Source organism: Akebia trifoliata, chromosome 5, assembly GCF_017979445.1.
Source record: "Akebia trifoliata isolate Shusen 1 chromosome 5, ASM1797944v1, whole genome shotgun sequence".
In the NCBI taxonomy this organism is placed as follows: Eukaryota; Viridiplantae; Streptophyta; class Magnoliopsida; order Ranunculales; family Lardizabalaceae; genus Akebia; species Akebia trifoliata.
In genome coordinates, this window is record NC_141379.1 from 23,829,321 (window position 1) to 23,901,409 (window position 72,089).

The 72,089-nt window shown below is 32.3% G+C and overlaps 1 protein-coding gene, 1 long non-coding RNA gene and 3 pseudogenes across 4 annotated transcripts; 3 read left to right on the forward strand and 2 right to left on the reverse strand.

The window, feature by feature from the left end:
- Positions 1-12,537: 12,537 nt before the first annotated feature.
- LOC147401693 (G-type lectin S-receptor-like serine/threonine-protein kinase At5g35370 pseudogene) lies at positions 12,538-15,342 on the reverse strand (annotated as a pseudogene).
- A 5,225-nt stretch (positions 15,343-20,567) lies between these two features.
- LOC147401694 (mannan endo-1,4-beta-mannosidase 7 pseudogene) lies at positions 20,568-21,232 on the forward strand (annotated as a pseudogene).
- Positions 21,233-39,868: 18,636 nt separating this feature from the next.
- LOC147401695 (G-type lectin S-receptor-like serine/threonine-protein kinase At5g35370 pseudogene) lies at positions 39,869-42,675 on the reverse strand (annotated as a pseudogene).
- A 1,021-nt stretch (positions 42,676-43,696) lies between these two features.
- LOC147401696 (L10-interacting MYB domain-containing protein-like) lies at positions 43,697-47,776 on the forward strand. Of its 2 annotated transcripts, none has more exons than XM_086443063.1 (2): positions 43,697-46,808; positions 46,896-47,776. In XM_086443063.1, exons 1-2 carry the CDS (start codon positions 46,485-46,487, stop codon positions 47,529-47,531), a joined length of 960 nt encoding a protein of 319 aa, XP_086299189.1. In that variant the 5' UTR covers positions 43,697-46,484; the 3' UTR covers positions 47,532-47,776. The 2 variants fall into 2 exon arrangements, with proteins under 2 accessions (XP_086299189.1, XP_086299188.1); XM_086443062.1 differs by having other exon boundaries at positions 43,697-44,239; positions 46,485-47,776.
- Positions 47,777-61,438: 13,662 nt separating this feature from the next.
- LOC147401697 (uncharacterized) lies at positions 61,439-65,479 on the forward strand. Of its 2 annotated transcripts, XR_015178643.1 has the most exons (5): positions 61,439-61,512; positions 62,598-62,645; positions 63,673-63,750; positions 64,984-65,046; positions 65,183-65,479. It is a non-coding gene; the product is annotated as an uncharacterized LOC147401697 (long non-coding RNA). The 2 variants fall into 2 exon arrangements; XR_015178642.1 differs by lacking the exon at positions 61,439-61,512 and having other exon boundaries at positions 61,519-62,645.
- The last annotated feature ends 6,610 nt before the right edge of the window (positions 65,480-72,089 follow it).

A 72,089-nucleotide genomic window follows, 5' to 3' on the forward strand; every position in this document is an offset into this window, starting at 1 on the left:
ATATACATAAAAAATATAATAACTAGCAGAAGCCTATATACATCTAATAACGTATGATATATCAGAGTACGGAATACGGAATTAATATACAAGATTATACAAAACTCCACACTCTAACAAAAGTCCTAACGCTCAAGACAAAATCCATAAGACTACCTGGATGAACTGATACCACTAAGAGGTATAGCCCCAATACTCACCAGATAACGGACTCTGGTTGTCTATCTGACCTATTAGATAGTCTTCACTCGTGATATATACCTGCCTCGCCAATGTTTGAATCTAAAACTAAAAAAAATGAAGAAGGAAAGAGTGAGTAACAATGGTTACTCAGTAGGACAGTAAACAATTTATGCCAATAATCTCTCCTAACATGAATGAATAAACGTACTGAATCATTTTAAAATATGTAAAATTTTATAGAAGAATTTACGATTAACTGGTACATATAGCCAGGGATGAGTAACTAAATATTTTAAGACTCACATTATATCAATTAATAGTACCTACTATAACATTTTTTTTTATACAAATTTAATTGATCAAATGGAAATATTAAACATGCATTTCATTTTACATATCAAAATAAGGCAACAAATACATAATACACAATGGTGGAGTAGTGGAATTAGAGAGTTGGGATTCACGGTTGGATCGCTCATAGTCGGGACATGATGTTTCATAATAAAGTATTAGTTTCTAATTTTGTGGTTAGTCGTTGTTTACCACACTTACGAGACCATTTATCTAGCTTAGGCTGGTCGTTTGACGTGACCTTAAGCAATGAGTCTTTTTTCGATGTGTCAGAACGTTCGACTACTATAGATTGTTAGTGATCACTGACTAATTATCTTCGTCTATGCTTATCAAACGTACATGTGTTTCCCAAATATACAATCCATTCGTATATGACAATTTTTACATTAAAGTTCATGGGTAAAGAGAGAGGAATAAACCCAAATTATAGTTGTGACTCCACTCTCATACGCGTCCCATGCCACGTATGAGTATGGTTGTCCCTACCATATATCCCAATATAGTACACCAATCTGGATGATATGACGCAGTATCCCTTCAAGCATTCACAAACTCTTTACCAGCTCAAATATATATATATATATATATATATATATTATTTTCATTTGAAAACAAAAGAGAAATTAACAATACAAGATTGAGAATGGATATCCAGTTTCCTACCATGCAACTGTGGCCACTCACCCTAAAATAAATAACGGAAAAATAAACAGCGCTTTGTGTTAATAAAAAATAAATAAACATGCAACTAGTAACATTATCCCTAGATATCCGTTCATCAACCTACACACAACACAACAATGTAAAATGCAGACATCACCCCTCGGGTGTGACTAACATTTTTCCGTTTCATACATTTTTTTTATTTTTACAATTTTCAATCTCTCAAACAAAATATCTACTTTCTGATATTCATCAACTCAATATGAGTTTATTAAATATTAAATCATTTTTTTAACTATGAAATTCATTTTTATCAATAGTATTGAAAAAGTACAAAACTTAGATCAAAATGGGGTCCGAGCGTTGCATAGGACCTAACTGACGAAAATAATCCGGTAAAATATCCTACCCACGTATAATTTGTTATAAAATATAATTAAACATATCAAATATGCAAGTTCTGACGTGAATTTAAAATAACCAGTTGAATTCTAAATTTTTAGAAATATATCATAAATTTTTGATAAAATCTTAAATTCAATTTTCACAATTTACGATTACTAATAGAAATTGAGAGTTCCTTACAATCTCTATGCGAGATAATCGAAAATTGTGCACGAAAATCGAGAAGATTGGCACAAAAATTGAGATGGACCGAACTTCAAGATGACTAATTTTTAAATCTGGTCCGGTGACTTCGAAGATCTCGATGTCGTCGTTCTTTCTCCCTTCTGCAATGGATGACGATTTGACCTCGAAACATGCAAAATCTGAGGTCGAAGTTACGAAACCCCCGTATATATATATATATATATATATATATGGGAAATGTTCAGCAACAAACATTTTGACAAACATTTTGGCAAAACATTTTTCAAAATATGGGTTAGAGGTTTTGGAATGGGCTGATTTTTGGTGAGGATGATCTCTACGGTGAGGAGATCATCATCACCAAAAATCAGCACATTCCAAAACCTCTTACCCATCAGAAATGGCTTACAAAAAATGGACGGTCCACGATTTCCCAACTTGTAAACATGGGGTTAGAAGTTTTGGAATGGGCTGATTTTTGATGAGGATGATCTCCTCACCATAGAGATCATGCTCATCAAAAATCAGCCCATTCCAAAACCTCTAACCCATGTTTTGAAAAATGTTTTGCCAAAATGTTTGCCAAAATGTTTGTTGCTGAAAGGGACCCTATATATATATATATAGGGTCCCGTTCAGCAACAAACATTTTGGCAAAACATTTTTCAAAACATGGGTTAGAGGTCTTAGAATGGGCTGATTTTTGGTGAGGATGACGTCTACGGTGAGGAGATCATCCTCACCAAAAATCAGCCCATTCCAAAACTTCTAGCCCCAATTTACAAGTTGAAAAATCGTGGACCGTCCATTTTTTGTAAATCATTTTTGATGGGGTTAGAAGTTTTGGAATGGGCTGATTTTTGGTGATGATGATCTCCTCATCGTAGAGATCATCCTCACCAAAAATTAGCCCATTCCAAAACCTCTAACCCATGTTTTGAAAAATGTTTTGCCAAAATGTTTGTTGCTGAACATTTCTCATATATATATATATGGATCAGGTTCAAACGACAACCATATAGACAACGCGTTTTGTCTTATATGGGAAAAAATGTTTGGAATGGGCTGATTTTTTGTGAGGATGATCTCTATGGTGAGGGGATCATCCTGGAAAAAAATCATCCCATTCCAAAACTTCTAGACCGTCCGATTTTTGTTGAAAAATTATAGACCGTCCAATTTTTGTAAATCAATTTTGATGGGGTTAGAAGTTTTGGAATTTGATGATTTTTTGCCAGGATGATTCTCTCATCACAGAGATCATCCTCACAAAAAATTAGCCCATTCCAAACATTTTTGCCCATATAAGACAAACACGTTGTCTATATGTGTGTCGCAATGTGTGTTGCAGGAACCCGACCCTATATATATATATATATATATATATATATATATGGCTGATTTTTTATGATACGAGGTGAGAAAAAAGATAAAACGAAAAAAAGTTAGGTGGGTTTTGTAGATGTTGAGGTTGCAGACCTTTTTCTTTTCTACGACGGAAGTCAACGACAGTCCGTTCGCGATGGATCTGAGTTTAAAAATTTGAAAAAAAATAATTAAAAAAAAAATCCGTTGGCTGGTTTTGGATTGTTTAAAACGAAGATGAATAGTAAAAAATTTTAAAAAAATTATTTATATAAAATTTTGGGATAATTTCGGTATTTTTCCTATTGTTTCGTTCGACGATAACTTGACTGTCCGGGCTCCAAAAGTAATGAGTGAATACTTTATTTTGTATAATTTTTCGTTCTAGATCTGATGGTATGGTTAATTTCTACAAATTCTATCTCTAACAAAAATTTACATTTTTGACCCAATAAGACCTTGAAATTGACGTCGTTTTCGTTTTTGACGATAATTCGACTTTTTTATCTTCAAAAATGATAAATAAAAAATTTATTTTCTATAATTTATCGTTATGAATCAAATGATATGATCAAATTTTAAAAATTCTTGTTATAGTGAAAAGTCATTATTTTAACCTGATCAGACTCGGTAATCGAAGATTTTGCAACTTTTCTCTTCGGACTCGCATTTGAGCGTGCTTATAGGCTAAAGTATGTTTTTTGATCATTTTGAATCCAATGGTGAGGTCAGATTTCATGAAATATCATCAGAAACATCCTAAAATTTTACCCTAAGTCCCACTTTTAGGATTTTATCAAAATTCTACTATTTATTTTTCCTCGAGATATGACTCAAAAACTTGGGGTTTTACATATACTCTATATAAATTTATCTTAATCATATTTCTCACAATTTTCTTATTTTTTTCACTTTTATAATTCTGTTACAAGATTTTATAAGTCAATTAAATCCAGAATGTCTTCAAGAGTTATTATTTGTTGATATGGAGATTACATTGAAGGTATCACGTATATTAGTAAAAATACATAATTTTTATCAACTTCATTACAAATTACGTATTCGGAGTTACAAGCTCTTATTCTTTCAATTTGCAATATTCGAATATAATTTTCAATAAAGTCAGTTATCAATTTAGAGAATGAAAAGTTTTTAATTGATATTTTTGACCAAGGAATATAAGAATATTTATTAAATAGTAATCAAAATTTTCAAATTATAATTATTTTTGTGGTACAATACGAAAATATTGGAACTTATCAATCAAATTATGGTCAAAGTGGGCCTAGTTCATCGAATCAATATCTAAATACCGATATTGACCATAATGTTGCATACAATTCAATTGAATATAATGTTGTAACACAAAATGATTTTGATATTGATGTAAATGCATTTGTTAATAATAATTTGAGTTCGTCGTCTGATGGTGATCAAAATATATTTGATATTTATATTGGTAAAATTTTCAATAATGTAGTTGAATTAAAAGAAAAAATAATTTCTTTAGTTATTACAAATATTTTTTCTATAAAATACGTTCCTAATAATAAAGAAAAAGTTATATCTAAATATGATGTTCTAAGTTGTGAGTGCCGTATATATGCTAAAAAATTGTAAATGGTGATTTATTTATTATACGTAGGTTTAATAAAACTCACACGTATATGAGTAGAATAGACTTACAACCGCATCCTCAAGCTATTAGTATTTGGATAAAGGATAAAATTTTAACTTACGTAAAGAATAATCAATTTTATTATCCCTAATCCATAATAACTAATGTTAGAGATGAATATAATGTATCTATCAAATGTCTAAACTTGAAAAATAAGAGAAAAAAATCAATCATGAAATACATGATTGTGAAGTTGAGGCATATAAAAATATTAAATATTTTTGCCAAACTATTTTTGAAACAAATCCTACAAGCTTTTATTTTCTTAAAATTAGTCCAAATAGTCATTTTTAATGTATCTTTATTTTTTTAAGGCATGCATAGATAGTTTGAAAATTAGATGTTTGCCTATTATTGGATTTGATAATACTTTTGTAAAAGATAAATATTAAGGCACATTGCTTGTTGTTGTTGCTCACGACCCAAATTTTGGTATTTTTCCACTTGCATATTCAATAATTGAACAAGAAAAATAAAGATACTTGAAAATAATTTTTAAATTATTTTGACATGTCACTTAGACCTTATGATTTTAACAAAGTTTCATTTATTTCAGATAAACAAAAAAGAATTAATATTTGTAGTTGATATATATTTTCCTTCATAATGTTTTTTTTGTATTCAATATTTTCAAATAGCTTTAAAAAGAATTTATAAATTTAATTTATTTTGTAAACTTTTATAAAATGTGACTAAAGCTTATAATGAAATTGATTGTAAAAATAAATTAGAATTAATTAAGAGAGAAAATATTGAAATATATAATTATTTTATTTTTAAAAATTTGCCACTTCAAATGTCAATTTGGGTTTGTTTTGGTAGTTAACAAAAATCTGTTTCTTTTTTTTATATATAATTAATTTTTTTTATAGATTTTTTTGATAATTTTCCCATGAATCAAAATGCATTTTAAGAATTGAACATACCTAGGTTGTTTATTAGATAAGCTCTGTGAGATTATACTATTTTCTATTACAACTTTATCTTTTATAGTAGTTCTTACATGTTGGATACGATTTTCATGTGTAATAGAGCTGAGTCGAAGGCTGACCTTATTATTCATTGTGTAGCATTTTTGTCAAATAAGAAATGAATTATCCTAAATATATTAATAAACTAATAATTAATATTTAAAGATGAAAAACTTGGAGAAACATAAAATATTCTTTGCAGAAAATTGAGATGGAATTGGGATTCTTAAATAAATAAAAAAATGAAGTACAATGAGATACCTTTTGACACTGTCATTGCAGTATACCATTGATCGGGGTTGAGATCCAAGTGGATTGTGTATGCAACTAGGTTAATTTTATGTTTTGGTCTGTTTTGGAAATCAAATGTGGGCCCATAGAATGTGGGTCTAATTCTGGTCCAACCAGGTGATCTTGTTGGAGGCCATGGTAACCCCAGAAGACGTGATAATAAAATAGGGTATAGAAAGCACATGGTCCTTCGTTTGAATGAGCCCAATCTGACATTGTGTTTTTTTTAAGCCTAATTCAATTTGAGGTTGATCAGCTCGGCGTTCACTGGACTTTTTGGGAAGCCCAGTCCAATTTGAGGTTGATCAGCCTGGCATTCACTATAAATTCTTTTTTTTATTTTAATTTTTAAATTAATTTCAATTTTAAAAAAAAATAGTATATACCGAAGGACTTACAATGTCTATCGGTGTTGGATATGACGAAGGCTAGTAAAGTTTGTTAGTAAAAGTGTAAACACAGCACCAAAAAAAAAATTTCCTACAAAATTTTTCCCACCAATTTCTTTTCCAGAAAAATGGATACAGTGACTATAACTGGATGTGGCCGTCGCTAAAACAATTACCAACAACGTGTATAACGATGTGTTCCGACGACAGATCTAATCGTTGGTAAAACATTAGGCAACAAATGTATTGGCCTATAACGATGGGCTTGGCCATCGGTATAAGTAATTTTTCTTGTTGTGACACTTATATGTTTTAAAGCATGATTTTCTAATTTTGTCATCTGATTTTCTAACATAGGCTAAATAGTCTCAAATTCGTAAATATTTTAAATTAGATTTCCTATTTTTTCTACAATTCATATGGTGTTTTGTTAACTTTATAATACGGCACTCTATTTAAAATATGACATACATAATATAAAGCTTCACCCCATAAATTCATAGGTAAACCGAAATTTAAAGGTATAGAATTAATCATTTTTATTAATGTTTAATTTTTACGTTCCGTTACACTATTTTGTTGAAGTGTTCTAGGATAGAAGTTTCATGTATAATTCCAACAGTTTCACAAAAAATAGTAAAATCATTATAAAAATATTCTCCTCCTCTACCACGTCTTAGAAATTTATTTTTCTTTTTTAGCATATCATTTAATTCACATAAATCAGAATGTATTAATTCTAAGACAGTAGAAGTTCTCTCTACTCTATGATGAGATTTCTTCATTATTTTAGACTGAATAAAGATTTATCATTTATCATTATTTTCCTTATTAAACTTAAGTATTAAATCTAAATTCATCATATTCTTTATAGCTTGAGAATTTAAATGTTCTAGACTAACATGCCACAAATCAAAAGACTCAACAATTGAGATTATCCTTGATATCATGAACTGTTGCAAAAATCTCCCAGCAATTATTGATGATGTCTCATTCACAATCTTAATTTACAATTAGTAATAAATAGTTATAGATACGAAAATCTTTAAAAAAAATTATACTAAATAATGTTAACTATTGAATTTTTCCATGGTTCTACTCATTCATTTCAATAGATGCAAAAATGGACTAGCTATCCCCAAGCTACCAGACTTGTATTGCTCTATATTAACACTTTGGTTGTGAACAATGAACAATTTTTTATATGTAAAATCTTTTAATTTTTTTCGAAGCTAAACAATTCCAACTATAGAATCTAACATGGTTTTATGCTTAGTTTTATTTATTTATAGATTTTAGAATTTTTTTGTTACCTCAATATATTCCTTGTCATTCCTATCAGTAGATGAAAAATGGACTGGCTATCTGCAGACAATAACTAATCAAAATATTAATTGATTATTTACTTTAAGAATTTCCTAAAGTCCTTTTAGATCTATTTTGCTTGGCAATGAGAGACCACCTCTATTATAACAAAAATGATTTTTGTTATAAAGCCATGTCAACACTGGACTATCAATATGATTAAAAAAAAATGATTTTTGTTTGTGTCAATAGACATATGTTGACATGGTTTTGTTTATGTTGATACGATATAGAGATTTTTAGTACAAAAATTTCATGTCAACAGGTAACATCTGACATTGACAATGCCATGTCAGATGGCACGTGTCGACATGATTATGTTTAGGTCGATACTATATCGCCCACATAAAGTAAAACATATGATAATAAAATGAAAAATGCATGGACAAATGCAAGTTTTATCTCAAACTTTTGAACTATCATTTGTCTTTTGATTGAGTTATTTCTCGTTTTGCATTGATTTCTTAGGAATCATTCATTTGAGTTAGATAACTAAAATAAATCATAAAAAACAGATACAAAAAAGAACTAAGATTTCAATAGAAACTAACCTTCATTGTTGCAATCCATCAAAATAATGATTTTGAAACCTAGAATCAATCGAAATTGGGAGAATTGAGAGGAGTTCACTTCGTCTTCCTAAATGGGACAAACGAAGTTTGGATTTTTAATTTCAAATGATTAGTTGTATTGGTGGGTGTGACTATTAAAAATCATGGTATCAACTGTCATTTTATTTTTTAAGGTGGTGAACTTACCTCAAAAAGTGGGCAAGAAGAGTGCCTCTTGGATCTTAATTTATCCTAATTTTTAATTGGGTAAACATAAGCATACCTAAACCCAAATATATTATTTTGGTCATTTTTTTATCACTCTCACAAAAGTCTGCATTCAAGGGTTTATATCATAAATTTTAAAAGGTGCGTATCTCAAATATTCACCAAAAGTTGAAGAGCTAGTCTCAATTGCCTGAGGAATTGTCTAATAAATGGTTGAAATTTCAAAATTACAAAGCAAGTTGTGTCGGGTCAACTAGAGGATTGGACTAGGGGCCCAAACATGAACCATAAGACAACTACTAGGTATTTGACTTAGTCAATGGACTAACGTGAGCCAGAGGCTAAGAAGATGATTACTTTAAACCTGTGTGACTTAGTCAATGGATTGAACATTTTATCATCTTAATCTTTAAAAATTTACAATCATAAATGTTTTGTAATAAGACATTTAATTCTAAAGAATAAATGCCCTTAGCATTTATTATGAAAGCGACAAGTATTAATGAAATAAATAGGTATTTATTACGTAAAAAGATTAATATAACACTGTCTTTTTTACTAAATGATAAAATGAGTAAGAGTATTATTGAAAAAAAAAGTGTTGGAAAATGCTAACGCATTTATGAGGTCTTGGATGTTAGTATTTCCCGTATATATATTAGATTTAGTTTCAATTTGATAAGATCATTGAGTCAAACTGGTAGATCAATCACTATGTGAAAATTAAAAAATTTGATAGAAAAAATTGACGGGCCAAGGCCCACAAATTTTAGAAATTGAATTTTGACGGTCTAGGACTATTGAAATTCAAGAAATTCCCAGATTTGACGGCTTGGAGATGTTGAATTTCTCTCATCTTTCATTAATTTGACAATTTCGAAACATAGAAAAAAAAAATAATAATAATGAAAAATTCGACGCCAATTCAACCCCTTTGTTCGTCGAATTTTATGAAATTTGACAGCCTAAGCCGTCAATTTTGGACTTTTTTCACATTGTGAATAATTTTCGAGTTTGTAAACCAACTCACTTCAAAATTCAATTGAGTTGGGTTGATTAAATCAAATTCCAAGATTGCTCGGCGACTTTTAGGTTTACAGTAATCACTCACTCTCGCTTTCTCAAACAAAATTGAAAAATCTTTCATAGAAATCCAAAAACAAGTTGCTATGAATATATATATATATATATAGTGAGCGGTTTAGCAACCCTAAAGTTTGCCAAACATTGTGCCAAACATTTTTCAAAACATAGGTTAGAAGTTTTGGAATGAGTTGATTTTTTGTGAGGATGATTTCTATGATGAGTAGATCATCCTCACCGAAAATCAGCCTATTCCAAAACTTCTAACCTCATCAAAAGTGATTTACAAAAATTGGACGGTCCACGATTCATCAATTTGTAAACTAGGATTAGAAATTTCAGAATGAGCTGGTTTTTGGAGAGGATGATCTCTTTACCGTAGAGATCATCCTCACAAAAAATCAGCTCATTCCAAAACTTCTAACCCATGTTTTGAAAAATGTTTGGCACAATGTTTGGCAAACTTTAGGGCTGCTGAATCGCTCCCATATATATATATATATATGTCAGGATCAAGGAACATATATATTTTTACATATGCAAAAACAATGTAATAATTAAATAAATTCAAAATATGGGTTAGAGGTTTTGGATAGAGCTGATTTTTTGTGATGATGATCTCTATGGTGAAAAGATCATTCTAAAAAAGGAAAATTAGTCCAATCTGAAACTTCTAACCCCATCAAAAGTGATTTAGAATGTGGACCGTCAAATTTTTACCAATAATTTGTAAATCACTTTTAATGGACTTAAAAGTTTCAGATTGAACTGATTTTTTGTGAGGATGATACTTTCATCATGGAAAACATCCTCACAAAACTTCAGCTCAATCCAAAACCTCTAACTCATATTTTAAGCAACTATTGCTTTACATATGTCCCTTGATCCACCCCCATATATATATATATATATATATATATATATGGGTCCCGTTCAGCACCCTAAGTTTTACCACACACTTTAACAAACGTGTTTTATCCTACATGGGTTAGAAGTTTTGGAATGGGCTGATTTTTGGTGAAGATGATCTCTATGGTGAGGAGATCATCCTCACCAAAAATCAGCTCATTCCAAAACTTCTAATCCCCTCAAAAATGATTTACAAAAAATGGACGGTCCACGATTTTTCAACTTGTAAACATGGGGCTAAACATTTCGGAATGGGCTGATTTTTGGGGAGGATGATCTTCTAATCATAGAAATCATCCTCACCAAAAATCAGCCCATTCCAAAACTTCTAACCCATGTAGGACAAAAAACGTTTGTTAAAGTGTGTGGTAAAGCTTAGGGTGCTGAACATTTCCCTATATATATATAGGGTCCCGTTCGGCACCCTAAGTTTTACCACACACTTTAACAAACGCGTTTTGTCTTACATGGGTTAGAAGTTTCGGAATGAGCTGATTTTTGGTGAGGATGATCTCTATGGTGAGGAGATCATCCTCACCAAAAATCAGCTCATTCCAAAACTTCTAACCCCATCAAAATTGATTTACAAAAAATAACGGTCCACGATTTTTCAACGTGTAAACATGGGGTTAAACATTTCGGAATGGGCTAATTTTTGGGGAGGATGATCTTCTAATCATAGAGATCATCCTCACCAAAAATCAGCTCATTCCAAAACTTCTAACCCATGTAGGACAAAAAACGTTTGTTAAAGTGTGTGGTAAAACTTAGGGTGCTGAACATTTCCCATATATATATATATAGGGTAGCGTTCAATGGCAAACTTTTTAGCAAACTTTTTGGCAAAACATTTTTCAAAACATGAATTAGAGGTTTTGGAATGGGTTGATTTTTGGTGAGGATGATCTCTACGGTGAGGAGATCATCATCACCAAAAATCAGCCCATTCCAAAACTTCTAACCCCATCAAAAATAGTTTACAAAAAATGGACGGTCCACAAATTTTCAGCTTGTAAACATGGGTTAGAAGTTTTAGAATGGGCTGATTTTTGGTGATGATGATCTCCTCACCGTAGAGATCATCCTCACCAAAAATCAGCCCATTCCAAAACCTCTAACTCATGTTTTGAAAAATGTTTTGCCAAAAAGTTTGCCAAAAAGTTGGCCATTGAACGCCCCCCATATATATATATATATATCTTTGAAGGATAAAATTTTCCCTAAGACAAAAAGTTGGATTCCAAGAATCACTCCTTGACTTGATGGATAATCCATTATGCTAATATATATGGGGGGCGTTCAATGGCCAACTTTTTGGCAAAACATTTTTCAAAACATGAGTTAGAGGTTTTGGAATGGGCTGATTTTTGGTGAGGATGATCTCTATGGTGAGGAGATCATCATCACCAAAACTCAGCCCATTCCAAAACTTCTAACTCATGTTTACAAGCTGAAACATCATGTACCGTCCATTTTTTGTAAACTGTTTTTGATGGGGTTAGAAGTTTTGGAATGGGCTGATTTTGGTGAGAATGATCTCCTCACCGTAGAGATCATCCTCACCAAAAATCAGCCCATTCCAAAACCTCTAACCCATGTTTTGAAAAATGTTTTGTCAAAAAGTTTGCTAAAAAGTTTGCCCTTGAACGCTACCCAATATATATAATCATTCCACCACAAGAATGCAAAAGCACATGCATAACATAATTTTAATCATACAAACATAATTAAGATACTTATTTGAACCCTTCAAGAGTTGAGCGACCCTTATCCACTCGATGGATCCTTTTTATACCCCTTTCTTGGTACACGTACACACCAAAAATCAGTCTAATTGGTAAATAATAACCATTGGTTTTGAATTAATTTCACATGAGATTATTAGTAAATGATTCCGAAACGGAACTTTCATGAGATATTGACAAATTCTGATTTTATTTTTTCCTTTTGCAATGCCACATAGCCATGTCAACCAATTCTTCCAATTTTTTACTCTATCAAATGTATCCAACAAAACTGCCAATACAATAGAATTGGAACTTCTGTTACATACAATTTCATGGGCTTTACGATCAGTCAACACGCATACTGATCCATCTCAACTACCTTGGACCAGAGATTTGCTGTGACGAGATGTTATTAAGAGAGACGTATATGGCAGATGTTGGCGAAGCATTTTCCTGTGGATGCAACATGAACCCATTCCCCACATTGGACCCTTCAATAACAGAGTCCTCAATAAAATTCCGCCCGTTGAACCGCAAGAAGTTCAAGGCATCGACCCTTGGCTCACCCAAAGGAATCTCACCTTCCAACATACCCACCACACTCGCCATGCTCGGCCTCAACATTGGCATGTCGTGAACGCAACACAAGGCTACACGCACAAGCTTCTCCACCTCCTCACTTGTAACTCGCCCCTCAAGCCTTGGGTCCAAGAGCTCCAAATACCTTCTTTGTTGATGCATATCCAATGCGAATCGAGGGAAATAACTATTCATCAAACAGTTCCTCCTTCCGCTCACAATTTCTAGAAGTACCATTCCATAGCTATAAACATCAGTCTTTTCAGAAATTGAAGAGGTGGCTATCAATTCTGGTGCAAGGTACCCTCGAGTGCCTCTCAGTGCGGTGAAGTGGTTGGACTGTCCTGGGCTAAGAAGCTTTGATAGTCCAAAATCCGAGATTTTAACCTGGAAATGATCATGCAAGAGAATGTTCTCGGGTTTGACATCACAATGGATGATCTTTTGGTCACACTCACTGTGCAAGTAAGCAAGCCCACGTGCGGTTCCTAATCCTATATCAACCCGTTCTTGCCACTCTATGACTGGTCCTGCATCGAAGAGAGTTCTGTCTAATGAGCCACGGTTCATGTATTCATACACAAGGAACCGATGCCGCCCATGGACACAAAATCCTCTAAGTTTTACTAGGTTGGTATGGTGTTTGTTAGCAATAATCACGATCTCAGTGAGAAATTCTTTCTTCCCATGGACACCTAAATTAGTAATCTTCTTCACTGCCACGAAAGTCTCGTCAGGCAGGGTGCCCTTGTAAACAATTCCAAACCCCCCAGACCCGATTTGGGTCTCAAAATTATTTGTCGCCTTCTTGAGCTCTTCATAATGAAATCTAACAGGTAAGCCAGAGATTGAAAACACATCAAGCTCCATCGAAGAATTTGATCCATCTCGACCTAATTTTACAATTTTCATTTTCTCGAGTCTCCGTCTTCTCCACCAAATGAACCCAATAACTGAAAGTGCGAACACGAGAAAGAATCCAGTCGAAGGTAACAAAATAAGAGCCGCTAGCGGAAAATTACGTGCTTGTTTACCATCGATTGTGTTATCATTTGGTGATTTTGGTATCTTAATATAGCCTAATCGATCGTTCGGACTTCCAGTGTTGAACCTAACCGACCCCAATTGGTTCTTGATAAGAAAACAAGAAGCAGAAGAATTATCATAGAAAAAACCCAAACAAGAACAATTCTTGAAGCAAAGATTCTCACAAGCAGAGAAAGTATCACTGTAAGTATCCGGTGTTGAGAAATCATCAGCGAAGTAATCGATACCAGGGGCAAGACCCATAAACGAAATCTCAGACGAATTGGGTTGATTACCATTGTTAGTAGAATTACAAGCAGATGGAAGATAATTAGAATTGGGGGGCAAGCAACCTTTTGAATTGGGATCATTGCGGAAGGCCGATGGGCATGAACAAGTGCCTGTGCCTGAATTTGATCCAGCGATGTCGGAACACAACCCAATTGTATCACAAAAGTTCGGAATTTGACAATCATGACTGGGCCAACTAATTTTCTGAAACAATTTATCAGAACTACTAATCCTAAACCTCCCACCAGAATCCAATTTTGCAATTTGAAAATCTGATCCATCGAGTATTACCTGAAATACGACAACAAATCCGACGACACCATTACCACCGGCAAACAAATAAAGTCCGGTAGAGTTCATCTCCATATAACCCACCGGATAATTCGTATTCCGATATGCCATCGCTTCCATCGATAGTTTCCAATACGTGAGTCCATTCCATTGCAAAATCGCATCTCTATCAGTAATCGAAAATTGAAAAGCTCCGGTCGATAGGTTAGTTTCTGATACAGCACTGGACAGCGAAGCCCCGATGGGAAACCTCTGACCAATCACAATTGTGTCCGTTGGATGATCGAAACTCTCCCAAAGAGACACATTTGATTGATCAAGTAAAACTAGATTACCTGTCTCCTTAAGTTGTAACGCTCTAACGGTCGAATTTAACGATGGAGTTGTCCATACGAGGTTTCCGTTATCGTCAGAGATGGTAATACCTTTGATTGTTAGAGTCAACTTAGCTGAATCAGAGATTGGGGCATTGCGATTAGCGGACCAGATGATCTGATTGGATGGCACGTGGATGATGGAGACGTAGAAGTAGGTGTTCTGCTGCTTCACGGGGTTGAGGATAGTGGCTATGAAGGTTCCATTAAGAGAGGATAAGAAAGCGCCTGCGTTGTTGATGAATTGGAATCTCGAGGCGGTGAAGTTTGGGTAGATGAACTCTGTGTTGAGGTGAAAAGAAAAGGATGGATGAAGGAGGAGTGCGTAGGTTAAGAGGGTTAAGAAGGTGAAGGATAAGATGATTGGTGGTGTTATAGTAGATCCCATGGCAATGGCTTTGGTGTTAGAGTAGCAGTCCGCAGGGTTGACGAAGGCTGATTTTTGTAAGAATCCATTAAGAACCGATTCATTTTTTGCTTCTGTGTTCGACTTAGGAACTTCAGTCAGTCTTTTGTGGCCCCAGTAATAATGGAAAAAAGTCAAAAACTTTAAATTTGGATTACACGTGGAATTTTCAAGAAGGTAGCTTAAATTTTGTGGAAATATAAGAGCGTAAAATAAATTCAAAACGCTATTAGTCTTGCAACGATGAGGCTTTCTTGAACAGATCACCTTGTGATATTCAAAAAAAAAAAAAAAACAAATGATCCGATGCCACCGGATTGTGAAGGAAGAAATTCTATGAAATTATAAATAAATAAAAAATTTAAGAAGTTATGTTTTACTCTTTCTCTTCTCTGAATAATGAGTTTCTTTTCTCCACTTCATTCAATCCAAGCATGGCCTTAGGAAGTTCAATTAGTCTTCTGTGGCCCTAGTCCTAGTAGGTAGGGATGCACATGATTCAGGTTGGGAAAGTATTGGAATTGAATCGAACTTGGTCAGTTCTACAAATATTGAATTGAAATTGAACCGAATATACCCTAAAATCAAATCAATCTAAATCAACATTAATTCGGTTCTTGGATCATCAAAAATTGCACAAATGTTCAAGAGAGTGACCAATTTGCTATCACAGGATTATCTCCTAGACACTCGCGCATACTATCCACATTTACATGATCTCCTCTGGATTCCATCGACGTGGCCACATCCTCACCTTCGATTCATACTAGTTTCAATGGAGGAGTTTCAAGCCTTCAATCGTCTCGTCCATACGAGCTTCAATGAAGGAGGAGCTTCAATGGAAATCGTTATACTAGATTTTGATTTAGAGAAATGCCATCGATCAAAATCTAGTCGATTTCTTCAAGTTTGAAATGAAGCTTCAATGGAGGAGTGAATGAAAGAGATATACTCAATCGATGGAATAAAATAAAATTGCTTGTTTTTTAATTTGGGCATACAGCGGTCTCAAGGAGTCTGACTAGATTTACTAATTTTTTGAATCTCGAAGTCAATTGTTCGTGGTGGATGAAGCTTAGCAAAGTCTTTTTTCCTCACTAAGTTAGTAAGGCTAGTCGGACCCTATTAAAGTTGTCTCTTCTTGATTGACTTTTAATTTGGCATACTACCGTCCCATTTGGTTTGCGAAACAATTGTGTCAATTGAATATAGAACATTTTTTAAAGCTGTATCTCACTTCAAACTTTTGATGAAATCGTCTCAATTGGATTATATGTGGAATTTTCAACCACGTATTCCAAAATTCAATGGAAACAATTCGCCAAGTCAACTCGACAAATATCGAGTCAACTTGAAAATGCCTAGTTAAGTAGAAATTCGATCAACTTATTTGATTATATGTAATATTTATTATGAGAACAAAATTAAATATGAGATCAACTTGTTGCACATCACTACGGGCTGGTTGCATCCCAATCACTGCTAGAAAACTCATAAATAGCGACGACATCTAGCGACAGCTTATTTTGCTGGGTCGCTAAAAAGTAATTTAGCGACCAACAAAAATCATGTTTGTCACTGTAGAGTTTCTTTCGCCTTTTCCTTCGCGCGCGTTTATTTCTAAAACCTTTCTTCCCATTCTCACGTCTTATTTGCAAAAGCTCACAACTCGAGCTCTCGATCGATCGATCCAAAACCTTACAACTCGAGAAAGCTTGCCCTTGCCTCTCTCTTTCTCTTGGTTGATCCAAAACCTCACAACTCCCTTACTCAGATCGATCTCTCTCAATCAATCAATCAATTCTGATTCTTCTAAAACGAATCAAATTGGCTGAGAACTAGGGTTTCTTATCTATCACATCAAGGTAACTATGTATGTGTTTTTGTGTCGTGGATCTAGGGTATGTTTCAGACGAGAAAGGTCGATTTTATTTTTCCTACTTGATTCAATCGATCTAAGGTATTCGATTCCACAAAATTTAAGATCCAAATTTTCTTCTTCAACAAGTGCTATTACTACAAGGATTTTCTGCTTCGATTATCTGCTGAAAACACCAATCACCTTCAAGTATAGTTCGATTATGTTAAACCTCTGTTAAAACTTAAAGATTTGAAGTTTTCTCACACTTTGGTTTGTTCTATTTTGATTCATTTTTTAACTTAGATTTGATTTTTCAATTGGAATAAAGCTTCAAACTATTATAACACAAATGACTTTTGAAATCCAAGAAAGATTTGCCTTTGGGTTTAGTTCAAATTCATAGCTGCAGATACCCACATTGATACTCTTAGTTGTGAATTTGGATAAGAAAAAATAGTAAGGTTTGGAAAAGATCATCACCCAATCCCTCATAGAGTCCTGGTTGGTGAGGGAATATATATTTTCTATCAGGATATGTGTTCCAATCATTTCTTATTTCCACTTTAGTTTTCAGCCTTGGTTTCGATTTTTTTTTTAATCTTCATTAGTGTTATGTCTTAGTCTTGTCAGATCCATCAAAATCATCTTAATTGACTTGTCTCAATTTTATTTCATACTTGGCCATCCTTGGATTCCTTTGAATGTGCTCATTTATGATTTATTCCTTTCTAGTTTTTTCTCTTATCGATCACTATAACTTCAACATTATTTTCTGGTTCTCTGAATATGTTTTTTGGATGTCCAACATTTGGTCCTGTTGAGCATGTTGGTCATATTGTTCTTGTACTATTTCAGTTTGTTATGTGGCAATCATATAACCGGTGTCATCCATGCATCTTTTGGACAAAGTGTGTGTCTCACTAGATGTTATGCTTTTGTAAAATGCTTTAGGGCATGTTGTTGGGAAAGTCTTGTTTTGAGGCCTCATGGTGTAAGCCCCAATTGCTTTTTTTAATTTTATTTTAATTTTTTAAATGTCATCCTTGCCAATCAATCACAATTAACTTTCTTTCCTTTGAGTATCCATATTAAGTTTTTATTGCATATATCATGTTTTCATCCTATTTATTTGAAAATCCTTTTTTATTGTATTTATCCCTAATTCTAGTTTTGCATTGACTTCTTCTTTAGCTTTATCATTCAACTACATCATTTGCAAATATTGTACAATGAGGAACCTACTCTTGAATATGAACAATTAATTTGTCCATCACCAATGTGAAAATATATGGATTTAAAGTAAGTCCTTGATTCAAACCTATTGCAAATGTTAAGTTGTTTCACTACCAACTCTTCTCAGGACAATTGACACTTGAGCATAAATGTTTTTAGATAATGCAAATGTATTCATTGGGGTTCATTTTAAAAAAAAATTTGAGTTGATTTATAATTAAAATTTGTACTAATGATAGAAGTTATAATTTCAGAAAAGTGTGTTTTTAGTTGGAATGATCTGTTGTGATGGAGAATGTCATCTAAATGAGAAATCCATCCTTCTACAAGGCAGGTACTGAACTGTTTTTGTCTCATAGCTTCATATAATCTCATTTGAGAGGGTGAGAGTGAGTTAGTTTGGAATGTCAGGTTATGTCAACTAGTGTTTTAATTAAGTTTTTCAGATAAGCAGCAAGAAGAATGTTATTGTGCTAGGAGATAAGGTCTAGTTGGGTTTAACTATCACATAATTGTAATGTAGCTTCTGTGCAAGAAGAGCCCATCTAGCAAACTTAGATATTGGTATTCCTAGAAACTGTAGTTTGTGTTAGAAGAGACCTTGTAAGTTGATCCAATGCTTGGAAGATCTTAACTACCATACGAAAATGATCACCATTGATCCAATGCATCACGAACTTCGTATCAATGGAATATTTCTGTAATAGTAAATTTTGACTTATTTCTTTTATTTTAGATTTTATTTGATCAACTAGGTTTTCTATTTTTCTTTTTGGTAAGGAGCCTAAGGTGTTTTAAACTCCAATTAAAGCATGCCACTTAGACACGACACCTTACTGGATCCACTTAAAGCATGCTAATTCTATAAGAGTTCTGATCCTGATTCATTCTATAAATATAAACATATATGTACAAGGAAGTTCCTAGACATGTTTTGTTTGATTCATTCTAATTGTTGATTCTAAACATTTTTTGTGTTATTTACATTATTACCTACCCTCAGAGTAATCCAATATAACTTACTGGTCAATGGTATATATGGATGCTTCTAATTGAATGCAATGATCAACTTATGACAGGAACAATTAATTAAAATGGAAAGGAATGGAGCATCTGCTACTCTAGAGGCAAGATTCTTTTATTCTTCTTATTTCCCATTTTACGAATTAAACAACTAACCAAAATACTGAAATATTCTATATCTACTTATAGGAGCTAAACAAGTAACCAAAATACTGAAATATTCTATATCTACTTGTAAGTTTTGAATGAATCACTACTATAAGTATGATACTGTAAATCCGTAATGCTGTCTTCCTTTATGGATATTTCGGGGGTAGATCAGTGCCCTTGAGGCACAAAACTATTCTTTCTAAGTTTGGTTTGAACTTCTCACAAGGCCATGTGTTGAATTATTGGTTCATAAGTCGAAGGCTCTGTTTTGTTATTTTCACTTTACTCAATTTTTTGCTATAGAAAGCAAGCAAACTCATTGCAAAGAGATCATCACCAATGGATGGGTAACTTTTCCTTATCAAACATCTTATCTTAAGGGAGCAGGTTCTCTTATATTTATTTATCTATTTCCTACCTTCTTTCTCTCGTTTTAGTCTTTAACAGAAACCAACAATCATCATCTGATAAAACCTCCAAATGGTATATGCTATTTGCATCCATCATCTGAGAGACCTCATTTCAAGTAGTTACTATAATTTTACATCCCAGACAATGTGGTGAACTTAATGCAATTTTTAACATTTCCCAATTCTTGGTACCTACATTCCATACATCATCCAACACAATTAAAATTCTCTTGCCCCGTAATACTTGAAAAATATCAGATTCCAAGAAAGGTCCCTGGCTTTTGGTTGCATATTCTATGATCTTACTGATAACTGCTTCGTCATAATTCCACCAAGATAGGAATATAAACACCTAGATTTATATGCTCAATAGGGAATGAGTTAGATTGTAGTGCTACTGATTGTCTAATACCCCAATTGACATTTTTTTATCTGCTCTGAGTGTACTGTTTTCAAGTGATCTCCTAATATTCTTTTGTGTTTTGAAGCAAGGGTGACTGTTGTTCCTTGTCAATGGCTTATAGGCCTATGCAATGTTAACTCTATTGAGCTTCCTTATGGACCATCTTTAAGAGATGGCTTTTCATGTAAATTCCATTGACAGAAATCACTTATTAGAAGCTGGTTTAGAAAGATTTTATGGAGAAACATCACCTCAGAAGAAACAATTCAATCCGGGTTTTTTGGTTGGAACATACTTCATTGCTAATAATAAGATCAATGGAATTGATTTTGCAACGGTCCATTCATATCCCGATCAATGGTAAGAATCATCCAACAATTTAGAAAAACCTCAAATTTGATGAAAATATAAACAATGCAAGCTCTATTTCCTCATTTCAAGAAGAAAATACTCAACCATTAATGGATTTTCTTGCATTGTTCTGTGAACAAGTTATCCAGCTCGAACAATCAAGCACTACTTTCTTTCTTGAACAATTGGCTTAACACGCACATCCAAGATGCACAAACCATTCTCCGAAGGCCTTTACTCCTTGCCGAGTTTGGAAAATCATCTAAAGATCCTAGTTTTAACTCTTACTAGAGAAATTCCATGTTCAATACAACTTATTATAAGATTTACTAATCGGCAAGAAGTGGAGGTGCAACTGCTGGTGGGCTGTTTTGGCAACTACAAACAGAAGGAATGGATTCTTTCAGAGATGGGTATGAAATAGTTTTGAGTGAAAGCCCTTTGACAGCTAATATTATTGCTCAACAATCTCATAAGCTTTTTTGAATAAGGAAGATGTATGTGAGATTGAGAAGTGAAAGAAAACTTGAATTTTATATTAGAATTTGGATTGGTAGTTAGATTTGCATAATTGTTTGATTTTACCTTCTAACAATAGATAATTTACAGTAGGTGGTTCAGAAAATAGTTAGATTTATGAAAGTTGAAGACGAGGGGCATTTGAGTCTTTTCATGTTGCTAGTTGAGGTTTATGTCCATCAATTCAAAAAAAAAGGGGTATCTCTAATATTCAGCATCATGTGAGGGGGGCAGGTGTAAAATTAATTTAGAAAAAAAACCCTTATAGCGACGGCCAATAGTGGCTGTCGCTATAAGTCCCATAGAGCTATATGCGGATTTTTCCCCTATAGCGACGGTCGCTATATCCTTATTTTACCGTAGTGAATCTTAAAAAATTACCTCTTTTATTTATTTATAATTTTATATGTAATACTCCAATTGAGAACAAATTAAATATGAGACCCACTAGTTGCACATAACTGCTGGTTGGTTGCATCTCAATCTTAAAAAATTCTCTCCTTTTTTACTTTATCATTTATAATATCTCATAACCTACAAGTTGCACTTCAAATGACCTGCATGTTCATCTTTCTTATTCTACTTGTGTCATCTTTGTTTTAAGATATTTTATTATTTATTAATTAATTGACTAAGTTTAAATGATTTTCAATAATGAAAATGTTTCTTGATCAATTGAAGAAACTGATTGAAAATCAGCCAAGCCTCTTCTATATACATTTAAGAATAAGCAATAATATTTTGTAGGCATGATTGAAGAAGAAGAAGAAGGAAACAAGACGTAAAACAATTTTTTTTTTTTTTTTAGTGTAAGGGAGAATTTTTATGTGATGAAGTTCAATTGGTAATGAACGGCGTGCAACTATTCAGTCCCTTAAATATTTATGAATTTAATATATTTTAATTTGACTCATTTGAATTGATTCTCAAATTGTTTACTAAACTCAATAGAAATTCAAGTGAGATGGAGCTTTTTACTTTAAAAAAAAAAAAAAAAAAGTTTTGCAGGTGGGATACACATGAAGAATAACATTGAGAGATAGGAAAATTATTTTCCTAGGACAATAATTTATATATATATATATATATATACATATTTGAAAGTATGTAATTAAAAATTTTAAAAGAAAAAAAAAAAACTCTTTAACTTTTAAGGTAAATTATTTTTAATCTGATTGACTTCATCCATAAACTGTTATAAAAAGAAAAAAAAAAAAAAAAACCTTGATTCAGATATCCATCTTCCTGACTTCTTCTACTTCTCAAAAAATCCTATCTTGTTATTAAAGTTATGTGTGATTATAGGGATTTCCTTTTTGAGGAAAAATGACTTCTTGTGAAAATAATAGTGTACAAATAAATTCCTTGGAAAAATGAATTTTATTATGTGATTGCACCTAAGAAAATGTCAAAAAAGAGTTTGATTTTAGTTTGGAGTTCGAGGTAATCATGAAATAATTAGGGCTGGAAATGGGTCGGATAATATCTGCTTACCTGACTCATCCTACCAAAATTATTCAGGTATGACTACAAATTTTTTATCCGATTAAGAATTTGGATAAATTTATCTGCAATTATTTTTATCCGATTATTTTGAGAATCGGATATGGATAAGTATTCCCATCTACCGTAATATCTGTTTATCCAAATTTAATATGATAAATTCACAATAAAAATAAATGTATAATCCAAAATTAAGAATTTTCATCATCTTCCCAATGAGATATATATATCCGACTTTGATATCCACTTGAAATTTTTGTAGAAGTAGGATACAAATATCCTTTATAAAAGTGGATAAATAGTCGGATATAGATATCCTTAGCAAAAAAGTGGGTAAAAAATTGCATATGGATAATTGGCTATAGACTTGGATAAGGATATGAAAATAGCTTCACTTGATCCATTGCCAGTCCTAGATATATTGACGTTTAAAAGTGAGTGACATTTATTTTCCTGATAATTGGGGTAAGGGGAAAATGTGCAATCATACACTTATAAAATTATATTTTTCAACTAAAATAAATATTTCACTCATTTTCATGCGCAATCATATATGCCCAAATATTTAAATATTGCACCCAAAAAAAAAAAAAAAAGAGGTAGAAGAAGTCAAAAATTGAAAGAAAAAAAATGTATCAAAGGCCAAAGGTTTTCAGCTAGAGGTTGACGGTTTGGTCCTTTAGGTTAATTTCTATTTATCTCTCAAAAAAGATTGAGGTCAAGGAATAGGCCCAAGGGAGTGTCTCAAATATTCATGAACTCTTGTGTTCGTGTAAAGTAGACAAATTCTCAAAATGGAAAATTTCTGTGGAAGTTTTTTCTCCCACAAAATTTCACGGTATTTTGAACCCCTTTTTTTGGTTTTTAATAAAGAGGTTTGCGTATTTTTACGATTGGGACCACAATTCTTTTTTATATTGAAGCAACCGTTAATCACAAAGCTCCGTAAAAATTTAGGGCATGTTTGGATACCAGGAGTAGAACTACTGTTCCAAATAACAGGAGCTGGAGTATTTTATGGAGGAGCTGAAAAAGTATTTCTGTGCAGAAAGGGTGTTTGGCAATCAACTCTATGAAGTACTGGCAGAAATACTTTTGTGTTGGAAGTCTGTTTGGGAACCATATTGACTTTTCATGACTTCTAGAAAAAAGATCTAGAATACCCTTATATTATACCAGTTACTGTTTTTTATTTTTTAGTATCATAATATGCCTTCAAACTATATTATTTTTGACAATTTAACTATAAATATTAATATAATATAATATAATATAATATTTTAAATATTAAATATTAATATAATATGTTTAAATCCATTATACTCAAAAAATTTTAAAAAAAATTGACGGCACCTCCCTTAAAAATTAGATGGTTTAACCTATCATCTGTTGAATTACCATATGGGTCCCGTTCCCCACCCTAAGTTTTACCTTATACTTTAACAAACGTGTTTTGTCCTACATGGGTTAGAAGTTTTGGAATAGGCTGATTTTTGGTGAGAAGGATCCCTATGGTGAGGAGATCATCCTCACCAAAATCAGTTCATTCCAAAACTTCTAGCCCCATCAAAAATGATTTACAAAAAATGGACGGTCCACGATTTTTCAACTTGTAAACATGGGGTTAGAAGTTTTGGAATGGGCTGATTTTTGGTGAGGATGATCTCTATGATTAGAGATCATCCTCACCAAAAATCAGCCCATTCCAAAACTTCTAACCCATGTAGGACAAAACACGTTTGTTAAAGTGTAGGGTAAAGCTTAGGGTGTTGAACATTTTTCTTACCATATATATAAAAGATGTCTCAAACATACCAAATCCTGATATATATATATATATATATATATATATCTATACTTAAACAAATCTCATACATGCAATCTACATATATCTATTTAAGAAATAACATCATAACTAACATAGCTATTAAAATTAAAATTGTTATAAACTGCAATATATTGCATTCTATTGATGGATAAAAAAACAAATCCTTCATGGTATTTTGTTGTCCATTTTTCTTCACATATTTATCAGTTACATCAACTTCGTCAATAAATTCAACTTCATCAACCCATAAAAATCCTCCAGTATGATTTCATAATTAAAAAATAAATAAATTTCATTAGGTTGTAATAAAAATATATATATTGTAAGAGAAATATGATAAATTCATATATGTCTTATTGACAATTATTACCTTTTAAGATGGGCACCGATAAAATTTTCTACCTTTGTTTTCTTTGGTTCTAGTAGTAATAATAACCAACTCTCGACCAAACGAACAACAAAGTGCCATCAAAACTATAATCAAAGATTTCAAATGCATGAAAAATCAAAATAGATAAATTTAAAATAACTTACAAGAATAACAAGTCAAATGTTTAACAACATTTAAATTAAAGTACTGAATTTAAGACAAGTCATTCTTATACATTAATATTATGCCGATCATAGACCTCTTTTATAGCTTTTGCTATGACTTCTCTTTTTTATTCTATAGCCCTATTTGTTTGACGATGTGAATGCACAATTGGATTTCTATGATTTATAGATGTGGATCCTTCTTCTATAAAATCATCTTGATCATATTGGGCAAATTCCACATATGATAAACCTTCTTTTTGAATAAAATTGTATAATCCCATATAGACAATCATAATATCTCGTTGTATATCAAATGAATACGAATGTATGTCAGGTAAAATGCCCAGCGTGCCTTCAAAACATCAAAACATCTTTCAATGACATTGCGTAGGAAAAAATGTAGATGATTGAACAATTTTTTCTTCCCTTTCTTTTATGCCCATCTCCGAAAATCTTATAGATGGTAACAAACACCTCTATATGATGCCCAATAATCGTCCATCAATGGATATCCAAAGTCAACCAGATAATACTTACCTAACAATCAAAATAAACAACTACAATCATTATAAACTTATTTTAGTAAATAAAGTATTATCTCAATTAATACTTTAAATACCAACCTTCTCGTGGGTGTGAAAATCCTGAATTGGGATCAGTGATGGTTTTCAACAATATATTTGAGTCATTTACTTGTCCTTCCCAACCAGCCATGACATACATAAAAACATTTCGAAAGAACATATAGCCAACACATTCTGTATTATACCCTTTCGACTTAAGAAACGAAATTGGTCTGTTGTAGGAACATGTGCTCTTATATGAGTACCATCTATCACTCCTACACAATCCTTCATGTTGAAATAATAATATATAAGACAATGCATCAATTAAAAAATATATATATTGGTGTTAATAATAAAAAAATATAATAAATTACCTTAAAGAAAGGCCACTATCTTCGACTAGTCCAAATTTCATGAGGGATCTTATTCGAGTATCGGGACACGATAAGAATCCTATATAAACGTAGAACCGCCTCCAAAACTCTATGAAAATGCCTGCTTACAGTCTCTTCTGAATGTTGAAATCGATTAGCAGTCAATCTCATACTTACATTTTGTCCTAATATCATTAGGAACATTGCCAAAGAGACTTGTAAAGAAACGCGTCTTGTACTCTTTAGGTTTACCTCGTCGCGAAGAAATGATAATAATTTATGAAAAACATGTTTCTCCATTCTAAATTTTTCATGCCATATAGAATTATTTCCTGATAAAACATATTTTATATAATCTTCCCTAATAAAATCACAATTTGTCTTTTGTTGTTTATTTAAAATATGTTCTCGTTGAGGTAAAATCTAGGTTACTACCATACTAATTGCTAATAGTTCAAGATTATCATCTGAAGATGAAGCTGAAACGTTCTCAACTGAGGATAAATCCATCACCTCTTCATCCAACGATGAATCTATCACCTTTTCATCTGATGATGAAGACATAAAAAATGCATTCGACGATGAATCCATCAAGTATGTTTATTTTCAAATATGTTATAAAATATCAAAAATCAAAATATCATAATTTACCGATAATCAATACTGATTTAAACTTTGAGGGAGTGATTGTTCTTTCTCTTGTGTTATTTGGATGTTCTTCTTATCTCGCTTCTAAGTGGATTGAGTTCTTCCTTTATCTTTTTTTTACGTTTTTAGAGGGTTGGAGTTTAAATATCTTCTCTTCTAGAAAAATGCATATTCAGGCTATCCTTCTTTTCGTCATTGCTTGGGATCTTTGGAGAGAGCACAACAACAGGGTGTTCCATAGCAAGGAAAGCTCGTCTCACACAGTGATTTTAGAGATTTTGGGGGTTCTTTTCTTTTGGTCAAAGTTGAGTAAAGACTTTGAGGGAGTGTATTTTCAAGATTTTGTATTTAATTGGACAATCATTTGTGACTCGTAGCACCCTGCCAGGTGTATAGTTTTTTCTTTCTTTCCTTGTTGTTTTTTCTTGTCTTGTTGTTTAGGGGCTATCTCAGCCTCCTCTTCTCCTTTTCTTTATTAATAAAATTTATTTTTATAAAAAAAATATTGATTTAAACGTAACATAAATATCTTTATTACATCTGATATAAATAAAAACAAAAAACATTCGACATAAGTAAAGGCAAAAAACATCAAATAAAAAACATAACTATATCCATTACATCCAACATAGATAAAGATAAAAAATATCTAACAAAAAAATATAAATATCTCCATTACATCCGACATAGATAAATCTTACATATTGCTACGACCATCAGAATTACCACCAGTTGACATTTGCCTTCTACCCACCAACCACTGTAGATGCGCCTCTTTCGTCTTAAAACAACAAAACATATCTCTGAATCCTTTTTTTTTTCAAAATTATCGCATGCCCAACCATATAATTCACTCATGAATGAAATATCATCTGATAATTCATCTAATAATGCAATGCAATCTGCGATATTAGTCTTTCCCTTATCCTTAATAGTCTAAACAAGTTGACCAAACTATTTTTCAAATATATAATTATTTTTGGTTGCCTTCTTCTTTCGTAATTGGGACTCCCCACTAGATGATGTCCTTCTTAAAGGTGCACGAGTTATGTTCTCACTTTGAAGATTATCTGTATTTTGAAACATATTTAGTGGAAATTGGATCTCGGATTACACTTCTGGTTGAGTCTCAGAGACCAAATTAGGACTATTATCATCATCATCATCATCATCATCATCATCTAGATTCTCTTCAACAAACTCATAATTCATTGCAGGAGATCGGGCATGAGAACCAGTGGATGTAGTCCCACCGAATACAAGGTCCAGCTCATGAATAAATTTGAATTCCTTAGAATGAAATTCATTCTCAGTTGAATGGGTCTATAAAAAAAATATTAATATAAATATTTGATAGAATAATTGCAATTGGATAAGCTAGGTTAGAGTATTACCTTCAACCTATCAACCCACCAAGTATCGTCTATAACAATGACATTTCTTACTCTGTCATATCCAATACCACTTATATTCATCAAACAATTCCAACTCTTCCAGTCAAGCTTGATTTTATTCCGATGGTCCTTAAGTTATTTTAATTCAACGTGTACATTTGTTCTATTCTTAAGCTCCTGCCAAAGGTCTTTCCAACTTTGTTTCTCCAAAGTAGGGCCATTTTTACAACTTTGTTGGATAAATTCAAGACATATATCGATAAATGTCTTATGAATTTCTCGAGTCCAAACAAATTTTGTTTTGTCTGATTCAGTAGTCAACTATTTTCTCTTACGTTGGTTTTCGAATATTTTCTATTAACAATTAAAGTAAATGTACAAAACTTAGACGACAATAAATTTAAGGACACTTTTTTTCCAAGTACAACAATGAGATTTTTAAGGACAAATAAAAAATCAATAAAGAGATATGACAAGAAAACAGCCAGGAAGACTAATTAAAATAAATTTAAAGCATAAACATTTGAAGAAAAAACGAAGAGAAAAATATAATTTGATTAGTATATGATTTGAAGTATTAGTAAGTTCAATGGTATCATTACTAAGAATCGTGATAATCTGACTTAATCATATGGCATACTCAACCAAAGAATGCAGGTCTACGGTCCCCAAGCCTGTCACATTAAGGGTGTTGATTGAGTATGCCACATGCCTAAGTCAGATTATCACAACTCTATTACTAAACGAGGCTTGATCAAGTAATGGACGGTGAATGGTGATAAGATGAACAATGAAGTATCTTAAATATCCTAATGAAGTCATGTAGGGTGTTGTTGAAAAATGGAAAATCAGCTGAAGCTCTACAATGAAAATTCAAACATCTTAAATAAAGTTACATAATGTGAGTACAGCTAGGAAAATATCTTAAATAGTGTTAATAGACAGATGAAAATGTTTACCTCCAATTTTTCACTTTCAGCTTTCACAAGGTCAACAAATTGTCCAAATCCTCCTATTTGGCTTCAGCTCTAGAAAGCAAGGACTGTACCCACAAAGAAAAAAAATTTAAGTATTTTTACTTCAAAGTTTACACTTTGCACTCACTGAATTATAAAGTAACAAGCGCTGTTTAGGTAGATTTTGTGATTAGTGATGGGTAACAAACCAATCATCCCATACTCTATGATATTGGACAACTATGGCATATCATATAGAAAATAAAGAGTACTCATATTAAGTTAATATGAAGCAAAAAAACATATGAGATTTCATCAGGTTTTCTCACATGTAGTATGAGTGATAGCGAAGTATAAATTGAATTCTAATAACAAACAATTTCATGAGGCTGCCCATGAGTGATTCGAGAAAGAAGGTTTCATCTAGTCCATTATAAATCGCTGATTTATTATCAATGAAACCTGCATTTCTCGGTGCTGGCAGGATTTGAAACCAGGTCACTGATATAGAACCTAGAGAGTTACTAGATTAAGGCCATGCAAACTAGACAACTAATTACCATTTGCTTGATCATAAATTCTCCTAATTTACAACAACTTCAACTCTCGGTATGTTGTGAAAAGCATGCAGTTCTTGTTTTGTACATTTGATATCATAATGGGTTCAGCTAAAATATATATGTTTAGACTTCCATAGACACAGAAGCTATTGATGAATCACATGATTTGAAGACTCACATTACATCAATCAATAGTACCTACTATAGCATTTTCTTTTTATACAAATCTAATTGATCAAATGGAAATATTAAACATGCATTTCATTTTATATATCAAAATAAGACAACAAATACATAATACACAATGGTACAGTATTGGAATTAGAGAGTTGGGATTCACGGTTGGATCGCTCCCAGTCGGGACATGATGTTTCATAATAAAGTATTAATTCCTAATTTTGTGGCTGGTCGTTATTTACCACACTTGCGAGACCATTTATCTAGCTCAGGCTGGTCGTTTGACGTGATCGTAACCAATGGGTCTTTTTTCGATGTGTCAGAACGTTCGACTACTATAGATTGTTAGTGATCACTGATTAATTATCTTCATCTATGCTTATCAAGTGTACATGTGTTTCCCAAATATACAATCCATTCGTATACGACCATTTTTACATTAAAGTTCATTGGTAAAGAGAGGGGAATAAACCCATATTGCAGTTGTGACTCCACTCTCATACGCATCCCATACCACGTATGAGTTTGGTTGTCCCTACCGTATATCCCAAGATAGTACACCACTTTGGATGATATGACGCAGTATCCTTTCAAGCATTCACAAACTCTTTACTAGCTCAAAAAATAGCTATATATATATATATATATATATATATTATTTTCATTTGAAAACAAAAGAGAAATTAACAATACAAGATTGAGAATGGATATCTAGTTTCCTACTATGCAACTGTGGCCACTCGGTCTAAAATAAATAACAGAAAAGTAAACAGCGCTTCGTGCTAATAGAAAGTAAATAAACATGCAACCAGTAACATTATCCCTAGATATCCGTTCATCAACCTACACACAACACAACAATGTAAAATGCAGACATCACCCCTCTGGTGTGACTAATATTTTACCGTTTCATACCCATTTTCCATTTTTTTAATTTTTACAATTTTCAATCTCTCAAACAAACTATCTACTTTCTGATATTCATCAACTCAATATAAGTTTATTAAATATTAAATCATTTTTTCAACTATGAAATTCATTTTTATCAATAATATTGAAAAAGTACAAAACTTAGATCAAAATGGGGTCCGAACGTTGCACATGACCTAACTGACGAAAATAATCCGGTGAAATATCCTATCCACGTATAATTTGTTATAAAATATAATTAAACATATCAAATATGCAAGTTCTGGCGTGAATTTAAAATAACCAGTTGAATTCTAAATTTTTAGAAATATATCATAAATTTTTGATAAAATCTTAAATTCAATTTTCACAATCTACGATTACTAATAGAAATAGAGAGCTCCTTACAATCTCTGTGCGAGATGATCGAAACGTGTGCACGAAAATCGAGAAGATTGGCACAAAAAATTGAGATAGACCAAACTTCAAGATGATTGATTTTTGAATCTGGTCTGGTGGCTTCGAAGATCTCGATGCCATCGTTTTTTCTCCCTTTCGTGATGGATAACGATTTGACCCCGAAACATGCGAAATCTGAGGTCGAAGTTACGAAACACTCGTGTATATATATATAGGGTCCCGTTCAGCAACAAACATTTTTCAAAACATAGGTTAGAGGTCTTGGAATGGGCTGATTTTTGGTGAGGATGATCTCTACGGTGAGGAGATCATCCTCACCAAAAATTAGCCCATTCCAAAACTTCTAGCCCTAGTTTACAAGTTGAAAAATCGTGGACCATCCATTTTTTGTAAACCATTTTGATGGGGTTAGAAGTTTTGGAATGGGCTGATTTTTGGTGATGATGATCTCCTCACCGTAGAGATCATCCTCACCAAAAATTAGCCCATTCCAAAACTTCTAACCCATGTTTTGAAAAATGTTTTGCCAAAATATTTGTTGCTGAACATTTCCCATATATATATATATATATGGCTGATTTTTTATGATATGAGATGAGAGAAAAGATGAAACGGAAATAAGTTAGGTGGGTTTTGTAGATGTTGAGATTGTAGACATTTTTCCTTTCTGCGACGGAAGTCAACGACAGCCCGTTCGCGATGGATCTGAGTTTGAAAATTTGAAAAAAAATAATTTAAAAAAAAAATCCATTGGCTGGTTTTGGATTGTTTGAAACGAAGATGAATAGTAAAAAATTTAAAAAAATTATTTATATAAAATTTTGGGACAATTTCGGTATTTTTCCTATTGTTTCATTCGACAATAACTTGACTGTCCGGGCTCCAAAAGTAATGAGTGAATACTTTATTTTGTATACTTTTTTTCATTCTGGATCTGATGGTGTGGTTAATTTCTACAAATTTTATCTCTAACAAAAATTTACATTTTTGACCCAATGAGACTCTAAAATTGATGTCGTTTTCGTTTTTAATGATAATTCGACTTTTTTATCTTAAAAAATGACAAATAAAAAGTTCATTTTCTATAATTTCTCGTTATAAATCAAATGATATGATCGAATTTTAAAAATTCTTGCTCTAGTAAAAAGTCAATTTTTTAACCTGATCAGACTTGATAATCGAAGATTTTGCAATTTTTCTGTTCGGACTCGCATTTGAGAGTGCTTATAGGCTAAAGTATGTTTTTCAATCATTTTGAATCCAATAGTGAGGTCAGATTTAATGAAAAATCATCAGAAATATCCTAAAATTTTACCTTAAGTCCCATTTTTAGGATTTTCTCAAAATTCTACTATTTATTTTTCCTCGAGATATGACTCAAAAACTTGGGGTTTTACATATACTCTATATAAATTTATCTTAATCATATTTCTCACAATTTTCTTATTTTTTTCACTTTTATAATTCTGTTACAAGATTTTATAAGTCAATTAAATCCAGAATGTCTTCAAGAGTTATTATTTGTTGATATGGAGATTACGTTGAAGGTATCACGTATATTAGTAAAAACACATAATTTTTATCAACTTCATTACAAATTACATATTCGGAGTTACAAGCTCTTATTCTTTCAATTTGTAATATTCGAATATAATTTTCAATAAGGTCAGTTATCAATTTAGATAGTGAAAATTTTTTAATTGATATTTTTGACCAAGGAATATAAGAATATTTATTAAATAGTAATCAAAATTTCCAAATTATAATTATTTTTGTAGTTCAATACGAAAATATTGGAACTTATCAATCAAATTATGGTCAAAGTGGGCCTAGTTCATCGAATCAATATCTAAATACCGATATTGACCATAATGTTGCATACAATTCAATTGAACATAATGTTGTAACACAAAATGATTTTGATATTGATGTAGATGCATTTGTTAATAATAATTTGAGTTCGTCGTCTGATGATGATGAAAATATATTTGATATTTATATTGGTAAAATTTTTAATAATATAGTTGAATTAAAAGAAAAAATAATTTCTTTAGTTATTACAAATATATTTTCTATAAAATATGTTCCTAATAATAAAGAAAAAGTTATAGCTAAATATGATGTTCTAAGTTGTGAGTGCCGTATATATGCTAAAAAAATGTAAATGGTGATTTATCTACTATACGTAGGTTTAATAAAACTTACACGTATATGAGTAGAATAGACTTACAGCCACATTCTCAAGCTATTAGTAACTGGATAAAGGATAAAATTTTAACTTACGTAAGAAATAATCAATTTTATTATCCCTAATCCATAGTAACTAATGTTAGAGATGAATATAATATATCTATCAAATGTCTAAACTTGAAAAATAAGAGAAAAAAATTAATCATGAAATACATGGTTGTGAAGTTGAGGCATATAAAAATATTAAATATTTTTGTCAAACCATATTTGAAACAAATCCTACAAGCTTTTATTTTCTTAAAATTAGTCCAAATAGTCATTTTTAATGTATCTTTATTTTTTTTAAGGCATGCATAGATAGTTTGAAAATTAGATGTTTGCCTATTATTGGATTTGATAATACTTTTGTAAAAGATAAATTTTAAGGCACATTGCTTGCTATTGTTGCTCACGACCCAAATTTTGGTATTTTTCCACTTGCATATTCAATAATTGAACAAGAAAAATAAAGATACTTGAAAATAATTTTTAAATTATTTTGACATGTCACTTAGACCTTATGATTTTAACAAAGTTTCATTTATTTCAGATAAACAAAAAAGAATTAATATTTGTAGTTGATATATATTTTCCTTCATCATGTTTTTTTTGTATTCAATATTTTCAAATAGCTTTAAAAAGAATTTATAAATTTAATTTATTTTGTAAACTTTTATAAAATGTGACTAAAGCTTATAATGAAATTGATTGTAAAAATAAATTAGAATTAATTAAGAGAGAAAATATTGAAATATATAATTATTTTATTTTTAAAAATTTGCCACTTCAAATGTCAATTTGGGTTTGTTTTGGTAATTAACAAAAATCTGTTTCTTTTTTTTTTATATATAATTAATTTTTTTGATAATTTTCCCATGAATCAAAATGCATTTTAAGAATTGAACATACCTAGGTTGTTTATTAGATAAGCTCTGTGAGATTATTCTATTTTCTATTACAACTTTATCTTTTAAAGTAGTTCTAACATATTGGATAAGATTTTCATGTGTAATAGAGCTGAGTCAAAGGCCGACCTTATTATTCATTGTGTAGCATTTTTGTCAAAGAAGAAATGAATTATCCTAAATATCTTAATAAACTAATAATTAATATTTAAAGATGAAAAACTTGGAGAAACATAAAATATTCTTTGCAGAAAATTGAGATGGAATTGGGATTCTTGAATAAATAAAAAAATGAAGTACAATGAGATACCTTTCGACACTGTCATTGCAGTATACCATTGATCGGGGTTGAGATCCAAGTGGATTGTGTATGCAACTAGGTTAATTTTATGTTTTGGTCTGTTTTGGAAATCAAATGTGGGCCCATAGAATGTGGGTCTAATTCTGGTCCAACCAGGTGATCTTGTTGGAGGCCATGGTAACCCCAGAAGACGTGATAATAAAATAGGGTATAGAAAGCACATGGTCCTTCGTTTGAATGAGCCCAATCTGACATTGTGTTTTTTTAAGCCTAATTCAATTTGAGGCTGATCAGCTCGGCGTTCACTGGACTTTTTGGGAAGCCCAGTCCAATTTGAGGTTGATCAGCCTGGCATTCACTATAAATTTTTTTTTTTATTTTAATTTTTAAATTAATTTCAATTTAAAAAAAAAATAGTATATACCGATGGACTTACAATGTCTATCGGTGTTGGATATGACGAAGGCTAGTAAAGTTTGTTAGTAAAAGTGTAAACACAGCACCAAAAAAAAAAATTTCCTACAAAATTTTTCCCACCAATTTCTTTTCCAGAAAAATGGATATAGTGATTATAACTGGATGTGGCCGTCGCTAAAACAATTACCAACAACGTGTATAACGATGTGTTTCGACGACAGATCTAATCGTTGGTAAAATATTAGGCAACAAATGTATTGGCCTATAACGATGGGCTTGGCCATCGGTATAAGTAATTTTTCTTGTTGTGACACTTATATGTTTTAAAGCATGATTTTCTAATTTTGTCATCTGATTTTCTAACATAGGCTAAATAGTCTCAAATTCGTAAATATTTTAAATTAGATTTCCTATTTTTTCTACAATTCATATGGTGTTTTGTTAACTTTATAATACGGTACTCTATTTAAAATATGACATACATAATATAAAGCTTCACCCCATAAATTCATAGGTAAACCGAAATTTAAAGGTATAGAATTAATCATTTTTATTAATGTTTAATTTTTACGTTCCGTTACACTATTTTGTTGAGGTGTTCTAGGATAGAAGTTTCATGTATAATTCCAACAGTTTCACAAAAAATAGTAAAATCATTATAAAAATATTCTCCTCCTCTACCACGTCTTAGAAATTTATTTTTCTTTTTTAGCATATCATTTAATTCACATAAATCAGAATGTATTAATTCTAAGACAGTAGAAGTTCTCTCTACTCTATGATGAGATTTCTTCATTATTTTAGACTGAATACAGATTTATCATTTATCAATATTTTCCTTATTAAACTTAAGTATTAAATCTAAATTCATCATATTCTTTATAGCTTGAAATTTTAAATGTTCTAGACTAACATGCCACAAATCAAAAGACTCAACAATTGAGATTATCCTTGATATCATGAACTGTTGCAAAAATCTCCCAGCAATTATTGATGATGTCTCATTCACAATCTTAATTTACAATTAGTAATAAATAGTTATAGATACGAAAATCTTTAAAAAAAAATTATACTAAATAATGTTAACTATTGAATTTTTCCATGGTTCTACTCATTCATTTCAATAGATGCAAAAATGGACTAGCTATCCCCAAGCTACCAGACTTGTATTGCTCTATATTAACACTTTGGTTGTGAACAATGAACAATTTTTTATACGTAAAATCTTTTAATTTTTTTCGAAGCTAAACAATTCCAACTATAGAATCTAACATGGTTTTATGCTTAGTTTTATTTATTTATAGATTTAAGAATTTTTTTGTTACCTCAATATATTCCTTGTCATTCCTATCAGTAGATGAAAAATGGACTGGCTATCTGCAGACAATAACTAATCAAAATACTAATTGATTATTTACTTTAAGAATTTCCTAAAGTCCTTTTAGATCTATTTTGCTTGGCAATGAGAGACCACCTCTATTATAACAAAAATGATTTTTGTTATAAAGCCATGTCAACACTGGACTATCAATATGATTAAAAAAGAATGATTTTTGTTTGTGTCAATAGACATATGTTGACATGGTTTTGTTTATGTTGATAGGATATAGAGATTTTTAGTACAAAAATTTCATGTCAACAGGTAACATCTGACATTGACAATGCCATGTCAGATGGCACGTGTCGACATGATTATGTTTAGGTCGATACTATATCGCCCACATAAAGTAAAACATATGATAATAAAATGAAAAATGCATGGACAAATGCAAGTTTTATCTCAAACTTTTGAACTATCATTTGTCTTTTGATTGAGTTATTTCTCGTTTTGCATTGATTTCGTAGGAATCATTCATTTGAGTTAGATAACTAAAATAAATCATAAAAAACAGATACAAAAAAGAACTAAGATTTCAATAGAAACTAACGTTCATTGTTGCAATCCATCAAAATAATGATTTTGAAACCTAGAATCAATCGAAATTGGGAGAATTGAGAGGAGTTCACTTCGTCTTCCTAAATGGGACAAACGAAGTTTGGATTTTTAATTTCAAATGATTAGTTGTATTGGTGGGTGTGACTATTAAAAATCATGGTATCAACTGTCATTTTATTTTTTAAGGTGGTGAACTTACCTCAAAAAGTGGGCAAGAAGAGTGCCTCTTGGATCTTAATTTATCCTAATTTTTAATTGGGTAAACATAAGCATACCTAAACCCAAATATATTATTTTGGTCATTTTTTTATCACTCTCACAAAAGTCTGCATTCAAGGGTTTATATCATAAATTTTAAAAGGTGCGTATCTCAAATATTCACCAAAAGTTGAAGAGCTAGTCTCAATTGCCTGAGGACTTGTCTAATAAATGGTTGAAATTTCAAAATTACAAAGCAAGTTGTGTCGGGTCAACTAGAGGATTGGACTAGGGGCCCAAACATGAACCATAAGACAACTACAAGGTATTTGACTTAGTCAATGGACTAACGTGAGCCAGAGGCTAAGAAGATGACTACTTTAAACCTGTGTGACTTAGTCAATGGATTGAACATTTTATCATCTTAATCTTTAAAAATTTACAATCATAAATGTTTTGTAATAAGACATTTAATTCTAAAGAATAAATGCCCTTAGCATTTATTATGAAAGCGACAAGTATTAATGAAATAAATAGGTATTTATTACGTAAAAAGATTAATATAGCACTGTCTTTTTTACTAAATGATAAAATGAGTAAGAGTATTATTGAAAAAAAAAAGTGTTGAAAAATGCTAACGTATTTATGAGGTCTTAGATATTAGTATTTCCCGTATATATATTAGATTTAGTTTCAATTTGATAAGATCATTGAGTCAAACTGGTAGATCAATCACTATGTGAAAATTAAAAAATTTGATAGAAAAAATTGACGGGCCAAGGCCCACAAATTTTAGAAATTGAATTTTGACGGTCTAGGACTGTTGAAATTCAAGAAATTCCCAGATTTGACGGCTTAGAGATGTTGAATTTCTCTCATCTTTCATTAATTTGACAATTTCGAAACATCGAAAAAGAAAAAATTAATAATGAAAAATTCGACGCCAATTCAACCCCTTTGTCCGTCGAATTTTATGAAATTTGACAGCCTAAGCCGTCAATTTTGGACTTTTTTCACATTGTGAATATTTTTCGAGTTTGTAAACCAACTCACTTCAAAATTCAATTGAGTTGGGTTGATTAAATCAAATTTCAAGACTGCTCGGCAACTTTTAGGTTTACAGTAATCACTCACTCTCGTTTTCTCAAACAAAATTGAAAAATCTTTCATAGAAATCCAAAAACAAGTTGCTATGAATATATATATATATATATATATATATATATATATATATAGTGAGCGGTTTAGCAACCCTAAAGTTTGCCAAATATTGTGCCAAACATTTTTCAAAACATAGGTTAGAAGTTTTGGAATGAGTTGATTTTTTGTGAGGATGATTTCTATGATGAGTAGATCATCCTCACCGAAAATCAGCCTATTCCAAAACTTCTAACCTCATCAAAAGTGATTTACAAAAATTGGACGGTCCACAATTCATCAATTTGTAAACTAGGGTTAGAAATTTCAGAATGAGCTAGTTTTTGGAGAGGATGATCTCTTTACCGTAGAGATCATTCTCACAAAAAATCAGCTCATTCCAAAACTTCTAACCCATGTTTTGAAAAATGTTTGGCACAATGTTTGGCAAACTTTAGGGCTGCTGAATCGCTCCCATATATATATATATATGTCAGGATCAAGGAACATATATATTTTTACATATGCAAAAACAATGTAATAATTAAATAAATTCAAAATATGGGTTAGAGGTTTTGGATAGAGCTGATTTTTTGTGATGATGATCTCTATGGTGAAAAGATCATTCTAAAAAAGAAAAATTAGTCCAATCTGAAACTTCTAACCCCATCAAAAGTGATTTAGAATGTGGACCGTCAAATTTTTACCAATAATTTGTAAATCACTTTTAATGGACTTAAAAGTTTCAGATTGAACTGATTTTTTGTGAGGATGATACTTTCATCATGGAAAACATCCTCACAAAACTTCAGCTCAATCCAAAACCTCTAACTCATATTTTGAGCAACTATTGCTTTACATATGCCCCTTGATCCACCCCCACATATATATCTTTGAAGGATAAAATTTTCCCTAAGACAAAAAGTTGGATTCCAAGAATCACTCCATGACTTGATGGATAATCCATTATGCTAATATATATGGGAGGCGTTCAATGGCCAACTTTTTGGCAAACTTTTTGGCAAAACAATTTCAAAACATGAGTTAGAGGTTTTGGAATGGGCTGATTTTTGGTGAGGATGATCTCTATGGTGAGGAGATCATCATCACCAAAAATCAGCCCATTCCAAAACTTCTAACCCATGTTTACAAGCTGAAACATCGTGTACCGTCCATTTTTTGTAAACTGTTTTTGATGGGGTTAGAAGTTTTGGAATGGGCTGATTTTTGGTGAGAATGATCTCCTCACCGTAGAGATCATCCTCACCAAAAATCAGCCCATTCCAAAACCTCTAACCCATGTTTTGAAAAATGTTTTGCCAAAAAGTTTGCCCTTGAACGCTACCCAATATATATAATCATTCCACCATAGGAATGCAAAAGCACATGCATAACATAATTTTAATCATACAAACATAATTAAGATACTTATTTGAACCCTTCAAGAGTTGAGCGACCCTTATCCACTCGATGGATCCTTTTTATACCCCTTTCTTGGTACACGTACACACCGAAAATCAGTCTAATTGGTAAATAATAACCATTGGTTTTGAATTAATTTCACATGAGATTATTAGTAAATGATTCCGAAACGGAACTTTCTTGAGATATTGACAAATTCTGATTTTATTTTTTCCTTTTGCAATGCCACATAGCCATGTCAACCAATTCTTCCAATTTTTTACTCTATCAAATGTATCCAACAAAACTGCCAATACAATAGAATTGGAACTTCTGTTACATACAATTTCATGGGCTTTACGATCAGTCAACACGCATACTGATCCATCTCAACTACCTTGGACCAGAGATTTGCTGTGACGAGATGTTATTAAGAGAGACGTATATGGCAGATGTTGGCGAAGCATTTTCCTGTGGATGCAACATGAACCCATTCCCCACATTGGACCCTTCAATAACAGAGTCCTCAATAAAATTCCGCCCGTTGAACCGCAAGAAGTTCAAGGCATCGACCCTTGGCTCACCCAAAGGAATCTCACCTTCCAACATACCCACCACACTCGCCATGCTCGGCCTCAACATTGGCATGTCGTGAACGCAACACAAGGCTACACGCACAAGCTTCTCCACCTCCTCACTTGTAACTCGCCCCTCAAGCCTTGGGTCCAAGAGCTCCAAATACCTTCTTTGTTGATGCATATCCAATGCGAATCGAGGGAAATAACTATTCATCAAACAGTTCCTCCTTCCGCTCACAATTTCTAGAAGTACCATTCCATAGCTATAAACATCAGTCTTTTCAGAAATTGAAGAGGTGGCTATCAATTCTGGTGCAAGGTACCCTCGAGTGCCTCTCAGTGCGGTGAAGTGGTTGGACTGTTCTGGGCTAAGAAGCTTTGATAGTCCAAAATCCGAGATTTTAACCTGGAAATGATCATGCAAGAGAATGTTCTCGGGTTTGACATCACAATGGATGATCTTTTGGTCACACTCACTGTGCAAGTAAGCAAGCCCACGTGCGGTTCCTAATCCTATATCAACCCGTTCTTGCCACTCTATGACTGGTCCTGCATCGAAGAGAGTTCTGTCTAATGAGCCACGGTTCATGTATTCATACACAAGGAACCGATGCCGCCCATGGACACAAAATCCTCTAAGTTTTACTAGGTTGGTATGGTGTTTGTTAGCAATAATCACGATCTCCGTGAGAAATTCTTTCTTCCCATGGACACCTAAATTAGTTATCTTCTTCACTGCCACGAAAGTCTCGTCAGGCAGGGTGCCCTTGTAAACAATTCCAAACCCCCCAGACCCGATTTGGGTCTCAAAATTATTTGTCGCCTTCTTGAGCTCTTCATAATGAAATCTAACAGGTAAGCCAGAGATTGAAAACACATCAAGCTCCATCGAAGAATTTGATCCATCTCGACCTAATTTTACAATTTTCATTCTCTCGAGTCTCCGTCTTCTCCAGCAAATGAACCCAATAACTGAAAGTGCGAACACGAGAAAGAATCCAGTCGAAGGTAACAAAATAAGAGCCGTTAGCAGAAAATTACGTGCTTGTTTACCATCGATTGTGTTATCATTTGGTGATTTTGGTATCTTAATATAGCCTAATCGATCGTTCGGACTTCCAGTGTTGAACCTAACCGACCCCAATTGGTTCTTGATAAGAAAACAAGAAGCAGAAGAATTATCATAGAAAAAACCCAAACAAGAACAATTCTTGAAGCAAAGATTCTCACAAGCAGAGAAAGTATCACTGTAAGTATCCGGTGTTGAGAAATCATCAGCGAAGTAATCGATACCAGGGGCAAGACCCATAAACGAAATCTCAGACGAATTGGGTTGATTACCATTGTTAGTAGAATTACAAGCAGATGGAAGATAATTAGAATTGGGGGGCAAGCAACCTTTTGAATTGGGATCATTGCGGAAGGCCGATGGGCATGAACAAGTGCCTGTGCCTGAATTCGATCCAGCGATGTCGGAACACAACCCAATTGTATCACAAAAGTTCGGAATTTGACAATCATGACTGGGCCAACTAATTTTCTGAAACAATTGATCAGAACTACTAATCCTAAACCTCCCACCAGAATCCAATTTTGCAATTTGAAAATCTGATGGATCGAGTATTACCTGAAATACGACAACCAATCCGACGACACCATTACCACCGGCAAACAAATAAAGTCCGGTAGAGTTCATCTCCATATAACCCACCGGATAATTCGTATTCCGATATGCCATCGCTTCCATCGATAGTTTCCAATACGTGAGTCCATTCCATTGCAAAATCGCATCTCTATCAGTAATCGAAAATTGAAAAGCTCCGGTCGATAGGTTAGTTTCTGATACAGCACTGGACAGCGAAGCCCCGATGGGAAACCTCTGACCAATCACAATTGTGTCCGTTGGATGATCGAAACTCTCCCAAAGAGACACATTTGATTGATCAAGTAAAACTAGATTACCTGTCTCCTTAAGTTGTAACGCTCTAACGGTCGAATTTAACGATGGAGTTGTCCATATGAGGTTTCCGTTGTCGTCAGAGATGGTTATACCTTTAATTGTTAAAGTCAACTTCGCTGAATCAGAGATTGGGGAATTGCGATTAGCGGACCAGATGATCTGATTGGATGGCACGTGGAGGATGGAGAAGTAGAAGTAGGTGTTCTGCTGCTTCACGGGGTTGAGGATAGTGGCTTTGAAGGTTCCATTAAGAGAGGATAAGAAAGCACCTGCGTCGCCGGTGATAAGGAATCTCGAGGCGGTGAAGTTTGGGTAGATGAACTCTGTATTGAGGGGATAAGAAAAGGATGGATGAAGGAAGAGTGCGTAGGTTAAGAGGGAGATGGTGAAGGATAAGATGATTGGTGGTTTTATTGTAGATCCCATAGCAATGGCTTTGAGATTGTATAATACAATATAATATAATATATAATATATAATAGAGGTTTAGCGGAAGAAGAGACGAGAGTAGCAGTCCGCAAATATTCACCAAAAGTTGAAGGGCTAGTCTAAATTGCCGAGGAAGGTTGATTTTTGTAAGAACCGTTTCATTTTTTCTTTTGTGTTTGACTTGGGAACCTCAGTTAGTCTTTTGTGGCCCCACTAATAATGGAAAAAAAGTCAAAAACTTTAAATTTGGATTACACGTGGAATTGTCAAGAAGGTAATTTAAATTTTGTGGAAATTTAAGCGTAAAATATATTCAAAACCCTATTGGTCTTGCAACGACGAGGGTTTCTTGAACAGATCACCTTGTGATATTCAAATATAAAAAAATTAAATTTAAGAAGTTATTTTTCACTCTTCTCTCCACTTCTCTTCTCTTCTCTTCTCTTCACTTTATCAATAAATAAATAAATATATATATATATATATATATATATATATATATATATATATATATATATATATATATATATATATTAAATTTAAGAAGTTATTTTTCACTCTTCTCTCCACTTCTCTTCTCTTCTCTTCTCTTCACTTTATCAATAAATATATATATATATATATTTAAGAAGTTATTTTAATTTCTAATGATTAGTTGTATTGGTGGGTGTGACTATTAAAAATCGTGGTATCAATTGTCATTTTATTTTTTAAGGTGGTGAACTTACCTCAAAAAGTGGGAAAGAAGAGTGTCTCTTGGATATTAATTTATCATAATTTTTAATTGGGTAAACATAAGCATACCTAAACCCAAATATACTATTTTGGTCATTTTTTTATCACTCTCACCGAAGTCTGCATTCAAGGGGTTTATACATAAATTTTAAAAGGTGCGTATCTCAAATATTCACCAAAAGTTGAAGGGCTAGTCTAAATTGCCTGAGGAATTGTCTAATAAATTTTATCATGAACCATTCATAAGACAACTACTACGTATTTGACTTTGTCAATGGACTAACGTGAGCCAGAGGCTAAGAAGATGACTACGTTATACCTGTGTGAGCTGTTTGTTACCGCTTCATAACGCGGATTCTACTGCGTTTGCGGTTAGAATCTGCGTTTGCATTCAAAAGTCTGTTTGTTAAAACCCAGCGTTAGAAATTTGCGACTTGAAACTGCGTTTGGAAACGCAAATGTGAGAAGCGCAAAATAGGCGCTTTTTTTATCGCGTTTGCGGGGGAATAATGACCGAATAAACGGTTCATGTAAATTGACCGTTATGCCCCTGTCATTCATCTCTATTCACTCGTTCAACCGAAGCATCTCTCCCACTCGTTCTCTCTTAAACTTCTCTCTGCACAGACCTCTCTCGCACACCTCTCTCTGTCCACCTCCGGCTGCTTTTCTTCTTCTCTTCTCGGTCGACAAACGTCACACACGGCTGCGCACGGATCTGTAGTTACAGATCCCTCTCACGCGAAGCTCTCTCTCTCTCTCTCGCACCCTTCTCACGCGAAGCTCTCACTCTCTCTCTCGCACATCAACCTCGCACAGATCTACGTGAGGAGTTCAACTTCGCCTCTTCTTTCTCAACAAACATCTGGATTTTTGGTTCGAATTTTCTAACCCTATAAACATGCAAATTTCAGATTTTTATTTTTTCAATTTTAATGTCTACTTGATGCAAATTTCAGATTTTTTTTTCAATATTAATGTCTACTTGATGCAAATTTCAGATTTATTTTTGTTTCCAATTTGAATGCAAATTTCAGATTTTTTTTTTCAATATTAATGTCTACTTGATGTAAATTTCAGATTTATTTATTTTTTCCAATTTTAATGCAAATTTCAGATTTATTTTTGTTTCCAATTTGAATGCAAATTTCAGATTTTTTTTTTCAATATTAATGTCTACTTGATGTAAATTTCAGATTTATTTATTTTTTCCAATTTTAATGCAAATTTCAGATTATTTTTTTTTCCAATTTTAATGCAAATTTCAGATTTTTTTTTTTCAATATTAATGTCTACTTGATGCAAATTTCAGATTTATTTTTTTTTCCAATTTTAATGCAAATTTCAGATTTTTTTTTTCAATATTAATGTCTACTTGATGTAAATTTCAGATTATTTATTTTTTTCCAATTTTAATGCAAATTTCAGATTTTTTTTTTTTTCCAATTTTAATGCAAATTTCAGATTTCAGCAATGAGGAGAACAACCCATGAGTTTGTTTATGTAATTTTTTTTGAGGGTTTGGGTTTCTTAAGATTTTTGGGAAACCCATTTCTTTTGTTGGGTTTTGCTCTATTATTTTGAAGAATGAATTCATGAATTTTGTCTTATATATTGTTTTTTATTTTGTTTCTGTTATTCTGGATTGTTGAGACCACAATTTTCACATTTGAACTCACCATTATTTACTGTCCAATTCACCACTTTTTGTTTATTGTCGAACTCAAAACTTTGTATTCACTGTTCATTTTGATTCCCAAATCATGAATAGTCATATTGTAGGTATTTCAAACTGACACTCTCGTTAGTTTAAAGGAGCAAGATCATTGCAAACTTGCAAGATCATCACTTTTATAACCAACGAGATTGTCATTTTGAAAAAAAAAAGAAAAAAAAAAGATAGAAGAATCAATGATCTCGCTACTTTAAACCGACGAGATCGTCACTTTGAAAAACCTACGATCTCGCTTTTCATGTTTTTGGAATTAAAATGACTAGTTAGCTAGAATGAGAATTTATCAAAAGTTGATAATGTTTTGGAGAATTTCTCAATAAAATACGTCTACATGATGGATATCATGTAGATACATATTTTTTTGGATTGCTAGGTACTATGTAGATTACTACGTGGACAAATCGTAGTAAGTAGTGTGATGCACTATAAAAAATGTCACATATATCGATCTAATAGTATGCTTTGTCATGTCTACGCCAAATTGGTTACCTATTTTTCATAAGATTAATGATGATGGTGATGATGATAACAATCAAATTAGTCAAATGGAATAACATGGAGGATACTTACATCTCATATCATAGGCCTTGTCTTCTTGATATTTCGCCAGAGAGAGCTGATCAATGCATGAGAAAGGCATAGATTTGGTTTCATGGTTGGGGATCTCCCATACTTTTGTGTGGTGGCTTGATAGTCTAGTTAGTGAAATCTTTTTTTTTTTTTAAATGCTCCCTCATCTAAACAAAAATTTTAAAGTATCAAAAATATTTTTTTCTCATATCTTTTAAAATACCTAAGTTTTTCAATGGCATTGAAATCTATTCTAACCATTTGTAATGGTGAATAATGATGAATGGAGAACACTATATAATTATAATTTCGAAGATTTAGATGAAACTTTCAATCTATTACGATGATTTGTGTCGATGAATAACAAACAAAGAATATCATATTTATAATTTGAATATTTAAAAATAATTTCTGTACATGCATCCATTTGTCCAACGCTTATTGGTTGAAGAAATTTACACACGCACACACACACACATCAATTACTGTACTCTGTACAGTCAAAGATTGAGAACACAGGGATCCCTCACCGTGGGACTGAGAACTGTGCGTTCTTCCGGCTATCTATAAGATAACCTGACATTGCCTCCTGGTTTCTCTCTTTGATTATACATTGTGCAAAAGTCAAAATATATATATGTGATTTTCTTTAACTTATACATTGTGCTTTTCTTTCATTATACATTGTTTCTATTTGGTTTCTCTTCTGATTTTTTTGTTAGTGAACTAAAGATTTTACAAAAAATTGATGATGAAGTTGAAGTAGAATATGACATGTTTTGTTCCATGCACTACCGTTGTTATTACCATTGACAGATGGAAGATAACAATTCAAAGAGTGCGAAAGCAGATTGGACACCCAAACAACATGAAGTTTGGGTCGAAATATGCTATGAATTGGTTAAAAAGGGGAGGAGACCACATAAAGTACTTGATAAGATCGGATATGAAACATTGGTGAAGGAGTTTAAAAGGATAACTAGCGTTTACTATGATAGAGGACAAATGAAAAATAAGTGGGATAGACAAAAAGGAATTTGGGGACGTTGGAATAAGATTTGCACAAATACTGGCGTCTCTTATGATGTTGAGACTGGTATATTAGATGCAAGTGAGGAGTGGTGGGATGGGTGGTTAGAGGTATATTTTTTTGTTACTTCTTTATTTTATTTATTTAAATTTTATTTATTTCTTTTATTTATAATTTATAATTTTTATTTTTTAAAGCATCATCCAAAAGATGCAATATTTCGATCGAAGCCTTTGATGTTTGCGAAGCAATTAGATGTAATCTTTGGAGGTACATATGCTACTGGTAGTCGGATGTGGTCGCCTGCATCTGGTACAATGCCATCTACATCAGTAAACCAACCAGATAATCTTGGGGATGACCTAGAAGATGTCATGGAGACCTTGCCCCCAGAGTCTCAGACACCTCTAGACTTTACTCCTGATGATGCTGATGAGTTAGGAGATGATGCTACCGCTACTGTACCCCCATCCACAGATCCTGTTCGACGCAGAAGTGGCGATACTCTACAATCTCAGGGTCGTAGGCAGAAGATGACTCCTGCTATGCTGATTGGCCAATCATTGGTGAAGCTCGTAGATGCAGTTAACAATCAGACATCTGCTTCTATCAATCAGACATCTGTTAAGAAAGGCACTATTCAAGAGTCAATCGACCTCCTAGACCAACTAACAGAGATAACCCCCAACAGTGATCTCTATCATTTTGCGTTAAAGATGTTTATGAAAAACAAGCAATTCAGAGAGATTTTTTGTGGGTTACGATCAACAGATATTCGTCTTAGGTGGTTGGAGAGCGAGATGACTGATTATCTGGCTGGGAGAGATTGTTAGACATTTTTTCATGTTATTTTTATATTATGTTAGTTTTGGGATGCACCTATAGGGTGCAATATACTTGGTTACTTTTATATTTATGTCGGTTTGATGATGCACCTATAGGGTGCAATATACATTGGTTACTTTTTGCACTAATATGATGTAATATACTATGTTAGATGGATATGTTAATTTTTGTTAGACATATATTATATTTTCCTATAGATGGATATTATTTGCATTATTGGATGTTTATTGTGATTAATGGAGCGATAGACGGAACACATGTTAGTGCATTTGTACCAATAGCAGACCAAATGCAATATCGAGGACATAAGGGACTCACGCAAAATATAATGGCAACATGTTCGTTTGACATGTTGTTCACTCATGTGGTGGTTGGTTGGGAAGGATCGGCTAATGATTCACGGGTCTTCCTTGAGACATTGAATACTCCCAATTTAAACTTTCCATATCCTCCACCAGGTCTGTATTTAAAAGTTTGTCAATTATATATATTTATATTCAAGATTAGGCAATATAATTTTTTTTTGGATAATAGGTAAATACTATCTGGTAGATGCTGGGTACCCGCTCATGGAAGGTTATCTCGCACCTTACCGAGGTGTTCGATACCATCTACAAGACTATCGGAGGTCACGGGCAAATGGTCGACAAGAAATGTTCAATCATTTACATTCTTCACTTCGGAATGTGATCGAACGAACCTTTGGGGTTTTGAAGGCAAAATGGCCTATCTTGAAGATGATGCGTTCCTATAATTTGGACAAACAAAGAAACATTGTCGTGGCCTGCATGGCATTGCATAATTTTATCAGAAAACATGCAATTGCCGATGAAGAATTTATTCGATTCGAGGAAGAAGGGGCAATGGAAGAGGAAGAAGACAGGATCATTGATCAAGAGTATCCAGTTCCCCCATCAGTAGGTTGTCAGAGTCAACAAACAATGAAAATGCATAGGGATTCAATAGCTGATGCCATTTTTACTGGCAATCATTGATGCATTTTCATATTAATTTTTTTTTTTTTACTTTGTATTGTAACTATAAATACTGTTATTCGATGTTGGAATAAAGATTATAATATTTTTAATTATATTTCGAAGATTCTATGCTTATTTATTTCTGTTCTTTGTGTATGATGAATAGCATTGATGGCAAATTATACGTATCCACCATGTTGTTCATGTGGTCGAGTGATGACATTAATCACAGCTAAAACAAAAGAAAATTATGGGAGGATGTTTTATAGGTGTCCATCTTGGCAGGTAATATGATATTGATATTAATATTGGGTGCATATTTATATTTGGTGAGACTGATATTAATTCATGTGTTATTTTACTTTATAGAGATATGCAGGGTCTTTTGTGTGGGCAGATGAAGTTGACATTATCAATGATAATGTTCCTCAAGATAAAGTAACAGAGTCAAATAAGAAGAATGAAAAATATATTTTGTATGCATTTGTTGGATGTATATTTTTCATGTTTTTATTTATTTCAATTTTACTTATTATATTAACTATGATTATTATGTTTAAATGATGTCGGAATGTAAATTAGAAGTTATGTGGATGTGTTATATATATATGATATGATGTGGATATGTTATGTATATATGATGTAATGTGAATGTTGAATTGCGTATTATGCAGGTATTTTGTTTATCAGGAAAATTTCATATGTCCATTTTTAAGAGGAGATGCTGCCGAAATTTCTGTAGAATTATAAAATTTTCTATAATTTTTTTTTTGAATTATAAATATTTTAAAATTAATAAAATTATTTTTAAAAGTTTTTATATAATTTTATTATATTTATATATATTTAGTGTAATTATGTATTTATAAGGGTATTCTGGTAATTTTTTTATGCATTTTGAGTGTTCTATCAACCTTAAGGGTATTCTGATCATTTTACCCTAAACAGCAGATTCTAGAAGTTGTATCAAACAATAATTATCAGATTCTGGTCAACAGCACAGCACTTTCACGAAGCTGTAACAAACAAGCTTTTCAGTGTTTCAGCTTCTGACAGCAGATTCTGACAACAGATTCTGACAGCAGAAGCTGACAGCAGATTCAGGCAGCTGAATCAAACGGGGCCTAAGAAGATGACTACGTTATACCTGTGTGAGCTGTGAAGTTCAAATAGCTACTTTGACTTAGTCAATGGACTGAACATTTTATCATCTTAATCTTTAAAAATTTACAATCATAAATGTTATGTAAGAAGTTATTTAATTCTAAAGATTAAATGCCCTTTGCATTAAGTGACAAGTATTAATGAAATAAATAAATATTTATTATTTAAAAAGATTAATATATCATTGTTTTTTTTACTAAATGATAAAATGAGTAAGGGTATTATTGAAAAAAAAAATTTAAAATGCTAACGTTTTCATGAGGTCATGGAAGTTAGTATTTCCCATATATATATTGGATTTAGTTTCAATTTGATGAGGTCATTGAGTCAAACTGGTAGATCAATCACTATGTGAAAATTAGAAAATTTGACAGAAAAAAGTGATGGGCCAAGGCCCACAAATTTAAAAAATTGAATTTTGACAGTCTAGGACTGTTGAAATTCAAGATATTCCCAGATTTGACGGCTTAGAGATGTTGAATCTCTCCCATCCTTCATTAATTTGACAGTTTCGACCCGTCGAAAAAAAAAAAAATTTTGACATTGAAAAATTCGACACCAATTCAACCTTTTTGTCCGTCCAATTTTATGAAATTTGACAACCCAGGCTGTCAAATTTGGGTTTTTTTCACATTGTGGATCCTTTTCGAGTTTTTAAACCAAGTCACTTCAAAATTCAATTGAGTTGGGTTGATTAAATCAAATTTCAAGATTGCTTGGCGATTTTTAGGTTTACAGTAATCACTCACTCTTACTCTCGCTCTCCTCTCAAACAAAATTGAAGAATCTTTCATAGAAATCCGAAAACATGGAATGTGGACTGTCAATTTTTTACCAATAACTTGTAAATCACTTTTGATGGACTTAAAAGTTTTAGATTGAACTTATTTTTTGTGAGGATATCTTTTCACCATAGAGAACATCCTCACAAAAATTCAACTAAATAAAAAACCTCTAACTCATATTTTGAGCAACCATTGTTTTTACATATGTCCCTTGATCCGCCATATATATATATATATATATATATGGGAGCAATTCAGCAGTCCTAAAGTTTGCCAAACATTGTGTCAAACATTTTTCAAAACATGGGTTAGAAGTTTTGGAATGAGCTGATTTTTTGTGAAGATGATCTTTACGGTGAAGAGATCATCCTCTCCAAAAATCAGCTCATTTTGAAATTTTTAACCCTAGTTTACAAATTGAAGAATCGTGGACCGTCCAATTTTTGTAAATCACTTTTGATGGGGTCAGAATTTTTGGAATAGGCTGATTTTTGGTGAGGATGATCTCCTCATCATAGAGATCATTCTCACAAAAAATCCGCTCATTCCAAAACTTCTAACCCATGTTTTGAAAAATGTTTTGCCAAAATGTTTGTTGCTGAACATTTCCCTATATATATATATAGGGAAATGTTCAGCAACAAACATTTTGACAAACATTTTGGCAAAACATTTTTCAAAATATTGGTTAGAGGTTTTGGAATGGGCTGATTTTTGGTGAGGATGATCTCTACGGTGAGGAGATCATCATCACCAAAAATCAGCCCATTCCAAAACTTCTAACCCATCAAAAATGGTTTACAAAAAATGGACGGTCCACGATTTTTCAACTTGTAAACATGAGGCTAGAAGTTTTGGAATGGGCTGATTTTTGGTGAGGATGATCTCCTCACCGTAGAGATCATCCTCACCAAAAATCAACCCATTCCAAGATCTCTAACTCATGTTTTGAAAAATGTTTTGCCAAAATGTTTGTCAAAATGTTTGTTGCTGAAAGGGACCCATATATATATAGGGAAATGTTCAGCAACAAACATTTTGGCAAAACATTTTTCAAAACATGGGTTAGAGGCTTTGGAATGGGCTGATTTTTGGTGAGGATGATCTCCTCACCCCATCAAAAATGGTTTACAAAAAATGGACGGCCCACGATTTTTCAACTTGTAAATTGGGGCTAGAAGTTTTGGAATGGGCTGATTTTTGGTGAGGATGATCTCCTAGAGATCATCCTCACCAAAAATCAGCCCATTCCAAAACCTCTAACCCATGTTTTGAAAAATGTTTTGCCAAAATGTTTGTTGTTGAACAGGACCCATATATATATATATATATATATATATATATATATATGGGTCAGGTTCAAGGGACATATGAGAAAACATATGTAAAAACAATGTAACATTAATAAAATTTCAAAATATGAGTTAGAAGTTTAGAATTGAGTTGATTTTTTGTGAGGATGATCTTTATGATGGGAATGTCATTCGAAAAAAAAAAAATCAATCCAATCTAAAAGTTCTAACCCCATTAAAAGTGATTTAAAATGTGGACCATCGATTTTTTGACAATTTTTATCAATAATTTGTTAATCACTTTTGATGGATTTAGAAATTTATGATTGAGCTGATTTTTTTGTGAGGATGATCTTCTCATCATAGTGACCATCCTTGCAAAAAATCAGCTCAATCCAAAACCTTTGACCCATATTTTGAAAAACCATTGTTTTTTCATATGTTTTTACATATGGCCCTTAAACCGCCCCTTTATATATATGTAGGGAAATGTTCAGCACCCTACACTTTACCTTACGTGTTTTATCTTACATGAGTTAGAAGTTTTGGAATGGGCTGATTTTTGGTGAGAATGATCTCTACGGTTACACAATCATCCTCATAAAAAATAAGCCCATTCCGAAATTTCTAGCCCATGTTTACAAGTTGAAAAATTGTGGACCATTCATTTTTTGTAAACCATTTTTGATGGGGATAGAAATTTTGGAATGAGCTGATTTTTTATGAGGATGATCTCTTCACCATAGAGATCATCCTCACCAAAAATTGGCCTATTCCAAACCTTCTAACCCATGTTAGACAAAACACGTATGGTAAAGCGTAGGGTAAAGTGTAGGGTGTCGAACAGGACCCATATATATATATATAAATCTTTCAAGGATAAAATTTTCCTTAAGACAAAAGTTGGATTCCAAGAATCACTCCTTGACTTGATGGATAATCCATTATGCTAATATATATAATCATTCCACCACAGGAATGCTAAAACACAAGCATAACATAATTTTAATCATACAAACATAATTATGGTACTTATTTGAACCCTTCAAGAGTTGAGCAACGCTTATCTACTCAATGGATCCTTTTTATACCCCTTTCTAGGACACACTTGAACTGAGAATCGAACCGAATTGATTTTTTTTTTCAAAATTTCAACCCATAAGTGAACCGAATGTTCATAAAACCAAACTAATCCTAATGGTTCTACTTTGGTTTGGTACTTGGTTTGGCCTGAACCAATGTGCCCTCTACTAGTTGGTGTAGTTAGTGAAGTCCGAGTATATTAATAGCACATGGCATCAGGACATTGGTTTATTAGCTTAACACATAATTTTGAAACATCCAATCTCAGTTCTGATTATCTTAATAAGATAAGTGTTGTGAGTTCACATCTTGGTCTCCAAAAATATGATCCAATGCCATGGCCTTGGAGAAGACGAAATTCTCGTTTGCACTGAAAATGTGTTTTACAGCCATAACACATGATCTGAGAGCATAGTTAACAATTCAATGTATGGCAAAAAATCTTTATGGGATTAATTCAGAGTATGATTTGGAATATACACTTAATACTTCATTTAAAAATTCTATAAAAATTCGAAGAACGACAAAAATGTGATATGAAAATGGTTTGGGTATAATGTAACTTCAATACTCTAAAAAACTTTCAAAATTTTGTGTATAAATATTAAAATTTCCAAAGTACTCATATCCAAATAATCCCCCCCCCCCTCTCTTTTTAAGATTTAATAATTTTATATCTTATTTTTCAAAATCACCATCAGTATCTTTCATCTTTGAACTCATCCTTGGTTAATTTGGAATATATGATATTTTTATGCATGTGTATCAAACATTTAAGTCTTATTACAAATCAATAATACTTGGATACCTTTACATATATTTCATTTTAATATTTATTCTAAAATAACATATATAGAAAAAATTTAAAACTAAGAATATATATATTTCTTATGATTAATTATACTATTAACACAAATCTTCATAATGCAAATCACATACTATCTAAATTAATTGAGTTACCAAGACCCATGATCAAAAAAATCAAGAGGAGAGAGAAGATATATAAAAGGAGTGAAAAAAAACTAATTGTTGATTGATAATTGTGAGATTCGATAACAAATAATAACTAGTGCGATAACAATTAACAATTAGGAATTATCTAATGATGAAACCTTTAAGTGTAAGGAGAGAATAACCAAAGAGAAGAAGGGGGAGGACAAAAAGAGCATCAAGGTGGGGTACCATAATTTCTTTACTTTATAGTTAACTATTCCTCTTAATCGTCCTTTCCTACCACCCCAATTTTCTTTCCTTTATGCAACATTTAATTTTCTAGCAATGTAATGTTTTAAGTTTCCTAGTTTTAAGGTTAGGGTGGTAGAGAATAATCCCTCCTTATGAAGTAATCTCTTCCTATAAGTCCTTAATAAGTTTCATATTGAGCATTTCAATTTCATAAACTTAGTTGTTCTTTATTTTATTTCAATTTCTTATAATTTACAATTTCTAAAGTAATTTCTTTCATTGCTTTCTTTATGGCTTAAGAACTAGAGAGTAAACCCTTTACGAGGTAATCTTCTCTTTATAAGTCCATACATGCATACATAATATGCACACACTCTCGAGTTCCAAAAGGCTATGAGCTAAGATGTAGGTTCCTATGGATCTACATCTAACTCCTAAAGACAACAAAAAATAGTCCCAAAGTGAACCACATTTTCATGCATAAAGTCTTGGGTTCATTAAAGCCTTGTTCAATCCATGGACACCATCTATGGATCAAATCAACAAATGAAGATTCCTAAGGGAGCACATAAGTAGAAAATAGTGCTTGAGGTCTCAAAAGAGTGGAATCCAAGTAAATTTCCACCCAAGTTCTAAGCCTACAAAAAATCCAACAAGTGCCTACTTTTGTCATTGTCTTGCTCATCACTTCTATCTTTCTTATTTACAAACAAAACGATTTTTTCCTTAATCTCTCTATAATCCCTTCTATCTTCAACCCCCTTCCCCCCCCACTTAAAAAAGATTATTAATAATAATAATTTTCATGCTTCATTTTGTGGTCATACCTTTGGTAATCATCAATGGATAGGTAAGACAATGTGTCTAACATCTTCTTTGACCATCGACCGAACCTCCTTACCTAGTCTCTAGGTAGACATTTCTTTTACCCATTGAATGTGAATCACTACAAATCCAAAAAAGAATTTTAAAATTCATTTTATGGTGTTCATTCACACCTAAACTCTTTGAATGGTGACGGCTCTAAAACCCATCGTAGATGAGAATCAAAATTCTCCTTTGAGTCCTCATGTATCTACATCATTAAAGTTTTAATTGTTTGGTGTATTATTTGAAAAATCGGGTATAATTCACGAATTATTTGAAGAATTACTAACTATGTTTAAGAGAGCACTTTTTCGTTTGATTGCAAATACTTCCCTCTTATATATATAGGGTCGGGTTCCTGCGACACACATTGCGACACACATATAGACAACGTGTTTGTCTTATATGGGCAAAAATGTTTGGAATGGGCTGATATTTTTTGAGGATGATCTCTGTGATGAGGGGATCATCCTGGCAAAAAATCATCCCATTCCAAAACTTGTAACCCCATCAAAATTGATTTACAAAAATTGGACGGTCTATAATTTTTCAACAAAAATTGGACGGTCTAGAAGTTTCATAATGAGCTGATTTTTAGCAATGATGATCTCCTCACCACAGAGATCATCCTCACAAAAACTCAGCCCATTCCAAACATTTTTACCCATATAAGACAAAACACGTTGTCTATATGTGTGTTGAAATGGTTGTCGTTTGAACCTAACCCATATATATATATTTTAAAAGACACTCGACATTCGAACAAAAAGAGAGGACTCTCTTTGTCAATCTTCTCCATCTTTACTCCTCTATAAACCAGCTATGAATTCTCAAGGCCTTCACTCTTCTCTTCTCTTCTCTCTATCTCTCTCACTAACATCTATTGAAGCTCGAACCCTAAGAAAATGGAAAGAGACTAAACCCTAAAGATCCTAAGGTTGCGAAATCTTGTCTTCTTCACTCTTTTCTTCTCTCTCTCTCTCTCTCTCTCTCTCTTTCTTACACCCCCAAAATCCAACATGAATCTCAATGATTACCATATTAGATCTCAAGGCATGATAATCTAATCCAGCCCATGATATCATAAAAAAATATAAAATAGCTTATGTATAACAAATAAAACGCAGTAGAAAATAAATGATAACCAATATTCAAAGTAAACGGAAGATAGCCTCAATCATAGTCATAATCCATAAACAAATCTCAAAAACATAATCTTCCCAAATCCATACAAATCTCTCAAACATAATCATAAACATCTACTAAAATCCTATAAAAATCCTCAAATCGACAGAGGTGTAACTCAGCAACATATTCTTCCTCAAAAGATTCCTTATAGATTGGCTCTTCATAAGCTGAAAAATCTGAAAAGGTGAATTATAAGGTGAATAATAGAGAGTTACTCAATAAGATATATACCGTTTTATCATCTAGTCACACATGCAACATATAATCATGATGAACAATAAAATAATGTAGGTTTTATCATAACATATAATTTGAATAATGACTAAATAAAAATAGTAAATAATTGTAATAGTCATCAATATATCATTCTTATCATAAAAATAATTTTTCATACTTTTAAAGGAAAAAAAAAACATCTATCTGTCATCACATAATACGAACATTGTGATGTATTTGATAAGAAAGTTGAGGAACACGTTGATATAACCACCTTGACTATGGTAAATTGATATCCCAAACTTAACCTCTAATGTGGAATCCTATTGTTTTTATCTGATTTTGTGACCGGTCTAGCATACCACGGTTAATTGACCATTTATCAAATTCAAATTAGTCGTTGACAAAGAACCCAAATATTAAGTTCAACTGACTTGAGGTCGACCGTTTGACAACAACAGACTTTTAGTAAGCACTAATTATCCCAGGAGCAAACTCTCTGCGCCTAAACCTATTAAAAGGAGGCAATACATGTGAACTTTTACTCTCTCTACACTATACAAAGATGCATTTACATATAATAATCATCAGGAAAGAAAGTAAGAAATTCTCGAATCTCATGAGTTGTATTACATTCTAAGGTATTCCATACCACAAAAGAGTATATAACATCAAGTGTTATCCTAGATTTATCTATCGCTTCTAGGAATATAGCAACGTATCATTTTTTTCTACTTTTTGTACGACCTTGTGCTAATAAACAAAATAGTTTTGTTTTGTTAATATATACAATTAATCTTTATCGAAAATACAAGTAATGGTAGTGTTCTCGATTCATTTTTGTCAATCCATCCATCCGTCTACCGATTTATTTATCATATCCTATGTGGACGTGGGAACGTGAGATATTAAAGCATCCATCAATCAATCATGCAATAGAACTGGTCTAAGTTATTGCATAACTCTGGAATCATTGTCTCATTCAATCAAAATAGAATATTGGTTCTCACTATCCATCCATTAATCATTTGGTCAAACATCTATTTTCCTATGTATCTATCAAAATACACATTTTCTATAAATATTTGTGATTCTAAGATATCAACCAATTCCATATAATGGTCTTGATTGAGTAGAAAAGACTCGAAAGCCACGATAAAACCATAAATAGTCAAAGTAATGAAATTTTGACTAAGTATTGAAAAAATATTTTTTAAAGTTTTCCAAACGTAAAACGGGTTTTTGAAAATGAAATTCTATATAAATGACACTGATAATATAAAACAATTTGGAATTTAATTCAAAAAAACGTAATAGAAAACGAGATTTAAAAATTTAACAAAAATGTTGTAGTTTCTATTTTTTTTTTGAAACTTAAAAATAGATTTTGATACATTTAGATTTCGATTTTTAAACTATTCTCGTTGTTTCAAATGGGGGGTATTCCCTTACAGTAAATGGAAAACTAATGAAACTAAGGTTTTGAAAATATATAGAAGTTGGTGGTTGAAAACTAACAAATTGGTGGGAAAAACGTGTTGAAACAGGGCTAATTTTTTTTTTTTTTTGACGTAACCATCATTGGAATGGATGTTGGTGGACAACAATGCCATTAGTATAGAATGGCACAACAGAGGCAATGTATACTTGATTTTTTTCAAACTCGAACCAACAACTTGAAATTTCTAATTTTCACCTCCGATTTTACCAGAAAATCAACCAAATCTTTTCTAAATACTTCCAAACATAATTGAATTATAAAAACTATAAAACTACCTTATTTATATAATTTAAAACAAGATCTATGGATTTTAATTATCAAATCGTGCATGAAATTTAAAGGGAATTAATCTGAATCGAAGACATGATCAATTTATAGTTCAAAATCAAATTCTATAAAAATATTTGTATAACTAGAAACTAGAAGGGAAAAACTCCTACTTGTTTTGCGTCTTCTACGATGCGATTTCTCTAGGATTGACTCCAATAATGTTCCTTGAACGAAATCTCAAATTTTAATTTATTCCCAAGGAAATCTACTTGGCTTAAATCAAAGATCTGAATGAGGTGAACCTTTTTTCCTTATTCATGAATTCTTGATTCACACTTTATGGTGGTCAAATTGTTGTTTGATGGTCCATGCTTTTCTTGTGGATTTTGTGTTGGAGAAAAGGGAAAGAGAAGAGATAGTGCACTAATTTACTTTCTCTTTCTTAATGATTGACATTAATTAAGACCAGGGACATAATGGTCATTCTACAAATTATTTTCTCAAGCTTGGATTTTAACAAACTCATAATCTATTTTGAGTATTTTTCACCATGAATTTAATGGTGTGATCATATTTCCAAAATTTTGCCTCTAACAAAATATTTCCTTTTAGGGTAAATACTTGACATGCAAATTGAGGATTTGATAATTTTTTTATCTAACCTCTGATTAAGGCTTGTTACAGGCCAAAGTATGTTTTTCAACCCTTCTAAATTTATTAGTGATGTTAGATTGCTTCAAACGTTGATAAATCAAATTCCATACTTTTAAATCATAATATAAACTCACAATTTTCAAGATCATAACTTAAAAGTTTCCTCGAGATACAAATTAGAAATTTCAAGACATTACATTATATATCTTTCTTTAGACTAATATTGCAAGTCCATCTACAAAACACTCGTCTTCTTCCATTTGATCGGTTTCTATTGATCTTATTTTGAAATCACGAAGAGACAAAACCCTAAGAAATCGTGAAAGGTTGGAAAAACCCTAAGCAATTGTCTTTTTCGTCCTTAAAAGAATTGTCTTTTCTTGACAAAGCACATCCACCATCTCAGGTTTGAACTCACTCTCTTCAAATTTTATTCTTAAAATTTTAAATTGATTTTTCACTTGGAAAATATGAAATAAAAGCCATAGTTTCATTCTTGGCAATTGACCTTTTTAGACTAATCATCTAGACCTAGACTTTGTTATCTGAAAAGGGTACTTTGTTATCTAAAAAGGGTATTTCGATTAAAGGTACAGAGATTGGGTGATGAAGACTCCTTAATGTACCCAAATTTTGGGATGTGTACACATAAAACAATTGGTTTAATCCATTTGTACTCTTTTCTGAGAAGTCCTCTTATTCCAAATTTTGAATACTAAATTATTTTGATAATCATAGTGGGTGAATATTATATTCGTGCTTATGCAAGGGTAATTATCCTTATTGTGCCACTCTTACATTATTGTTTCAATTTGATTACTTTGGTGAAGCCCTGGTATTAATGTTGTAAAGCCCTCAAAATAATTGGAAAGTAGTGGGATTTTAATTTGTATAAATATTATTGCACTCACAATTTGCCAAATTTAAATTTACACTTGATTGTCATGTTTGTTTTCAAAATTGGCAAGTTTTATGTTGTATTCATAGGGAGAAAGACTGAAATATTTTCGAATTGGGAAGAATGCCACCAATATGTGGATGGATATCTATCAACATTTTATAAGTCATTACGATTGTACAAGGAAGTCAAGAGGCATTTTATTGAAGATAGACGTACTCTTGGTAAAGTTAAAGACCAATTCTATGAAGTAGAACACCAATTCGAAGAAGTGAAACATGAATTCCATGAAGTGGAACATCATCAATTCCATGAAGTGGAACATGTAAAGTTCAAGAACAAATCAAATAAATTCAAGAGGATGAAAGCTTACATTTTTACTTTTTTTTTAGTTATTTTCATCTTGTCTTTGTTCATGCCTATATATTTTCTTTGAACTTAGTAGTTGTTATAAGAGAATAATTGTATGTTTCCTAAATTGGACCTTGGATGTATTTATTAGATATACGTTTCTCAAAATTGTTAGCATCTTGAGATGCCTTTAGTTCATGTCTTGTTGTTGACATAATGGTTATGGATTACTATGGAAATCATTTTTTCTATTCACTTCATTTGATCTTTTGGAGTGTCAACTTGATACGAATCTTCTATCCATATCCATCTAGATTAAAGATTATGACATTGTTGTCCTCTCATCTACAACAACACGATTAGACAAAATTAAATTATTATATTCTAGATTGTATAAGTTTCTCTATCCATTGATTTAATCAAGCGATTGTTTTTTTTTTTTTTTTACTTTTTTTTGAATTTTGTGTTTATCTACAATAAAGTTGAACCTAGTCTTAAAATTTTGATATTGTATAATAACTTGTTTCCCATAAAGCCTACTTGGACAGTTTTTGAATGTTCTCAATTCCTGTAATTTCCCAAATTTATTGTTGCATCTTGTGAAAATCAAGGATAAAAGCTACCAAAATAGAGCATATAACATCAATTATTCCATTCCATGTATGCTTTCATGACCTAGAATCTGATTTCCAAATTGGAATAGTTTTAGCATGGGTCACTACTACACTTAGGGGAATAGGAGGCGCCCCATATTAAAGTTTTAATAGTAGATTTAAAAAAAAACGACATTACAAAACTAGAATTTTCATGATAGATCAAGCAAAAATTTTAGAAAGATTTATAATGTCGATTTTTTTTCAAAAACCAACATTATGAATATATTTTTTTTTTACGGGATTTTTTGTGAGAGGTTTATAACGTCGATTTTTATAATAAATGAAGTTACAATTTTTTTGGTTGGAATGTTATAACGTCGGTTGTAACTACAACCGACATTATACTAAAATGATGGCTTTTAGTATGGGTGCAATTTGGTTTGGTTTGAGGTCAAATCGAAATCGAACTGACCTAGGTCGATTCCATTAAATGACAACCAGAACCGAACCAAATTGCCATAATACCAAATCAATCTGAACTGAATTAAGGTTGGTTTGGTTCTACAGGTTGTCAATATCTTAAAAACCTAATAGAATCAACATATTTTTAATATAAATAAATAAATATGAATATGATATCTCATATAATGAGTCATTAATCTATCCATCAATAAAATAAAATAAAATAAAATAAGCATTAATGTATCCATTAAAAAAATGAATAGTTTTCCCATCAGTTAAAGAAACTCATTAATCCAATCATCCAAAAATCTGTCATTAATCTATGTATAAAAAAAGATAATCAACTTATTCATAAAAAGACATATAATTTATTAAATAAATTAATAATATTAATTTATAATTTTATTAATATAAAGATTCAGCCCTCAGGTTTGATTCGGTTTTATACAAGGCATGAATCAAGAAGCGAATCAAATTTGGTCAGTTCTCTACTTTGTTAAGCTGGAATCGAATCAAAATTCATTATAAACTGAATCAAATCAATTCGAAGCTCTCGATTTGATCCGGACGAACCTGCACTTGTAGCTTTTAACGAATATTTTACTTTCTCGCGCGCAAATAATTCATTCTCCCTCTGTGCAAAAACTACTCTTTTGGGGTTTCGTCAAGAACAACTCCAATGACTCTTCAGTTAACTCTCTTTCACGCAAAGAGGGCTTACAAGCAAAGGGGGTTTTGTTCAAATTTTTGGTTCTATGGTTAGGGTTTTGGTTTCTATATTGAGGATGCTTGTTTGCTCTGATTTTCATTTGATTTCTTTGGTTTTTCCCCTCTCTTTGAGATGCAATGAGGTGTATTATGTCTGGATTTTAGTTTTCTATAAATTAGATATCTGGATTTGATTCCTCTATTTTGTTCTAGTTGTTCTACTTTGTCTCTAAAATGTGTGAAATAGGATTTATTTGTCTTAGTTCAGAATATGTGTGCAGTCCATGTTATTGTTGTTGTTTCATCTTTTTTTTTGTCTCCTTTGTTATTTTTTTTTTTTTAATTTTATGAAAGAGAGATCCAAGCCACAGTAGATCTAAATTTTCAGTGCCAATTCATCTTCCTTTTTCATTTACTTTGTTTTTCTTCAAAACATCACTTTAAATGCTAAAATTTTTTATGATTTTTTAAAAATTTCTTTCGAGGTGCGTAATATTAGTATATCTATTTTGTTTCGAGCTGTATCAAGTTTTTAAATATGAGTGTCAAGTAAGAGATGAACTTGGGTATTTGAAAATAGTTGTTTCCAATTTGTGCTTAATTGAAAATTCAATCATGCTCTGTGAATTGGATAATATAAAACTTGCATGCATCTCTAAAACTTTCCTTACCTTGTTTGTGTATCGATTGCATTTCTGTTTTGGTATCTTTGCTTAGGCCAGCTCTTATCATATACTAATTGTAAGTTTTTTTGCTTGATTATCTCACTTGTTATACAATAATTGTTTACTGTTATTTTTTATTTATTTTTATTTTTTTGTAACAATAACTAAATAACCTAATTATATCTTTGCAGGAGAATATTAAGAAAGAGGGAAAGTAGTATAAACAACAATAATATCCTGTAAGTCATTTTTTTTCCTTTAATTTCCCATGCTTTAATCCTTTATTTTTCTTGTTATAGCTTATTACTTTAATGATGAATTCCTTGAATAAGCTCAATATGAGTTGATTTAGGCTCTAATAGAACAAGACCCATTTAAAAATTAGAATGCTCCTCTGATCTAGACCCAACCCAACAAGTATTTGAATGATATTCCCAAACCCATTATGTATGTTGGTTCTAAGTCTCTTCAAATCAGAATACCTATGCCCCTAGCCCGGAATTCCACAATGTGATTGAAAGCAAGACCGAAAAACATATATAATAGCAGCCCACACCACATGTTCCTGGTTATTTTTTAGGTATGGGATGCAAGTATAGCAGACCCAAAGTTGCTAGTGTTTCTGAAATCTTACCGGAATATTGTTCCCATTGCAAGACATTGGTGTCAAAATAGGAAGTTCTTATAGGTGACTGGCATTTTAACATACATTTTTTTTGGTCATTCATTTAACACACATTTGATGTGGGGCTATGTACACATTGCATGCTTGGTGGGCATATACAGCATGATGGGTTCAAATAAGAGGTTGGGGGAAGATAAAGTTGATCAGCTTTCACTCCCCTTATATATATACATGCTTCTTGCAGGGGATCGGCTATAACAATCATTGAACCATGACTTCATGGTGTTTTCTGAAGGGGACTGTTGAATGGTTTATCTTTTAACATCTTTCTAGTTTGGGTGGGAGTGTACTTATTTGTGCATCGTGCCACATTTTGCAAATACATAATTTGCCTAGGTTAGATGTCATGTTTTACATGCTAGACATTAGAATATCATTGAAAGGTTGAAGCTATATGGATTATGCATGGAGTTCGTTTCCATTGTGCATAATACTTGGACTGAATTCATAATTTCTATTGCAGATATTCTGGAGGATTATGGTGCATTAAAATTCTTATTCTTATAATTAGCTTGGTTAGAATTGAATAAAGAAACACATTTTGGAGATTTTGTGTATCATCGGTTTTATTTACTTTATAGGGAAAGCGTGGTATCAAGAAACAACCTTTCCAACTCCCCAATTTCATTGCCGCAACCAGAATCGAGAAAATAAGACAGGTGCAACTCAATTCCACAAGCTATCTAACTAGTTACTAAAGTTATTTGTTGGTTATTTTCATCTTCATGCCTTTGTAAATAATCATCATTATTGGCACCATTAATCAATTCCATAAATTATTTATTCTCAACTTCCCTAGTCTCTGGTAAGTCTAGAATGTGTGGCCTGATTTTTTTTGCCCATCTTTCCTGTTTGAGCAGTAAAAAGGACATCTATTTTATTCCAATATTTCAATGGACCTTTGCTGAAGTTCATATTTTTATTTTACCTAAGGATAGGAATGTCAAGCTCAAAACATTGTAGGTGGGAACTTGATCCTTTTCACTTTTTTCTTTTTTGACAACCTAATAATACATAAAAATCACTTCATTCTAACAATAGTAATTGTAGAAGCAGAAATTCGCTCTACCAAAGTAGTTTTAGCCCGATGGGACCTGCAATAGGACCACTCCGACGATCAAGTTAGAATCGGTGCCGAGTTATTAAAGAGTTCTCAGAGTTAAAAATTTTTCTTACCCCCAACATGAATTGCCCTTTTCTCTTATAGGAATCTTCATCTGTGATTTTTGTCTGACAACTTCGATGAGTTGACCCAGAGTAGTTAACCTACTCTCTGGTTTGTCAGCTGCAGGGGTTGTTACAACTACCCTGGCAAACCTAGAGTAGTTACAACCGATCTGTCAAGGTATGGGTTGTCACACCTGTCAATCAGCGGTAGAGCTGTCAAATCCGACTTTCCGACTTATGCAAATTTGCGATATCTATGAAGTCAATCCTCCGAGTTACTCGATTGGTCGGCAACCATCCATATAAACTACGTGTCAGCGTGTCCAAGAATCTCCCTCCACAGTAATTATATTTAATATAGTCATCAAGAAAACTAACGTGGGTTTCTTTTCATTGCTTCCTTAAATACAAAAGACTATAAAACGAATCAAATTCTCATCTTTGAAAACATAAAACAAAATTAATATTTCATTTTAATGTTTGACACCCACCATCGTCACCAAAATGTTCATTTCTATTTTTGTGCTTTCAAATTTTATTGTTGGCAAGCTTTAGTCCTGGTTTCCTTGGTGATTTTAGTACATTCATTATTTTTTAATCTCTAATTATTTGTTTCATTGATCTATTCTATCATCTTTGATTGCTTTGGTGACTGCCCTTCCACTATTTCTGTTGTTTTATTGTTTCTTGAGATATCTCTAACTTAGATTTGCATTTTTCTAAAGAAATTGGAGAGGAAGAATCTTAAGATCACAGCCATCGAGGGAAGTTTCTGTTGTAGCTTCTTGGTAAGAAATTGCCCAAAGCATGTTAAAATCTTATGTGCATTGTAGTCGTTAGATCAAAACTTTATGATATCATAAGAAAGTGTCTCCTAACTGTTTAATTTGAAACCAACATATGAATGAATTTGAGTTTTTATAGGTTTCTATATGCGTGCATTTCTCTTGGTGGTGGTGGTGGTGTGCATTCTATTTTTGCATTTCTGCAGGTTATCAGTTTATGTCATGCGTACAGGAGCACTGCCCAGAGTAAACAACAAAAAAGTATTAGAAAAAAAAACAGAGATTGAAAACTAATGTATGTTGTTGATTTTATAACCGACGTTATAGGTCTGATTGAAAACTACTGTCAAAGTAATAATCAATGTTGTTGACAATGTAATAATACACTTGTGTGGCATGTTAATCTGACCAACACAGTTTGAGTTGGTCTGATTCCTATGAATTGTCACCATGTCCACCTACTCAATCATGCTTGTTTTGGGTTTGCATAAGCTATGAAATGATTGAGTTTCCAAATTTGTTCTTTGCCACCGTTCAAAATTGATGATGCCCGAATGATAATTGTGTCACCAACATTCTAATTTTTAATACTTTAATGAACCAACCCTATCAAAAATTGTGTTTCTTCCAACAGTCGAAGACATACATCCCCATTATCCTTGCTCACATTTTCAGGCTCAAAATTTTCTATAGCTGTCACAATAGCCATGTGGGCTTACTGCCACTTTGGCAGAGAAAGTCGTCTTTCTTTTTTCTTTTTTTTTTCCGAATGTTAAGTGTCTTTTTTTAAAATTAAAAAAAAAAATTAATCGAAAAAGGGACATATTAGCAATTAAACGAAAAGTGCTCTCTCAAATCATGACTTTTTTTTTTTTTTTTGTATAAAGCGAGATTTGAACCGTCCACATGCATTAGATAGAACGATCCCTTTCCATTGTTTTTCTCTATGTTTTCCAATATGTTGAACCCTCGTATCTATATCTATATCTATATCTATATATATGGGAAGCTTTCAGATGCCCTAAAAGGAGTCAAAACATTTTTCGAAACATGGGCTAGCTTCAGAATGGGCTGATTTTTTGTGAGGATGGTCTTTATGGTGAATAGATCATGCTTACCAAAATCAACTCATTCTGAAACTTCTAACCCTGGTTTACAAGTTGAAGAATTGTGGACTGTTCGATTTTTGTAAATCCCTTTTGATGGGGTTAGAAGTTTCGGAATGGGCTGATTTTTTCTGAGGAAGATCTCTTACATATATATATATATATATATGTATGGGAAATGTTCAGCACCCAACCATTTGCCTAACATATTTTGTCCTACATCGGTTAGAAGTTTTGAAATGGGCTGATTTTTAGTGAGGATGATCTCTTTGAGATTTTTGGTGAGGATGATATCCTCACCAAAAATCAGCTCATTCCAAAACTTCTAACCCCATCACAAATGGTTTACAAAAAAATGGACGGTCCAAGATTTTTCAACTCGTAAACATGGGGTTAGAAGTTTTGGAATAGGCTGATTTTTGGTGAGGTCTCCTCACCAAAAATCAGCCTATTCCAAAACTTCTAACCCATGTAGGATAGAACATATTGGGCAAATTGTTGGGTAAATGGTTGGGTACCGAGCGGGACCTATATATATAAAAAGGATTGGGATCCGTTGACTTTTAAGAATGACTCATGAAAAAGCACATGATTCCAACTTTTTAAACACAATGGTTGAGATTTATGAGTATCTTGATAACACAAATCTCAGAGATAATTATCCCAAGGATAAATCTCAACCATTGGATTTAAAGAAATAAAACAAAACAAATGTCATTTACATTTGTTTTTAGGGTTGAATATTTTTACCCCAAAAATCATTCTCAAATTGTATATATAAACCCCCTCTTCCCACAATACAACTCATGCTCTATAGCCCATCTTAAAACCTAAAGCTCTATCAAAATTCCTAATCAACACTTCTAATCCTCTCTCAATTCAGGAACTCTCAACCATCTCCCAACTCTTTACGAAGAACTCAAGGCTCATCCATTGAAGATCAAGAAAAAAAGTTCAAGCTTTAAGGTGGGTTATAGTAGGAATAATGTAATTAATCCCTCCATCTCCCTCTTTTATCTCTCCCCTCTTTCTTCTTTAATTTTGATTTAGAAAACTTTCCATGGTCTAAGTCAATATCAAAGTCCCTTACGTTTAAGGGCACAAATCGTTGTTTACTCGGAATTTTCTCTTATTTTATTTTCCCTAAAACAAATGGTCATGTTTTAAATGTAGCATCTAAGATGGAGAAAATAATGTGCATAAAATCTTTCCTATTTTTTAAATGGACCCTCTTACTTAAATTTTAGGTAGACTAATGTCGAATCCATATAAGAGTCACTACAAAATTGACTTTTCAAAATTATCTTATTGGTGCCCATTCACTCTTTTTTTCTAACAAAGAATGGTGGTGACTCCAAAGCACCGTAGTATTGAGGTTCACTTGGTAAAAATTTCATGTCTACAACTTGGTGACTCAATTGGGGAGGCTAGTAAGCCCGACCCTTTTCGATTTTGCCACTTTTTAATTTTTTTTTTAAAGAAAAAAATTTGTTTTCCTTTTTTTCCTTTTTATGTTTTTGTTGTTTACCTAGTAATTCTTAATTCTTGTTTGTTTCCTTATCATTGTTTTTAAGTTTGTGGAGACTGCTTGTAATATTTATTTATTTTTTTCTTTTCTTTTAATTTTGGACACGAATCATGTGAGGATTGATATGTCGTTTTTAAAATGCATGTGCACGCGCGTTTCATAACTCATTACACAATTACCACTCATACTTTTGACAAAAAATAATTTGGAGAAAAAAACCCAACAATGTCCCCAAAATGAGTGAACAATGTACTCAAAAACTTAGGAGTAAGAAGCCAAAGAGCCAATATCAATATTCAAAAACAAAATCTGAATATATTTTGGCAAAGTATGATATACCTTTCGGTCCAGAAAACTCAAACAATCTAACGTTTTTTATCTCAAGTTATTGATAAAAGTTTTAGATCTCTTCGTTATGTTTCAAATGATTCCAAATTTGCTAAAATCAGAAGTTGGAGTAAAAGGTTGTGACCATTTTAAGAGCATTGCGCAGAAATTGATGTCATCGACGTTGCTCTTGGATTTTGACAATATACCTAATTTTGCAATATTACTCTCGGTTTTGGGACACATCAAACATTAAAATGAGTCAATTTCGATCATTCAAGCCATCAATTCATGATTTTCTCCCAAATTATCAAACTCTCATTTTTTTCTTCCAAAAAATAATAATTTTTCTTTGTATATATTTTTTATATCTGTATTTTTTTTTTTAGAAAACTATAATTTGATTGATCATCAAACTTTTGAGTATAAATACTCTATCTGAGTAGATGTATTAAATGAGTTTAGGATCAATTAAGTCACAAGCATTGTGCACTCATATCATTCATGTACATTTTACATTCTAACTGGATTTACCCAAAAACCTACAAGAGTTGTTCAAAATTGAAGCTTTGAATGTTATATCAAATGATAGACAAAGAGTCCCAACCCAAGACTTGAGATGATAATGGATCGATGAGGATTGAAGGCATGGGAAGCTTGAGCCTAAAGAAATAAAAGTCGAGCCATACATTAAACATCCTTATGTTAGATTTTCTTATTACAAGAATGTAGATATTTTCTAAAAGTTCTAGTCGGGAAGGCATCTTTTCCCCCTTTTTGTGCTTGTGTGTTTAATAAAGTCGAGGATTCATGTCCATGATATTTAATCTATATTATGCATTCATCTCACCTCATAAATACCACAGGATGAGTCCGAGATCGATCAATCTTACTCGTCATTCTATATGCACACCAAAGTTTGCTAATTTGATTACCAGAATTCTATTATCTGAAATGGTGTCGTAAAAAAAGCAAGAATATGTTAGGAGACACTTTGGCCCTACCTTATCAAAGATAAACTGGCCTATATTAGAAACACTTCATAGAGCCAAATATGAGGTTGAGGGACTATTGGAGTACAAACATGAATCATGATTTCAAGAAGTAAGAATTATAAATTCAAAACAACGAGCTGGTTAATTTAGCATTCGAAGAATCCCGAGTGCATGTTCAATGATTGAAGAGTTGTCGCAAAGTTTGATCGATCACAGAATCAACCTCTACCTTTGAGCACTTATCGTGTTTTATAATTTATTTTTATTTTTTATTTTTTATTTTTTTATTTTTGGGCATGAATCTTGATAAATAAGATCAAAGAAAGGTTCATCACAGCCAATTTTCTTCGATCACAACCAACAATAATTATTTATAGACAACAACAACCAGTTGCCTTGGAACAATCACAATCATCCACCTCAGAACCTCACCCACTAGCTACCTCTGAACAACCACAAACGACGGAGATGCTAACAGAAAGGATGAATACTCTAACAAAAAAATATCATAAGCATGTTATTGGCAAATCTTAACTTCCTCCAGGTGCACATCACACAATATCAGGTTGTTGGATCAAACTAGGATCTCCCTAAGTAGCAACAACTGAGACAATAGACTATTATGCCTTCAATGGTACATGGGTATGAAGGACCCAACTCACGTTCCACAAAACCATAAACCTCCCGTAATCATCCCAGATGATCAATGTGACTTCAGGACAACTAAAGCCAAGAACACTATGAATAAGAAAGTTGCTCAACATATTGAATCTCTCCAAGAAGAGATAAGGAGATCTAAGGAACAAACACACTGAGAAGGACAAGGTTCAGGGATCTATGTTTCTATTCTAGTGCATAAATGTTGGCCAAGTTCAAGTATCCAAAATTAGAAAAGTACAATGGTGTGGAATGCCCTCTATCCCATCTAAAGTTATACTATGAGTCGATGTGTCAATACGGTGAGAACGATCGATTTTCAAAGGAGTCTGTTGGGCAATTAAGAGATTTAATTTCAACTTTAACAAGGCAAGGCAAAAGAGAAAATTACAACTTGACAAGTTATAAGAGCTTAGGAATGACTCTTATGATTGTGCAAAGAGGTACAAGGATTGTACCAAAGCTCTATATGATAAACACATATCCAAGAAGAATTTTTATTTAGGGCATAGGGTGTTGTTATACAACATTCAACTTCACCTCTTCCTTGGGAAGCTTAAGTGTCGATGGACTAGGCCTTACGTTGTCCAAACAATTCATCAATATGGTGTTGTTGAGATTCAAAATCAAAATGGTGGCAACACCTTTCAAGTTAATGGTCAATACCTAAAGCCTTTCCTTGAATTACCCATTCTAGAGAAAGAAGAAGTTTCCCTCAAAGAACCAATCTACCCAATGTCAGCTTAATTCAAGAATTTGTCTGGTTGAAGAAGTAAAACTTAGTACTTTTAGGTGGCAACCCATGAATCCTTTAGTTTCAAATGGGCTTAACTCTGCCCGATCTAGTTAAAGGCGTAAAACTTAGTGTTTCAGGGAGGTAACCCTTGTGTTTATTCTTTTGATCATTATTTTTCTGTAAGTTTTTCATGGACAATAAATTTTCCACCACAACTTCCATTGGGAAGATGTATTTATTTGGAAAACTTGACCAATCTTTTTTTGCATACCTTTATCTTCTACCAAACACCTTCTCCCCAATCTTCTTTTACATATTTCCTCCGCCTTTAAAAGCCTTCAACACCTTCATTTCTTTTCACACAAACTCGAATCATCTTCCAATTATAAATATCTATCCACTCGGTAGCCTAGTCTCGATTTTTGATCTTAAGTGATTAGATTTCATATTGTTGCAAGCGTAAGGACTTTGGAGTTGATTTGTGATCATGCAGCATAACTACAAGTCATCACCCATACCCAATTTGAAGGTTAGTCCTTCATTGGATCTCGAGTCTTACTGGCTGACGTTAAATGGTTTCAGATCCCACTCTTGATTCGAAGAAGTAGTGTGCTACCAATAGTAGCATTCCTAGGGAGTCAGGTGAGTCCCCTCACACTAGCCTTTATACTCTAAAGAAGAGAAAGAAAAGGTTCGGTTGGTGTCATTGTTGCCTGAAGGAAAGTTGCCCAGGACTAGTTGCACATTGTCCCATACATTTTAAAGTATATTATTATTCTAGATGGAAATAATACCAAAACGTTTGCACTACAACTAAGTAGGAGTCGCCCTGATGGTCAAATTAGCTTCAAGTTGGGTAGTTGTTTTCTAATATTTTGTGATTACCAACTTGATGTGTTGTAATGGAAACTATAGACTTAATCTCCCAACATATCAAGGGGGGACACCGTGTAGATATTCTAGGTTTTGTTGTTTTAGTTATTTTTAGTAATGTTTGCGGAAAGAGTGTATGGTCTTATTTCACATTGTGACATTACTTTTTGGATGTATTACTGTACACGCAATAGCCAAGTATGAAAAGAAACTCTAACACCATGAAAATTTATTATGTATATAGAGAAATTAAGTCAATTATGTTGACTTGCTTTCCTGTTTAGTTTTAAAAATATATACTAAAAATAAATTATGATATTGGTAATTTAAAATAAAGATTTGCTAAAAGGAGAATTTTACAAATGAAATGTACAATTAGAGGAACCTTACCATGATTATAATATTATGACATTTAGTCAAAGTAGATAAAACTCAAAATTTTATGTGAAACTCTTTTGATCAAACGGACATTATCATTGAGTTCAAAAGCATAAAAAAAAATATAGTTTAGACTGTCAGCATACTTAAATCTGAGTTTAATATGATAAGTTATAAAAATATTAATTTTATCATGAACAATTAGGGTGTAAGGGGCATTTTGATCAATACAGAAAAATCGGTGAGGAATTTCAAAAATCTGAGATATATAATTCGAATTGGTTTAATATAATAGACATAACATAGAAAAAAAAATATATGAAAAAATTAATATTATTTAATTATTTTTTTATTATTAAAAATAATAAAATAATTTTTTATTATAAAATTGTGTTTAATTATAATTATTTATATAAGAGTGATAGATTTGAAATTATTGAAGTATT

What these genes read in the sequence shown, in the direction of transcription:
- LOC147401696 (XM_086443062.1), top strand. Translation starts at nt 46,485, where the DNA reads ATGGAAGATAACAATTCAAAGAGTGCGAAAGCAGATTGGACACCCAAA.